Source organism: Amblyomma mixtum, chromosome 8, assembly GCF_055824585.1.
Source record: "Amblyomma mixtum isolate Tamu chromosome 8, ASM5582458v1, whole genome shotgun sequence".
NCBI classification, from domain to species: Eukaryota; Metazoa; Arthropoda; class Arachnida; order Ixodida; family Ixodidae; genus Amblyomma; species Amblyomma mixtum.
This window is the reverse complement of record NC_143019.1, coordinates 121,193,134-121,264,469: the sequence shown is the minus strand read 5'-3', so window position 1 is coordinate 121,264,469 and position 71,336 is coordinate 121,193,134. Positions and strand designations below refer to the sequence as shown.

At 49.4% G+C, this 71,336-nt stretch overlaps 3 protein-coding genes and 1 pseudogene across 3 annotated transcripts in view; 3 read left to right on the top strand and 1 right to left on the bottom strand.

The window, feature by feature from the left end:
* Positions 1-15,762: 15,762 nt before the first annotated feature.
* Positions 15,763-17,036, top strand: LOC149334149 (creatine transporter-like). Its single transcript, XM_089557874.1, has 2 exons — positions 15,763-16,490; positions 17,018-17,036. The coding sequence occupies exons 1-2, from the start codon at positions 15,763-15,765 to the stop codon at positions 17,034-17,036; spliced, it is 747 nt and encodes a 248-aa protein (XP_089414000.1).
* Positions 17,037-26,032: 8,996 nt separating this feature from the next.
* LOC149334148 (uncharacterized) lies at positions 26,033-27,985 on the top strand. The gene is made up of 2 exons (XM_089557873.1): positions 26,033-26,249; positions 27,264-27,985. Exons 1-2 carry the CDS (start codon positions 26,033-26,035, stop codon positions 27,983-27,985), a joined length of 939 nt encoding a protein of 312 aa, XP_089413999.1.
* Positions 27,986-39,412: 11,427 nt separating this feature from the next.
* Positions 39,413-40,825, bottom strand: LOC149334147 (uncharacterized; annotated as a pseudogene).
* Positions 40,826-50,066: 9,241 nt separating this feature from the next.
* Positions 50,067-71,336, top strand: part of LOC149334146 (uncharacterized) — a 26,977-nt gene continuing 5,707 nt past the window's right edge. Inside the window, exons 1-2 of the mRNA XM_089555033.1 lie at positions 50,067-50,435; positions 57,116-57,267. Of these exons, the coding sequence (XP_089411159.1) occupies positions 50,337-50,435; positions 57,116-57,267 (251 nt within the window). The 5' untranslated portion in view covers positions 50,067-50,336. The remainder of the gene's footprint in view (positions 50,436-57,115; positions 57,268-71,336) is intronic.

Here is a 71,336-nt window from a genome sequence, read left to right as displayed (position 1 = left end):
TGTCACCATCGAGCAACCATGCCGAAAAAACAGCTTCCGGTCGGCCGCAGGACGAGCGAGCGAGAATTCGGAGCCTGTGTCTACCATGGCAAAAACTGCCGCAGAGAAGCCGCTTTGCAGTGCCCCGTGTCCCCGCGGCAGCGGCTTCGCCCACAAGAGAAGCTTGGTGCCCCGCTGGGCCCGCCTCGCAAGTCCTCCGCGGCAGAGGGAAAATGGGTCGGCGCGCCCTTTGCCACCCCCATCAAGAGGAAAAAAGGGCGAGCCGAAAGCTAGCAGTTCAACCAGCTGAGTGGAGGCCTGCCGTATACGGTGTGCAACGGGACGACACGGTGCGTAATTGCCCTGGGCCTGCCTGCCGCCCGCGCGTCCCGGCAAAGCTGCCCTGGCCGACTCACGGGACCTGCGGTCATCGATCCCCTTCAACCCTGGGCTCCACGGTCGTCCATGGCGGTCGTCTACACTGCCTTCCTGCCCTGGCGTCCACGGCCTTCGACGACGGCACTGCTGGCTGTGAGCTGAATCTTTTCTTTATTGGTTTTTAAAGTTAAACGGCGTTTCGCCGGCCCCACTCGGTACACCCCTTCGGTGAACGCGGTCACTTCTCGGCCGTAGGGCAGTTTTAAGGAGGGGGGGATGTGGGGATACACATGAATCCCCTGCCCCATTGTAACGGCCGCGCGTAATTACCACGCGATGCTATGCGCGCGCCGTTCGGGAGGTTTTGCGAGGGAGGGCACTCACGCCACCCCCGCTTCCTTTCGCTCCCCGCCGCGACGCCGCCGCGGAGACTTTCCCTCTTTCGCCTCTTACAACGGAGAGACCTCCTCTCCACAACCCGCGAGAAGGCGCGATTCTCCCGAGGCTCGCTCGTCTTTTGGCGGGAGCCGTGCATACGCACGGATGAGAGATCTGCCACGGAGACCACTGCCCTTATCGCCCGGCCACCGCGTGTGACTTGACCGCCGCGGGCTTTGAGCGAGGAACCACGCGAGGTGAGCGGAACCTTCTTCCCCCACATTTTTGCGTGCGTTCTTTCCTTTGTGTTTTTCACCCCCGTACGCGAGCGGAACACTCTCCCTCGTTACGGCGGTTGTATTGTTGCTGCTGCACTGTATTGCTCGGGAGCAATAAACGCTCCTCCGAGTAGCATACTCGTGTTTGTCCCCTCTGGCCCGTACCCGCCGTGGTTGCGACTCACCGCACCGCGGGTTGGGGGTCACAGCTCTGACTGCTAGGGCTGGCACGCTGGTGCTAGAGAGCGACAACTGCTTCTAGTCCTTCGAGCGTTACTACAAGAATCACCCCCATAAGCTGTCGCTGCGATGCCGCTTGTATTGCTAAGGTTTCGGAAGAGCTACAGTAAGTAAAAAACCCACATACTTCGTTGGAGACTAGACGACCACTGAAAATCGGAACATGGTCATGTGCCTGAACGTTGGCCACGCAGACGGCGCTGGTCATGTCGTGTCCCATGACCTCAGCATGGTTATTTGAACGTCCATATTTTGTCACATGGTCTAATGTTGACGGCGTACGCTGCGATTCCTCTGTGAAAGGTTCTATATAAGAGCATTCGAGGTAAGAATTTACCATACTGTAGTCTCGTGTAGGATTCGAACAGAGAAGTTTTCTTTCCCCGATACCTAAGACCACTCGACCAACTCCGCAGCCGCTCACGCTGCATGTTCTAATTGGTGGCCTCATTCTCTCTGCTTTCTAAATCTTCGCCTTCAACTTCATCCGTTCGTTCTGCCACGCGGATATTTGCAAAGGAACGAACAAACGCTATAGGAAGTCAAAATGCCAAAGCATTACTTCTTCTTTTCCTCCCATTTTCCTCCCTTACCATACAGAGCTGTTCAGGTGTCCACCGAGATATGTGAGACAGATACTGCGCCATTTCCTTTCCTTAAAAATCAATTTTACAAAAAAAGTGAGAGACGCTGACCGCGCTGTGAAGCAGTAAAAAAAAATCAATCGGCTGCCTTAGGCGGCTCGTAAAGAGCACCAAAAATGGCGAAGGAAGCTGAGAACGCTCTCCAGTTAAGAAGAGATGCAGAGTCTCTCGAATTCGCGAAAGCAACCAAGGCAACCATGCGCGCTGCTTGGCCTCCAGAAAAGGATGCAGCTGATGTTCAGCAGCCCAAGGACCTGGATAATACAGGCGGGCAAATTCCGACACCTATGAGCCGATCTATAGGCGAGCTACACTCTTCCTGAAAATGCATTTTATACTTCGATCTGCTTTCGACGAGGATATAAGCTAAAATATATGTTTTTTTTTCTGGTCAATGAAAGCTGCCTAACGGAGAAAACGAATGTTTACAACAATCTCAAAAGGTGCAGTAAACTTTGTAATAAGGGAGTGATTGCTCTTCGTATTAACCCAAAAACAGCCATTTGGCTACAAAAGGAAAGCAATACAGCTTTCAGAGAAATTTTGAACATAACGAAAAATTGTGATAGGGAGTATATCCTCATTGACGACCACCCGAGCGCCGCCATACGGCTACAAAGGAAAGTTAAACAGCTTTCTCGGAAACTTCGTAGTTAAAGAAAAATTCGTCCTGGTCCGGGGCTCGAACCCGGGACCACTGCTTCCCCGGAGCAGCCGCTCTACCAAATGAGCTAACCGAGACGGCAAGCTTACGGTTGGGCGAGAGCGAATTGATCAATAACTCGAAGTGGGAACAGTGTTGACCAAATGTTTTGGGGAATCCCCCAAGGTGGAGTAGATCTACTCCACCTTGGGGGATTCCCCTAAACATTTGGTCATAACGAAAAATTCGTGTTGATCCAGAGTTCGAACCCAGCACCAGCCTCTGTACGGTGTAGCCGCTTCACCAACTAAGCCAACCAACTTTCCTTAACTACGAAGTTTGTTTGAAAGCCCTTACAAAAGTGCTTCTTGAGACAGTGTTGAAGTTCTCATGAGCAGACTCAACACGCCATGTTGAATTTTTGTTGTGACCAGGATGGGCTAGTGTTGGTAGTGTTGGAGTTGAAACTCATTGGAAAAGTGGCCACTGTGCTAGAGTTGAGCATTCTCAATGAAATTTCTGCTTTGCGTTCATGTTGAATTCATGTTGGAATTACGGTAATGAATTAACACGCCATTCTGAATCTTGGCTGGGGTAAAAAAGCAAAAAATCCTGGGAATAGATTCGTATTGCGCCAAATGGACCGACTACCAATGCAATTTTCGGCGGTATTTTTATATTTATTGCTGCAATTTCTCGTTAACGTGAAGCAGTCATCCTCTGTGACGTAGTGCTACACAGATATGCACAAACACGCATGTAATAAATATATATATACATACATACACCCTATCCCTACACATCCATCAGATAAAGAGCATGAGACAGTACTGCACACGAGGCTATAGAAAGAACTGAGTGAGACTTCATTTTGCTATCTAACCTCGGCTTCGCCCTTATATAGTCCTACTCAGGGGTTTCCGGACCTGCGCAGGTTGTGGCCCGCCGATCAGCAAAGTTATGTCAGTTATTACTATTAATATTTATTTATTTTATGTGTAGTAGAAGTAATCAAGTTCATATGCAACGGTCTATTATTTGACGACCTTGATTCATTCATAAACAACTTAAATAAAGCATTAATTAAGCGCCATTTTTTATGAGAGCACATACGAATCCTCCAAAGTAGCTATGCCTGAATGAGCATATTGCACTTTTTTTCCATGCAAGGAAATGAATTTGAGTGGTTTATGAGAGTTTTAACGGGTGCTGCATGGGTGCTGCATGCGTTCTTAATATGTGTAATGTGATCAGATACTGTTTACACGATGCATATCGAAACGATTTCATTTAGTTAGGCTTAGAAACGACTGCCTTTAGATGATTCAACTTAAATTCAACAGAAATTGCTCGACAGTAAATCTCTTGACTACGCTCAACAAAAATTCCGTGTAGCAGGTGTTGAGTAAGCTCAACATACATTGGTTTCCAGTTGATTCAACAGGAGCTCAACAAGGCGTCAACTGAAGCTGAAAAGTCATTTTTGTAAGGGAGCTGAGTGTCTTTCCCTTCTAGCGGAACGGTACGCTTGGCTGGATGCTACTGAGTAATTACTTCCTCACTACTCTCTAAGTAGCGGCTTATGTTTTCAGTATTGCGCTGTCACCTAACTGATGATGTGGATATAGTATGTTGCCAAATATCCTTTCCAAAGACACGCCTAGCTTTGGTTGATTGAAGACGGAGGCTTACCGGATTATTTTAGCGACTACCTTTGCCCTTACTTTGCAAGAAGGGGACAGTAAGAAAATATGCAAAAATAAGCCAATAAATTTTGTTTTCAATATAATAGTTTTTAGATTAAACAGTACTGTTTTAGGACATTTCCAGCCTTTCGGAGCGCTTGATATCATGAGGCACTTCATATAGAAGGTAGCACTTGATTTCTGAGTTACGAATAATCTAGATCCATCTTAAAGCAGCGCGATACACAGGACGAGAGAAAGAAACAAGAGACGACGCGAGCGCAATCGCGCCTTCTCCCGGGCTGTGGAGAGGAGGTTTGTCCGTTTTAACAGGGGAAAGAGGGAAAGTCTCCGCGGCGGCGTCGCGGCGGGGAGCGAAAGGAAGCGGGGGTGGCGAGAGTGCCCTCCCTCCCAAAACCTCCCGAACGGCGCGCGCATAGCACCGCCTGATAATTACGCGCGGCCGTTACAACGGGGCAGGGGATTCATGTGTATCCCCACAAGTTTTCACTGAGTTTTGCGCGTCACGTAGCGTAGCGTAAACACTTGGAAGGTTTTTTCGCAGGTACTATTCGCAAATTAATTGTCGGAACGATGCACATAAGTTCTTCATGTCCTGTTTCTAATTTCTTATGATTTCCAGACGATGTTCGTCTTAGTTTGCTAAGATCACAAGTGAAAAGCGTGTGATTCGATGGGAAAAAAGGCAACCATTGCTTATTCGGCACGTGGAAGATATATTTGTAAAGCTCCTCAAAAGTATCTCGTCATGATCATGAACGTTATTACGCCCGCTGCAGGGCAAAAGCCTCTCCTATGTCTCTCCAACTTTAAGGTCTCCTGCTAGGTGAGGCTACCTTGTCCCCGTAAATTTCCTAATCTCATCCGACGATAGAACTTTCTGCCGCCCCTCCTACGTTTGCCTGCACTTGGAATCTAGTGTGTTACCCTTAACCACTATAAGTTATCTCGCCTTCGCATTGCATGCCATGTCCCTGCCAATTGCTTCGCCTTGATTTCAACCAGACCGTGAAGATATCTGCACTGCAATAAAGTTTTCATCGCTCTCTGTATCAGGAGACATGCACAGGAATATTTATAAAACAATAATCAGGAAGGGTGTCAGCCAGGGTGACGAAATCTTGTGGCTGTTAATACTAGTATGCGTACAAGATGTATTCAAGCCTCATGGAGCCGAAAAAAATTGAACATGCAGGTACTCTTAGACCCAGAAATATAGAGCTGGAAGGGGAAAGCGAAATAGTTCCACGTATCAATAATCCTATGTGTGCAAATGGCCAATAGATAAGCTTCTGTGCGACATAGAGGAAGTGATGCATTGTACTCACAGCAATGATATGATTCTCTCAAGGACGTGCCTCCCGCCGCTCGCTAGATGTTGCTAGAGATCTGTTGCTTAGCATAGAAGCCAAGCGGAAGGTTCTATGTAACTAGCCATTGCCTAACATAATGCGCCTAATCCTGCCACCAGTAGCCTATAAATAGATTAATTGCTTATTAACAATGACGATCAGATTGTTTCCCCGACGCCATCGGCAACGCAGCACGCCAGGCGCGGTGCGCAGCTAGACCTTAGATAAATAGGTTGGCTTCACAGCATGACAGCAATGTGCAGTGGAAAATAAGCTCAGTAAATCAAAAACTACCCTCAAGCCTATCCACGTCAACCACGTCGCGCTTTATTACATCCCTAGCTCTGCCAGCAAGCGCCCCATCCTGAGCAGCCGGCTATAACCGCGCGCGAAAAGTCATAGAGGAAAACCTTAGGAGAAGCGCCACATTGAAGGTCGCGGCCCGTGCAGTTTGATATATTTAACAACCGGTGAAATTGGAGTTCAGTGGAGTGCGTGACATACCTGTACATTTACACAGGATTTTCAGGGTGATAATCAGCGTTTTAGATATACCCAACACTTCGAAATATCCGGATTTGATCAATCCGGGCTGGAATGGTGACTTAACTCTGTAATATTAAATTTTCTGATGCTATTACCCTCCTGCGAACATGAGAAAAGAATTATTCCGCGTCAGAAATCACGATCTTAAGTGGTATGAAGGGTATAGATCAGTTGCGACACAAGACAGGTCAAAGTCAAAGTGTCTTATTTAGACAACGCAGTTGCAGTTGAATAGGCGGCAGACCAAAAGGCAGACAAATGCCTGACGACGAGGTTGCTCCCTTCTTGCTCTTATTGAGGAGCACAAGACATGCATTACAGAAAACATGCACTAAACGGAAATACAAAATTAGTGGTTAACTTTGTGCTGTTTCATACTGAGCATTTGTATGTATGGCGTGAAACGAAAGCACACAAAACAATGTGGTGTCCTAGCAAGAGCTTCTGCACATTTTCATTAACTAAGCCATATTGGCCACTACAAAGAATTTCGAATTATAGAATTCTATTCTACCTTTCCACCAGATGTTTTAGAAGTCACGTTCTCTGAACTTCTTCGAATGTTCAACAGTGGGTGCTGCAGTGGCACCAGGACTGCCACCACTTATCAAGGCCCACCTACGCTTCGAGAAGGTAAAGCACGCCTTTGTGGATTTAAAATCATCACCGAATTTCTCAAGGTTTGCCAGCCGTTACGAATGACTCCTGTCGACATCCAAACTGTCGCGCAGTCTAGGATTTGCAGCCTGAAAAGGACGAAAAGTGTCTCAAGTGGAAGACCGGTAGTGCGACATTTGTCTACTATACTTAGATGATGACATTTTGTTCGCTTCAGGCTTGGACACCAACTCAAATTACTTTCCTAGTGGTGGAGGCCAGTCGTAAGGACTAACCGTGAGCTCGTAGAAGTGTCACTTCGCCTGCGAGGAGTTGCTGTTTCAGGGTCACATCGTAAGCAAGGATGGAATACGCCCAAGCCAATAGAAAACAGGTGCTATCGCAGAGTTCCTACGTCCTGCCGACAAGAAAGCCTTTCGAAGATTTTTGGGACTATGCGCCCATTACTGCAGGTTTGTAAAATCTTATGCGCGTAGTGCCGGGCGCATGACGTACACCCCCCGTAAAAAGTATGCAGCCCAAGGGGTTTGCTTCTGAGGCCTGCTGCATGCCTCGTTATGCATTCTCAACGACCGTAACCTCTCGAAAGAGGAATGGCATCGCGTCCTGAACCCTCCCTATCATTGGACTGCTAGACATGCTAGGGAGCCCCGCTTAAGAGCTTCGAAGCAAACCCCTCGGGCTGTATACTTTTGACGGGGGGTGTACCTGACAGAAGAAGTCGTTCAGTTCGGACGAGAAACGTCACAGATTCAAGCCTTCAGAGAACCACCAGTCTTCGGCCATTATGACGAAGAAATCCAAAACGGCGATTCATGCCGACGGAAGCTACCTGCGCCCAGCGCCAAAGGAAGAACTCAGCAGGTTGAGTCATCGCTACGCGAGTCGCTGGCTGCAAAAGGCAGAGGCTAAATAAAACAACGGGGCGGGGTTTTAACGTAGTTAAACCGAGCAAACGTGCAAAAGCATATATTTAGTCTGGTTAGCTCATGGTTTTGCATTGCTGGGTCCGACGACGACGTCAGCACGACTGGCAACTATATTAAGGCGAAAGCCTTTAATGGCTCATTCTCCCGAGCGTCCGTCCGGCGTTACACCCAGGCCCTGGAGTGGCTCATCGACAAGCGCAGCTGTCAAAAGGTGACGTCATCTTCGTCGATAGGTGGAGCTGTCCGCGCGGCGGCGTCGAGCGCTGCTCCCTCATCAGTCGGTGTGCGGCAGCTAATGGAGGAGGATGGCTCCCAAGCGGTGCAGCGCTTCCGCGCCAGGTGGTTAGGTTCAGCAGAGGAAGGGCGACTCTCCGAACACAAAACGGCGAAAGATCAACGAACGCATATGCCAGCGGCTGCTTAGCGCGTCGCCCGGCAGCAAAGCCTAGGAGGCTGAACGAAGGTGTGAACAGCGCCAAGCCGAGGCTTTCGCCTAGAGCACTTTAGGCTGCCGAATTGCCCCCATATTTCGAAGCAAAAAGCTTCACTAGGCTCGTAAACACCGGGTCTGGCGTGCGCCGTGATCAATTTTAGCCACAGGGGCGCATGCGCGAAACCGAGCGACGTCACGCAGAGCGCAGTGACCGCTGCTGCCGCAGCAGTCGTCGCCGTCGCGCGCTGACTCCGTAGTCTGAGCGTCGCCGCTTGTCCTACTCGCCACCGTTTGCCCTTTCGCTGCAGCCGTGTATAGTGCGCATTTGAAAGAAGGGGTATATAAGGCTCGCTTGTCTAGAGAACCGGTGCAGACACTCGCCATGGAAGGAGAAGAAGAAGCAGCAGTCGGACGGCGCAAAAACACCGATCCAGAAGTGGCAGCTTGGGAATTGGCTGAAAAGCAGCGAGATCTTTTCGCTTATCCAGGCTTAACCTTAGCTAAGCCAAAACCAATTTTTTTAGACTCAGGTGAAGCTCTCATCGAGGTTAGGCTGATCTGACCTTTTCATGCCGCAGATAGAAGTTAATGAAGACGACGATGTGCAGTGCGTAGCGAGACTTTGTGATGTCTGTCAAAGGCTACAACAACAACAACGACTTTGTGTTGCAGTCTAACATGGCTGCGGCGATAGGCTGCGGCGATAGCATTGTGCTCTCGTGCCGTAGCTAGCGAAGCTGCTCTTTTCATGTCGCCGCGGGTTCGAAACGAAGTCATGGCAATATTTATTTTAATTCTGTTTAAGCTGTTGCTATGCTACGTTTGGCCGAGGTCACCCTTCTATTATCTACAGCTTGCGCGACGATTCTCGGAACTAACCCGAGCTTACCCGATTTACTCATGGCTTCACGCAAGATTCTTGGTTGGGACTGCGCGAAGTAGTTTTTCGCACCAAAACTGTGCCTCACGATAATACGAGCTACATCAAAATTTTACGCCCGCATATACAGATGGCCATTCAAAGCGGTTAGTGGCCATCACGCGATATGGTGGCTTGCTAACTTGAAAGACCCCTCGGGCCGCCCCACTTGGTGGGGCTTCCGACTCGAAGAGTGCGTTGTTACCATAGTTTACAAGTACCTACGCAAGCACTCCGACGGCGAATTCTGTCGCTAGCCCCTGTCAACGAACCTCCGGAAGACGAACATGACGATGCCTTCCTTGGACGATCCGCCGCCTTGTCTCAGTGCTTACGGAGCTCGGCTGCTGACACGAAAGACACGGGTTCGTTCTCGGCCGCGGCGGTGGAATTTCGACGAAGGCGAGATTCTTGACGTCCGTGTGCTGCGCGATGTCAGTGCACGTTAAAGAAACCCAGGAGGTCGAAAATTATATAGCCCTTCACTACGGCGTCCCTCATAGCCTGAGTTGCTTTGGACGTTAAATCCCATACACCATCTACCAAACTTCCTTGGGTCTAGCACTTTCGCGCAAGAGCAGCCCTCGACCTCCGACCTATACCACATGATCGAGCACCTGGAAGGCAAGTCTTCTTCGAACATACTCCGTCCACAACTTCCGTCCCCAGAGATTGTCCACAGCTTCCGGTGACGTTACTCATAAGCCAAGAAATGCTTTCCTATTAAAATAGAATCGTTGTAAAGAACTTCGCGCTGAACAATGTCGATTTTCTTTTCACCGTTCCTCGCAGCTTTCGAGACGAAATTTCGCTTGCTCTATACAAGGAATAGCTAGGCGCACCGCGGCAACACCGTACCAACACCAGATATCCCATCTGTTCGTATCTGTAGTCACAAACAAAAATATGAAGTTGTGCGCCGGTGGCATTCACAATCAAGCATGAATAGGCGCCTATTCATGAACTGCGTAGTTTCAATAGGGGCCACCATCGCAATCATAAGCCTGACTGCGCATACTGCAGGGCAAAGGCCTCTCCCATGTCTCTTTAATTAATCCTCTGCTTTGTCAGTTGCGCCCACCGTGTTCAGGCAAGATTCTTGACCTGATCCCCCTACGAACTTTCTGCCGCCTCCGTTTGCCTTCTCTTGGAATGTACGCCGTTACCAAGGAGCACTGCTGAAGATGGTCAACGGCTTTCTCGCGGATGGGTTACGTCCAAACTCTTTCCGCGAATGTCGCATCATGCTCATTCCGAAAGCGGGCGGTGACCCCTCCGACCCGCAAGCATGGCGGCCCATAAGCCTCCTAAACGCAGACTACAAAATCGTCGCATCTTTACTAAACAAAAGAATGCGGACGATTCTGCCTCATCTAATTCACCGGGCTCAAACCAGCAGCGTGCCTGACCGCTCTGTGTTTGATGCACTGACACTCACAAGAGACCTGTTCACATTTGCCAGCAGGACGGGCTTCAGCGGGTGCTTTGTTTCGCTTGATCAGGCGAAAGCATTCGATCGGGTGGAACACTCGTATCTGTTCGGAGTCCTCGAAGCCTTCGGATTCCCACCGCAAATTGTCAGCAGGCTGCGCTTACTTTACGCAGACCTGAATGCTCGTCTCTCCGTAAACATCCACCAGAGCGCTCCCTTCTGAGTCACCCGGGGCATAAGGCAAGGATGCCCTCTCTCCCCAACGTTCTTCGTGTTATGCCTGGATCCACTCATCCGGCGCATTAACAACAGCCCTTCCATACGCGGCTTCCCTCTGCCTGGCCAGGGTCAAATCAAGGTTTCAGCCTACGCCGACGACGTGTCGCTTTTCCTCAAGGACGAGGATAGCTACGCAGCCTTTTCGCGGCTGTTTCTCGAGTACAGCGAGATATCGGGGGCCCTATTGAACAGGTGAAAAAGCAAGGCGCTAAGGTTTGGCACCTTCACACCGAACCTTGCGGGCGAGGTGGAGTGGGTGCAGGGAGTGAAAGTCCTGGGAGTAGTATTCCTCGCCAGCGGAGAAGTAGCCCGCGAAACCTGGACTAACCTCCGCACGAATGCTGAGAAACGCCTCTCGGTGGCGTCAACTTTCCGCCTTTCAATGGCAGAGCGCTGCTATATAGTTAAGTCTACAATCCTAGCCGCATGTTTTTTTGCCGCCCGCGTCGCAAACCCACCGCGCACGTTTGCTCGCAGGCTAACCTCGGCCTGTGGCTCTTTCGTTTGGGCGGGCAAAACCGAACTTGTGTCACGAATGTTCATGCGCCTTCCATCGTACATGGGTGGGTTCAGTATACCTTGCATCCGCACCATGTGTAATGTGCTCGCCTTGCGAGGAGTACGCGATCTTGTGCGCAACCCAGACTATCCCGGGAGAACACTCATCGCATACTTTCTGGGTACAGCGCGTAATGTGTTTTTTACACAACACGTGGTTGGCCCTACAGCCGAGCAGCCGCCGGCATTCTTCGTTAATGTTCGTCGCACACTGGCGTCGTTGTCTGCCAGCGTGCCCGATCTGGATGTTGATGAAACCCCGCCCTCCAGGGTGTGTGAGGCACTAACGGTAGCAGAGCTCACCCGCGAACAACTCCAGAAAACGAGACGGGCGCGCTGGCGCCAACTGACCTCACCTGCACTTCCTGCAGATATCAGGGACTTCGGCTGGTTGCGAGGCTGGCGGGTCCTGCCCACTAATGAATGAATGAATGAATGTTTATTTTCGACAGAAATACAAAAAAAGTCTGTCGAGGAGGCTGAAAAAAAGGCAACGAATGCCTGACTAAGTGTCAGCCCCCTTTCTGAAAACACAAAACACTCGAGCAACAGGGAGTAAGAAAAATTACATAAAGTATATACATACACTTAAAATGGAAGGTAAGTAACACGCAATCAATAATAGAAACAGTGAACGCAAGTTACACTTTCAAGGAAAACAATCACAGCTGAATAGATAACAGGTACAAGTTCACTTTTTTTTTGAAGTTTCCTAGAGATGGCGATTCTTTTACAATACTGAGGATGGTAGGATGATGATTTAGGAAATCTGGAATTATAAAAGATAGCTTTTGCATACCATAGTTTGTCCTTATCTTGCCTGTGTTGTACGTAGTGTGTCTTGTATTATATGTGTGCTCTTTTGGAAGGTATGTTTTGAAAAAGGCGCTTTCATTATGGCTGATCTCTCGAAATATTACAATAACTGTTTTTTTGTTAATAAGATTTTGTATTGTTAATGTACTATTCTTCTTGAAAAGGGGCGCAGAATGACTTCTATAGGGCGCATTTTCAACGACACGTATCATACGTTTCTGCAAGGTTAGCAAGCTGTCGATGTTAGTTTTCGTCGTGGTACCCCAGACAGATAAACAGTATTGGAGGCGCGAATGTACTAGGCTATAGTACAACTGTTTTTTTAATCGAGAAGGAAAGAGATGCTTTAGTTTATTAATAATACCGATGGATCGTGCAATGTTGGTTTTCACGCTGTCGACGTGGGCGGTCCAGTTTAAGTTTTCTTCAAACGTAACACCAAGGAACTTATGGCAAGTGGAGCGCTGGACGACTTCATCACGGAATTTTATTACTATGCTGTCATCAATGCACTTGTTACGAGGGCGAAAGGCAACGTATTTTGTCTTTTTAATGTTTAGTTCTAACTTATTTACTCGAAGCCATTCTGAAAGATTACCGAGCCAGATATTTGTTTCTTGTTGGAGAGCATACAAGTTTTCGCCAGAAAAAAAAAACATTAGTGTCATCAGCGTATATAATTATGTCAGGTGTTAGGGGCACGTTTGTAATGTCATTAATGTATAGAGACCGCCTTGCGGCTTGGGGCGTGGCGCCCTCCGCCCGATGCCCGCAATGCGTTCTCTTAGAAACATTACGGCACGCTATGTTTGAGTGTGTAGTTGCGCGCACCTTTTGGATACTGGTGTCACGCATGTTTCTAACCCGCCTCGAAGCGCGCACTAGTTCACGCGAACTGTTCACAAATATGCTCTTGTGTGTCGGCATGTTCGTTATATGGCGGCAGCGTGGAGCGGCTTCCTTAAATGGGCGTCCGCAAAGAGCAATGTTTCCGATGTTGCAGCGCCTCCGCACGCGCCTCTTTGAGCAAGCATGCGTGGACGCACTGTCAATGAGCGAGGCGGAGTTTTTGCGCAAGTGGTCGACATACTTCATCGTCCTGCGCGGCGGTCGAGTATCGGCTTTCTTATTGCCCTACTGATGTGCTGAGTGCAGCGGCACTGCGCATGTGCATGTGACATCAGACCTTTGAGATCAGCCGTTTTGTTTTGTACTTTTGTTGACATCAGAAAAAATAAACTTCTCTTTCTACGCCGTTACCCTTAAGGGCCAGCGGTTATCTTGCCTTAGCATTGCATGCCCTGCCCTAGCCCATTCATCCCTCTTGATTTCGACCAGGACGGTCATTAACCTGAATTTGTTCCCTCACCCACTCCGCCCGTTTAGGGTCTCTTAATGTTACACCTATCATATTTCTTTCCATAGCTCCCTGCGTTGTCCTTAAATTAGGCTGAACCTTCTTCGTTAGCCTCCACGTTTCTGCCCCATAGGTGAGTAGCCGCCGCGGTGGCTCAGTGGCTATGGTGCTCGGCTGCTGGCCCGAAAGACGCGGGTTCGATCCCGGTCGCGGTGGCTGAATTTCTTTGGAGGAGAAATTCGAGGCCCGTGCACTGTGCGATGTCAGTGCACGTTAACGAACCCCAGGTGGTCGAAATTTCCGAAGCCCTCCACTACAGCGTCTCTCATAGCCTTAGTCGCTTTGGGACGTTAAACCCCATAAACCAAACCAAACCATAGGTGAGTACTGGTAAGATACAGCTGTTGTATACTTTTCTGCTGAGGGATATTGAAATGCATACAACACTCCAATACGGGCGGACACAGTTAAATGAAGCACTGTATACTCTTCTGACTGCGTGCAAACCTGCCGCAAAGGAAGCATTGAAACAGTTTTTCTCCTTCAGGAAACGCTTGAGCGATCAGCCAGAACAGGCCAGGCCTCACATTTTTATTTGGAGATGCAAGATTCAGATTATGAAGTCATAGGCTGTCCGGTCGCATCCTTACCCACGCAGCTCTAGCACGAATTGAGCTCGAGAACAGAAATTCGAGCTCATAAACAAAGCAATATACCCTTATGAACAGCAAATGCAGGCCGATATCAATATTGTTCGCAGAGGGTTGTCACCGCACCTTCAAAGTGAAAATAAACTGCTGCAGTCCTAAGCCTTCCTTACCTGCGGTCTTCTCGTATCTATTCACATTTTGTTTGTCTTGTTGGCGTTTCATTCATCAATGTGCACTAGGCACGTGCACCACAACCGCAAAAAAAATTACTGTCATTATCAACTATCACGGCCTCAATCCCTATTCTAAGTGTGCGGATTACACAATTCACGAATAAATGCCACCCAGCGCACGCTCTGCCAATATAAAAAAATATGTTGGGTAGAGTCGCGCACGAAGCTCATGATAACGGGTGTACGCAAGTATGCAAGCATTTATTTGCTCATTTTCATACGAAAAAGTTGACATGTGTTTACGTACCACAGTCTTGTAATATAATTCAAATTTCCTCAGGGTAGGACTCCACACTTAGTTCATTTATGTGCAAGCCGTGCGTCGCAGCTTTTTGATAATTAACGGACAGCTATTATAAAGCAGTAATATGAAAGTTACTGTTTCCCTTTTTTTTTACTGCCCTTTTTCGTTTAAGTACATTTAACGTAAAGTATGCGTCGCTGGGCGACAAAAAACATGCGGAAATTAAACTCTATCTTTGATTACTTTCAAGCCACCAGCGTGTGGAAGGAACAAGGCAATATTTCTTAGCAGTTTTTTGCTCGGTTGGCGTTGCTTTATGAAATATTCAACGCAAGTATAAAGGATCGCCCAAAATGGCACAGTAATTTAACTTTATTTGTTGCCTTTCTGTTTGCACAGTTTCTAAATTTATGTGCCTGCAATAGATATTTTCACATACAATTGCTGCTTTCAACGACCAACAAAACGAGGCCTTAAGAAAAAAGAAGACGGCGAGAGTATTAACTGTGACCCGGCGCGAGGCAAAAAGAGAGACAATGTGAAAATGGGCTCATTTTAATTATTTTTTCGGTTACTAAAAAATTCAATAACTACGCAACCTTAGTCGGGAAACATAAACTAGACAAATAAAGGAATAGTTCCTCTTACCGTTGCGACGAACCCTGAAAGAACAATGAGTAATTTATAATTTGTGTACGTAATACGCGATGCTTTTATGCAATATTTGTCATGAATATATAAAGAATCAGAAAAAATGGAATGACAAACAGACAGAAATGAAAGAACTAGCTATAGTACGTTTCTTTTTCTCTTGCTACGTCCTCATTTCCCCCTTAGCTGAAATTTTCTTAATGAGCAAATGATTAGGCCACACTTAGATTTCATTTCCTGTACTTGTGTGAAAAGTCACTTCCTCCCTACGACCAGCGCTCAACTCGTTAATGTCAAACAAGATTCCACCGCGGAAAGCGGCTTATATTTTGCCCCCATTTCACCCACCCCTGCGGAGAATACTGGGTAAAATAGTCGAACCTGAGGAAGAAAGAGAAAGAGAAAGCGCGGGGCCTCCATGTTTAGTGAGGTAAACAACAATATCGGCTGACCCGGCGTCGTCGCAACTGTAGAACCACTGCTGCTTCAAGTCACGGCCATGAACACAGCGGATCGCCCCATCTTCGCAACCCAGACCCAGCTGCTCCTCACGTTCACCGCGGTACTCGTAGGCAAGGACAGCATCTTCTCCTTGCCCGGCCTCCTGTACCGCCACGGCGGCGTACCGTTTTTCATCGCCTACGCAACTGTCACGGTGAGCCTGGTCGTTCCCGTCATGCAGCTGGAGACAACGCTCAGCCAGTTCTCTGGAGCCGGATGCATCGGCATCTTCGACACCGTGCCCGGCATGAGGGGCCTCGGCTACACGATGTGCTTCTACTTCGCCCTTGGACTCTTGACTTTCACGACGAAGTGCGCCTATTCGAGCGTCTTCCTGGTGAACTGGCTGCACTCCCCAGTGCCTTGGCAGCACTGCAGCCACTCCTGGACCACGGACTCTTGCTTCGCGCCCCAGAAGAACATGGTCCTTTGCAGCAGTTTGCACCGACGAATACTGGAGCAATACCGCGACTCGAGGGAGACGCAGGGAATGCCTGTCACCGACGGTACGACGACGGTGTTTGTCCCCGAGGCTGACTACAACAAGTTCAACGCAGCCGACTGCGTTAACGGCTCCACCAGCTCCGTACAGCTTTTCTTCGACTCCAAAGTTCTCCGCCTCTCGACCGACGGTAACGACGCTGTGCACCCGGAAATGACCATCACTACAGCGGCGCTTTGGCTCATCGTGTTCGCCGTCATCAGGAACGGGCTTCACAACGCAAAGTACGCAATGTATACAATCACTGCCGTATCAGGGACTACCCTAACACTCATGTTTATAAATTCCTTGGCGTTAAAGCACAGTGATCATGGCATAGGTCTGCTGCTACAAAAGCCTCTGTCGGGGCTCCTCAATTACAAGCTATGGCGGGACGCACTGAAGCTGGCTATCGGCAACGTCGGGTTCTTCAGCGGCGGCTTCTTGAACGTCGCACGCTTCAACCCGTTCAAAAGCGACATTACAACCCTGGTGGTCGCCGTAACAACAATGCAAGTGGTATCTTCGTTGCTCTATGGCCTTCTATTCTTTGCGCATGCCGGGTATTTGTCCTTTGCCATGGACACGGACATCGAGGACATAATGCAAGCAGTGGACGTTGAACACGTGATGATGCCAGAGGCACTGACATTTCTAGATAGTACGGGATTTTGGTCCATGTTATACTTCACCTGGCTACTAGCAAACGCACTCGGCTACATGATGATCGGCCCTGAAGTTTTCCTGGAGGCAGTGTTATTTGAATTTCCAGGCTTTACGTGGTTACGTAACGAGCTCTGCTTCCTTGGCTGCTTCTTGTTCTACATTCTTGGGCTCGCTCTTACTACTACACCGGGACCATTCTTAATCAAACTGCTCCTGCCGAATGTCGAGATAATCGCCGCGCTCTCTCTTCTCCTCGAAGTGTTGGTATGTATACGTCTTTATGGTCTTCACCGTGTGATGGTCGACTACCACACTATGATGGGGCACTACCCAAACCTGCACATCCGCATGTCGTGGGCATTTGGAGTACCTATACAGCTGGCACTTCTGATCGTACTAGAGCTGGTGCAGCCGAGTATCGAAGGCTACAGAAGTGTTGCATTCAGCAGCTTAGAAAAGCTCTTCGGTGTATGGACCATAGCCTTCGCAGTGAGCTTCATTCCTTCGTACCTAGTCGCCCTTCTAACGGCATACCCATTGGAGAAGTTGATGGTGCCAGCAGCGACTTGGCTTCCTGAGGACAAGGCGGTTACCCACGAGTATCGCGTTCTTCTCCAAGATTTCGGTTTCGCCTCGAAGGGTGCTGCGCAAGGCGGCGTCGAGCAACCGAGCGTGGTCACGAGCGGCCAGACGAGTGTTGTTGGAGCGGGCAGCCGTTGCGAGACCGTGACCGTGGCGGAGACCATAGACCCTCGAGAGATAGCCGGCGGCACAGAGCGATCGGTAACCTTCGCACCTGATGTTCTCACGACGCCCCATTACACCGAGAATTTCAACGATCTGCTGGACCGTCAGTTCGGATTGCACTCTTCGAGAACAGTGTCTCCGGACGGCACATTCGGTCCGGGCTTCGGGCTCGACGAGTCGTCAGTGTCCATTCCGTGCAAGGTGCCTGGCATAACTTCTCACATAGAAGAGATTCCCGCTGCTGTGTTTTCGAAGGAGGACGTTGAGGAAATTCGTAAGGCAATCGGGGACGATGTAGCAGCGGTGAGAGGAACCGCCATGGTCGCTGCTAGACCTAAACATGACTCCTCATACCCCGCCAAATTTGCCTCGCCTTTGGCTCCGACAAAAAGAGAAGTTGAAGAGAAAAAGACCAGCGAGCTCCCTTCCATGGTGGTCTCGCCCCCATCGCAGCCTCCGTCAGAAGCTGTGCCGCATGACCACTCTCCTGACGAACACAGTGCGCACACTGGTAGCGGCACAGCGTCACTTAACCATAAAACTGCCCCCCAATCAACGTCCAAAGTGATTTCGAAAAACGACGCTGAGGGAATTCGTAAGGAAGTCGGGGACGATACAGCAGCGATGGTACGAGACCCCGTGGTCACTTCTGAATCCAAACTTCAGTCCTCATCCGCCGTCATAGTTGCCGCGCCTACGGTTGAGGCGAAAACAGAAGTCCAAGAGGAAAAAAATAGCAACGGGCTCCTTTCCACGGTGGCCTCGCCACCATCGCAGCCTGCGTCAGAAGCTCTGCCGCATGACCAGTCTCCTGACGAACACAGTGCGCACACTGCTAGCGGCACACCGTCACTTATCGACAGACGCGGCTCCCAATCGACGTCTAAAGAGAAAGCAGGAACGAAGAGAAAGAAGTCCGGAATTTCTCCACGACATAAAAGGAGGAGCCCGAAGCGTCCATTGTCTAAGTCAAAGAAGGGGACCAGCAAAAAATCCAAGTCATCAAGTGAAGAACTTGACAACGTAAATCAAGCTATCGAGAACGCCACGGCACCGAATGGGAATGCAAATGCCTGACAGTGACTAGTGCCTGTTCGCATGAAACTCCGTCCTATGTATTGTACTCTCTACCTAACATAAAAAACTAACTCCCTATTTCCGTGCTTTTGGAGTAAAAAAGTGCTTTATTACACCCATAGATGTGGCAACCGTTTTGTCTTTCTCTCTTGCTACAAAGCTGGCCAGGTTTACGAAGATCCACGAAATCACACCACCTCCAAATAATTGATTTTATTAACTTCGTCGAATTGATGTAGTCGGAATCCAAACCATATTGTTGCTGCCATCACGTCTTTTCAATCTCACATTGCGCTACGTTTATTTCCAATTTACAACTGTTTCCTCATCTTCGTCCTCCCCTGCCATATTCAGTGTTTTTTACAAAGGGCGGCTAGTCTGCTTGCGTGATCATTTTATTATTTGGCTGCTGAATAGAAAAAAAACGGCGGTCCTTTCTGCACGAACCAGCCAGGTGTAAATGTGACAATTTCAGATATGACTAAAATCTATGGCAGGCTAGAACTAACAAAAAAACAGCTGTACCAGGAGTGCTTAATTCAATTTGAAACGTTGAAAAGGATAGAATCATTGAGTGCGACACGCAAGTAGCAAACAAGTTTGTATCGGTGAATGTTCACGACACAAGGCTTATCGAGTCTTCACGCATAGCACTAACGTCAGGGAGAAACGAAACTTTACCGCATTTCTTGCAAAACTTCCTTCATCGAAGCTCCTCCGAGGGTCTGCTGATGCGACAGCCTAGTCTATGCTTGTAGCACTGCTTGTCCCGAATGCTCTGCCGCCACAACCCTGGCGCCATCATTACTAATTTGTTCCCCTCTAGACAACATCTCAATCGTACAATTAGCCGCGAGGTATAATATATTATATAAAATTGAAGCTCACAACCGGACCAGGATGGTGAAAGAGACGAAAGACAAACGAGTGCTAACTTTCAACAGCCTAGTGTGAACCGCCACGCAGCATATTCAGGCTAATCGTGACCAGTCATCACACATGCGCACTCCGCAAACATTAAATGACGGCGCAAATGCTGTAATTCCTTGCGGAGTAAAGCAATGGATGGCTTGGACACGCAGTTTTCCCCTAAACTATCTGTTATCTCTGCCTCAACAATTTCACGCGTTAGTTGGCAGATACTTCTGGTGACTATGGTGGATTCTTTGCATAAAGGTACGCAGCTGGATTTCACACAGAATTCGGCACTCTGGCTGAAACTGGGTGCTTCGCTGGGTCATCGCTTGACTCACATTTTCTACAGTGCACGTCCAAGAGCCCTCCGCACGTTTCCCTTACATTTCCACGATGTTCAAGGAGGCGGTCGTTGACACACCTCCCACTTTCTCCTACATATGTCTTGCCGCATGAAATCGGTAGGCTATCCACAACAGATTCCGAACATTTGACGAACTTGTTCCGGTGCCGCTTCTGGCACCCGAGCTTGTGAGAGTCGCCTGGGTTTGTCATTTTGCACAGTTTTTGAAGTTAGTCCGGAGCAGAATAAACCGCTCGGACATCCACCTTTTGCCCCTCTTTTTAGTCTATGGGAACAAGCCGTGTATGTATGGAATTAACGCAGTCTTGTGCTTCCCAGCACAACCCTGGAAAGCATCTGGCTGGGTTGAACACTTCCGTTTAAGAATGCCGTCCGCGACGCTGACAAAAAACGCGGAGCACGCTATTGCGTTCGAAGTGCAATCACGCGTTCCCCATTGGCAGTGAAGAAGCGTTGTTTGTCTACAAAGAAGCCCACCAACTTCCTCTACCAGCATGCGCGTACCACTGCTGTAAATTTCAATTAGGTGACGCGTGAAAAATTTTCGAAGACAATTGCGCGCTCCGTTTACTTTCGTCCGCGCCTGTACATATGTAGGATACCCACATGCAGACAGCGTGTTCATCGAAGCTAGCGGCCATAAGTTCTGGGCAGGACTTTTGCAAGGCATTGAAAGGCATAATTTTGCGATGCCCCTCTTAACAAGTTTGGAATGAGCCGAGTCATACGGGAGCAATGGCTTATTGGCACGACCACTGAACGGCCCTTCCACTGAACGATTTTTATTTGGCACGGACAACCTTATAAAGGTCACGTAAGGTACAGGTACAGATGACTAACAACGATTATCTTGTCAAGTTCAAGTGCGCTATGGATCCTCATGTGTATTACCCATTAGCCCGAACCCTGAGCCTTCTATGTCTCACCAACACGTTCATGCAGCCACTTAGGTGCAAGGTGTTTTTAGCATGGAGAATGTGCGCCTTCCGACGCATAGTTACAACATCCACCCGGCGTCAACTGTTTACGGGTCACACGAGTAGCGCAGAAAGTGTATTTTTGTCTCATCGATAGCATGGAAACGAGGGTTAAAATCTGTTCCATGGCCATTAGCACGGGTATACGATAAAGTGCTTGTCATGTTTCGATGTTGCGCCCAGGCTATGGGGATTGTTTGCTTCAAGTGTGCGAGAGGTGGAATAAGGGCAGAAAAAAAAATCTGCAGCGAAATGGTTGAAGCGCTGAACAACCAATATTTTACAGGAAGCTCTCTGTAGTTCGCAACGAATTCATTAGAAGTTCCTATTTATTCGATCCGAATATTTAGTCACGTCTGCTTCACGTTTTAAAAAGATTAACTTTCATATCAGTGCCGCATAGTAAGAAAGAATTTTGAGCTTTTTGCGTGTTAAAATGATCAAGCGACGACTATTCTCGACCGCTCTTTCGCGACGACTTTTCTTGTTTGTTCCTGCGTGAGTTGTCTTAAAGAAAACATGAAACTAAAATGATTGCAATCAATTTCTTCAACTCGACCAAACTATAGTCAGGAAACATAAAAATTGGTTAAAATATAGACAAACAGCCATAATTTTCAGGCAATCAGACAAGGTAGTTTTCTTTAATCGGCATGGTTCTCTTTGCAGGATAAGTTCTCTGACTGCATGCTGATAAGTTGTCTGCTGAAACGCCTTTCTTTCTGGCCTGCATAAAAACCTCTTCAATGATTTCCCGCGTGAAGGAGTCGCCCGGTCGTGCGACTATGCTCAAACTCTTAAAACGAAAAATGTATTTTCATTTGAAACGATGGTCATCGATGATTGCAGCAGGTTCATGTTCCAGGCACCGGTTTCTGAGCTCTGAACGATTGTTGTTTTACTTTCCCTGCTGGTCCTTACCGACAGGAACAGGCTGAAGTCAACTTATCGTGCTATTCTCTTCTATCGATAATTACGGAGATCCTAACAGAAATGGGGGACAGTGGCTAATGTCCAGTGCATAAAGTGTGGCTCCATCGAAGGGGGTCTCCAGTGATTTGAGTACAGGTGAAGATGGAAATAAAGAGGAAGAGAAAGAGAGTGTTATTTGCCTCTTATACAAATATTTTAATACGGAGGTGATAAAAGACTTTCTGAGGTCATTGCTTCGTCAATTTATGTCACAGACATTAAACAAACGATCCCTATTCTTTGCCAGTGTGCTCGCTGTTGTGTAGCCTTGGAGCTGAGAGACCAGCTCTGGACTGACTCGTGATATGAGGGCACGGGTTTTCGTTTTTCTTCCACCCATTGTGTAGTGCTGCCAGTTTTGTATTTTTCGCCCTCTCAATTTCGAAAACATGTTATTGATCCTTACACAATATCACTGCGAAATGTTCGAACCGATAGAGAAAAGTTATGGCGTGACCACCACTGCTAAGACGAATAAAATGTGGTTTCCAAGCAAAAATATGCACTCTAGCACATGGAGTCTGCCATCTCGTACCTTTGGACACCCGCTCAGCCGAGGATACTACCGGCTACGGTTTTCTTCGACACATTCGCTTCAGGAAGGAAACGCAGGCTTTCCGATCCAAGATTCGGTCTTGTTCTGTAAAAAAAAAATTGCGCCTCTCCGGTAACCGAGAGTGGAGTAAGCATGAAATGTTTACGGGCCTAACACAGGCTCCATTGCTCGGCTTAAGCAGTTGTGACGGTGGCGGCATTGAAATCCAGGACCATGCAGAAGCGTACGCGGGCACGACGAGACGCAGGCCTGACAAGAATGTACAGGGTGGTCCACTCCGCGAACACACAGTGCGAACACAGCTCCGCGTGGCCGCGCTCCGCGGACCGCCAGCGGATCCGGCGCGTTCGCGCATCGAAACAAAGCCGCGCAGGCGCACAGGGGCCCGGGGCAGGAGCTTCGTGTCGTCTGCTATAGTGCTGCGCGCACCTCAAGCGAGGTGTAAGCGAGGTGCGCGCCAGCGCGGTAGCAGACGACACGAAGCTCCTCCCCCGGGCCCCTGTGCGCCTGCGCGGCTTTGCTTCGATGCGTGAAGCCCCTAAGAGATCACGTACGACAACGAAGTGTATCGTGGCATTGATGTGCTTTTGGCACGCGTTATTAGAAATCGGAAATTATAATTCCGTGCATTATCAAATGCACAGCTCGAGTGATATCTTGATGAACATTGAGAAGACACTTGCAGCAGTTATTTTTTGTGGCTCGTTTGGAGAGCAACCGGCGCTTGTATGCCGGTCCCGTAGCAGGGTTTAGAGAGTCTCGTTTAAACTCGTTCAATCTCGTACGGTGCCCGGATGCCGTTACGCTGCCCGTCGAGCCAGCGGATCATCGAACTTTTCCTGTCCAGGCGGGCCCCCGGATCCAGCGTCCCTGCCGTCCTGCTGCCCGGCGCCGCGCTCCTGCCGTGGTGACCCGGGCCCCGTCGCGATGGAGAGACCCTGCCCTGCAGTGCGCCCCACAAAGGCGCAATGCTTTTTGTTTACTGTGCCGGAACCTGTTCCGGCCGATCGCCTTTATGCTTTATGCAGCACCTTGGTAGTTTACGTTTCCTGGCGGCCGTGGCTTCCATGGCGCAGGCAGCGAAAATGGTGGCGTTGGGCTCGCTGCTCATCGCCGGAAAGGAGGTGCCACTGGAGCAGATGGGGGTTCCAGTGGTGAACGTGACGGTTTTCCGTCTCCCCCCGTGCGTCAGCGACGAGGACCTCGCCGCGGCGTTCCAACCGTACGGGAAGGTGCGCGCCATCACCGAGGTCGCCTTCCAGTCCAGGAACCGCATCGGGAACGGGACGCGCCTGGTGAAGCTCGAGATGACCCGGGCTCCGCCGAACTTCCTGACGGTGGCCGGTGTTCGAGCCATGATTGAATACCGAGGCATGAAACGCGTCTGTTCCCGGTGCGGCGCCGAGGGCCACTTCGGCGCTACGTGTAAGGCGGTGCGCTGCGGCCGGTGCTGCGCGTACGGACACATCGGCGCCAACTGCAAGCCGGTATGCAAGAGGTGCGGAGGCGACCACCCGTCCTCCGACTGCGTCGTGCCGCGGTCCTACGCGGCGGCCGCGGCTGCTGCGGCAGCCAGACCTTCCCAGGAGCCTGGTGTGCAACCCGGGCCGAAGGCGACACCTGAGGGGGCTGGCGCCGGTTCGAGCGGTGCGGCACAGGAGGCGGCGGCGAGCCCTCTCGAGGGGGCTGACGTGCGGGACGACGCCACGACCAAGCCCGATGACGACCAGGCGGGCACGGAGACGGCGGGCACCTCGTCCGGCCAATCCGCGACGGAGCTGTCCACGGGCAACTCCGACGTCACGGAATCGACCTCGTCCGAGTCTGACGACTCGCAGAGCGAGTCCTCTTTTGTGGAACCTCCGAGTTTGGAGGTTTCGCTGCTTGACGCGCCCACGGCGGCGCAGCACGAGGGCACGGGCACGGACACCACGTCGCCTGGCTCGCCCTCCCCCAGTGACGTCCTGCACACACCCGTGAAGGACGCCCCGAGCAGCAACGGCTCAAGCGAGTCGCGACCGAAGCCGCCGCACATCCCGGTCGCCCTGCCGCCGCAGGGCCCGTGCGCAGCTAAGTTGGTGCAGGGGGCGCGCAAGGCTCTCGAGCTCGACGACCCCAAGCGCCAGCTCTCCTCGTCGTCGGACGGCGGCGCGACCTGCTCTTCGGCCACCCAGGCGCCGAAGAAGAAACCGAGGACGGCAGACGACGACGGTGACGGCGTCCACATGGACGTCGAGGGAAACGAATAGGGAAACGAATAGGAGGGAAACGAACATGGCGCCTCCTCACCGGACTTCAGGCCCTGCTGGGCCTTTTCCTCCTCCCCTCCCTGCTCGGCGGCCGCCCGAGCGCCGTTCTTTCGACGCTCTATGGCGCCGTTATCTTTTCGGCGCGCTGGCTCCGTCGGCGCGTTTGGCGAACGATGGACGGTGTTTGCGCGGTGGAGTGTGTTGGTGCGTGTGTGACTGTGTGACTCTGTGTTGCTGCCGCAGCCGCGCGCATCGGCCGGACCTTTCCACCGCGCAACCATTAGCACCGCTTGGCATCGTCGTCCCGCCACCGCGGGGCCGCCAGCCAGGACGCCAGCAGGGACCCGGGACGCCTCCCAAGCGCCTCGACGCCCCCCCAGCGCCGGTGTATCAACGCACTCGCAGACTCTATCCGCAGAACTGTACTGTGAGTCCGTCAGCGTTTTGTTTTGTTTACTTGTTTCGTTGTTTATTTTTGTTACATTGCTTCCTTTATTTTCATGATTGCTGTTTTTCGTTTCGCCTCCTTTAACGCGCAGGGTTTTCGCTTTCCCGATAAGCAACGGGAGGTGCTTCACCTTGCGCGTTCGTACCAAATTGATGTCTTGTTTTTGCAGGAGTGTAATTTTCGCACCCCTGCAGACGTTTTTTCTTTCCGTTCACGCTTTCATGTCGATGCTTTCTTTTCCTTGACGGACTCACGGTCTTGCGGTGTGGGCGTTGTTTTCGTCACGCCGGCTTTCCGCGCAGGTGCGCATTGTACCTTTGGTTACGATGGTCGAGTACTGGTGGTGGACATTTTCCTCGACGGGCGGAGGACTCGCTTTGTAAACCTGTACGCGCCCGTCACGCGATCTCTGACAGGCGAGTTTTTCCGCTCTCTTACATCCCACCTGCTTGAATCCGTGTCATATGTCCTGCTGGGGGATTTTAATTGCGTCCTAGACTCGTAGCGTGACATTCAGGGCCCCGGTCAAGGTGCGTCCAATTATTACGCCAAGGAGCTAGGCAAACTGTTTCGCCAGCTGCACCTTACGGACGCGTGGGTCGAACTGCACGGGAACCTTTTCGTGGCCACACGTGCTAGGGGCGTAGCGCCAGTCGAATCGACCGGGTGTACCTACCTCCAGCCCTCGTGCCGCAACTAGTATCCTGCGAGGTAGTGCCATTTCCACCAGGCGCCCGAGCACTCAGCGACCACTTAACTGTCGCGGTATCCTTGAGGTGCGCTTCGAGCCGAATTGCGACGTTCTCTACTTGGAGAATGGACATCTCACTCTTGGTGGACGACCAGAGCATTCGCGACATCCGTGCAGATTTGGTGGACTCTGTTGCCCTCTTTGAGTTCAGTCCCCTGATTTGGGACGCCCTGAAAACACGATGGAGAGAAGTTCTCATTCGGGCTGGCAGAGCAAAGCACGCGCGGAAGACTGCGGCGCTCAACGACGTGCTACGCCGCATGCGTATCGTGAAGCAAGGGGGTGAGCTCACCTTTGCGATGCGATAGTACCTCGACACTCTTCGCGTCCGGTACCACCGCATCCTGGAAGAGGGGTCCCAGGCCTCCTGTACCGCAGCGAATCTCCGCATGCCGTCGCAGGAACGCGCTGACCTCTTTCACGCGAACAGCTGCCGCCACAAGAGCGACCGACCGGCCCGTATTGGAAGCGTAACTATGCCAGATGGCACGATTTCCGACCAGGTCCAAGACATCGAGCACGTCTTCCGTGATCACTTTGCCCATCTCTTTGCGTCGCAAGGCCTGTGCGAGTGGGATGGGTTTGACGCTGCTGTAGACGCCTTTTGCGCCGTTCTTCCCCACGCGCCCGACGACGCGGAATCGGCTCTTTGCGCTCGCGCCACGCGGGAGGAGGTCTACGCAGTCTTAAGCGACATGAATCGCGCCTCCGCACCCGGACCAGATGGTCTAGTCTCCGGGTTTTACTACACCTTCTTTGATGTGCTCGGGGACTTCCTCACGCATTTGGTGAACGCCTTCCTCGAGGAAGGAGCTAAGCCACCGTCTTTCGGTGCGGGCCGAATCGTGTTGATACCAAAGCAGGGAACAACGTCGTCATGCCCGGCGGCGTGGCGGCCGATAACCCTGCTCAATACTGACTACAAACTGGTCGCCTCGATTCTCGTCGCTCGCTTGCGTCTTCTTTTGCCAAACCTCGTTAGCCCCTTCCAGGCTTGCGCTGTTCCTGGCCGTTCGGTCTTTGCGTCGCTCACGCTCACGCGCGATGTGTTCGCATACGCACACGCGAAAGGGACTAGCGGGGTTTTTGTTTCCTTAGACCAAGCTAAGGCCTTTGATAGAGTAGAGCATCGCTACTTATACTCCGTTTTGCGGTGCTTTGGGCTGCCTGCCAGCTTCATTGAGCGCATCAAATCGTTGTACTCGGGCCTCATGGCCGAACTCTTGGTGAACGGGTCAGTCACCGCTCCTTTCCCCGTAACACGTGGCGTGCGCCAGGGATGCCCTCTTTCTCCAGCTCTGTTCGTCCTGTCTTTGGACCCCCTGCTGCGCAGCGTCGCCTCCAACGAACGCATCCGCGGCTTTCCATTGACAGGACAGGAAACAATCGTCGTCTCGGCCTATGCCGACGATATTTCAATCTTCGTCCGAGACACCCGGAGTTTTGAGGCCTTCCTGGCCGTATTTACCACTTACGCGGCGCTGTCTGGTGCCGAGCTCAACGCCAGCAAGAGCAGGGCGCTTCGTTTTGGGACCTTCAGCGATCCCCTCCCGGTGCCCATTCCTTTCATGGACGGGGTCCGAGTGCTAGGAGTCCTTTTTGAGCAGAGCGGTGTGTCCTCCCGGACATGGGATGATGTTGTTGCGCGCACGACGAGCGCGCTAAGGATGGCAGCGCAGTTCGGCCTCTCCATGGAGGCCAGGGTGAGCGTCATCAAGGGCCGCGCGGGCGCCTTTGCCCACTATGTGGCCCGCGTAGCAGTGATGCCGCGTCGTACGGCGGGTAGGCTCGCGTCCCTTGTGGGCGCCTTTGTCTGGGACGGTGGCACGACGCAGGTCGCTCGACGCCTTTGCCAGCTGCCGCCTTCTAGAGGAGGACTCGTGCTGCCCTGTGAAGCCACCATGGCGCGTGCGCTCAGCGCCAAGCTCGTAACCACGCTGGTGGAGAGCGACGCATACCTTGGGCGTTCGCTCATGTTTTATTGGATGAGCACAGTGCGGCGCTTCTTCACCACTTAGCGCCATATAGGTGCACAGGCCGAGAGACCTCTGCGCTTCTATAGAGCGGCTGCTGGTTTTAAGCAGTCTGTTTGTACTGACTTGCCAGGAGTCGACCTGACTGAGACGCCCGCGTCTCGGCTGAGCGAGATGATCGCGTGCGTGCGCCTTGGCGCCGACGACCAGCGGCGCACCGCGGTACGCAAAAGGCGCACGTGGTGCACAAGTCGTCTCCCTCCGCAGGTCCGTGACTTTGAGTGGAGGAGGAGATGGAGAGTCCTCCCCACGCGCGAACGCCACTTATCATGGGGCCTTGTGCCCAACGCCCAGTGCGCGCAATGTGGAGCGCGAGAGACAGCGCGACACACTTTCTTTGAGTGCCGTGTTGCCCGGATAATGTGGTGGCAGGTGTATCGGATGTTTTCAGTTCGTGGCGGGCCAGGCATCCGGCAACCACGGGATTATTTTGACAAACTAGTGTTTATGTCCGCTATGTTTGTTTTGTGGCGTCGCCGCTGTCTGGCCGAAGCCCGGCGTCAACCGGCGACGGCTATGTACCCCGCGTTGCAGAGCCTGCGTCTCCTTATCTGGCAATACCTGTCGAAAGGCTTGCAGCGGATGGGGAGGCGCGGTTTCTGCGACGGTGGCACACACGCTTCTTTGTCGTGCACGAAGGTCGGCTGGTTATGCCGGCGCTGCGGTATTAGCCGAGCCGACCCCCCCCCCCCCCCTCTCTTTACCGACTTTTGTTTTGTTGGTTTGTTCGAGGATGGTGTTGTATAATTTTGAAAGGGCCAATCACCCTGAGAAAGATCCTTGCCCCCCCCCCCCCCCCCCGTGCTTCGTTGCTACGGGAGGCTGATTCTTCTTTGTCCAGTGTTCGTTCTATGCACTATAGGCTGTAATTTGTGATATGTACGGTGTGTTAAAATAAGGTCATGGTGTTTCTGGGTGGCCACCCACTTTGTATACATTTGTTTTGCCCTCAGTCATGAGTGTGTATCCAATGCTTTGTTTGTTTGCACTGTTGAATAAAATTCCCTTTTATTCAGTGCCCGGATGAGTGGGATTCGGTCCCCTGATGTTGGCTCTCGGTCTCGGCGTGACGCCACCACACTGCCGACAACGGGAGCTAAAAGCATTTCATGCTTAAAACCGACTTTTCATGTCTGATGAAGCGTTTGTTTTCGCGACAATAATCTTTTCCCGCCAAAGCCACTACGTAGCTCGTCGGCCATGACAGCCATGTTGGCGGTGGCAGGCAGAGGCTACAAAGGCAGCCAAACCGGAAAAGCGGGCTTTCTGCGTTGCTATTGGCTCGCTCCAGCCGCCGCTTCCGGTCTCACCGGACGCCACGCGTCAATATCTGTCGGGTCCAGGTCGGCGGCAGCGGGCGTTCTCGACGCCGGACGTCGAGTGCGCGCCTTCGGGCGAAAATCGCTGACTTGCCGCCGTAAAAACACTCTATATATTCAGGCGTTCACACGTTCCAGGTGACTTTCGTGAGGCGGATGCAGGGAACGATTGTTGAAGCAGTCGTTATTTGCATCCGCTAACAGACATCAGCTGGAACACGCCAGCGGCAATCGCTTCGCCGGACGGGTTGTAGCGATGCGCCGATTCTCAAATGAATTCGATTTTAAAGCGTAAGCTTTACTAACCTCTTCGAGTGAAGAAGTGGTGGTGTGTCAGCCACGTGATGTACCACGTGACTCCCCGCAGCTGCATCCGCGCGCCGCCGCCGGTTCGCCAGCTGTGTCCACGTGACTAACACGTCACTCGCCGTTCGCTTGAAAGGGAGACGGCGCTGTTCTCGCGTGCATACACACTGCCGCCTCGCAGTATCTCGCTATGGATGAAGCTAATGAAGCGAGTGGGCCGGCACTGTCTACGCCGTGGGGATGGTCTCGTAGACGACGGGCAGAGTCTGATCCTCCGGCTGACGTTGCCAATCAGGCTAAGTATTTAGCCAGAGGTAGGGAGAGAGAGAGAAAAACTTGATTACGGCAAGTGTGTTTAGACCCCCCTTGGGTCCCTGGACCACCGCACGGTCCCACTCTACGTCGGAACGTTCATGTGGTGTTTGTCCATGACGTCGGCACCCCGAAGCACCGCAGCAAGCTGCGATGGCGGGTCCGGAGACGAGAGCACGACCTCCCAGTCCTCCCAACTTGATAACGTGGGCTGTCCCTGCGGGGGAGGATCAGCAGGGCAGCCGAAAAGGATGTGGGAGAGTGTGGCGTGAGGGTCGCCGCACAGGGTGCATGCAGGGGAGGTGCCACAGTAGTGGGATAGCAGCTGAGGGGATGAGAGAGAGCGGGTCTGGAGGCGTCTCCAGAGGATCTGTTGGGAATGGGTAAGGGAGGGGTGTGGAGGAGGGTCGGTCTCTGCCGCTAGCTTGGCACGTTTAACTTCTCTACCTCTGGCTAAGCCCGCTTGGACCGTCGGACTTAGCCAGAGGTAGAGAAGTTAAACGTGCCAAGCTAGCGGCAGAGACCGACGAAGAAGGGGACCATCCACTAGCGGAACGGCGGCTGAAGGATGCCGAAAGGCGGCAGCGAAGAGCTTTGGAGGCAGCCGCTGCTTCTTCTGCCTCCGCCAGGACTTCGGCGACAGACAAAAAGGTTCAGCTAGCCTGGCTTAGCAACACAGCATAAACACGCATAACAAAACTTTCGCTTACATGACCGGGCTTAGCGGAGTTAAGCTGGCGCCATTTTTCCCATAGAGTGTCTAAATATTCGAGAGGGAACATCAGTGTATAATTGACAGCGAGGTGCTGGAAGTGGCAAGGGAATGCGCCCAGTTAGGGCAGGTAGCGACGACTGATCCTGGTCACCAGAGGGAAATAGCTAAAACAATAAAATGCGCTGCAGCGTATCCGGCAGGTTCTCTCAGATCATGACTGGTAGCTTACCAGCATCCCTCAAGAGAAAAGTATAGAACAGCTGTATCTTAGAGGTACTCACCTTTTGGGCAGAAACGTGGAGGCGAACAAAAAGAGTTCAGTTTAGATGAAGATGAAGTATAGATGAAGGATAGCGCGGCGAGCTATCGAAAGAACAATTATAGGTTTAACGTTAAGATGCCGGAACAGGGCGGAGCAGGTGAGGGAACAACTGTTGGTTAATGACATCCTACTTGAAATCAAAAGGAAGAAATGGGGTTCGACAGGGCACGTAATGCGAAGGCAAGATAACCGCTGGTCCTTAAGGGTAACGGAGTGGATTCCAAGAGAAAGCAAACGTAGCAGGGGGCGGCAGAAAGTTAGGTGAGCGGATGAGATTAAGAAGTTTGCGGGGATAACGTGGCCGCAGCTGAAAGAGGGCAAGGTTACTTGGAGGGATACGGGAGAGGCATTTCTCCTGCAGTGGTCGTATTCCGGCTGCCGATGATGACCTAGAGGGAAAGCTGGTACCCTTGTCTATGCGTGTTTCTTAAAGTGCAAATCATGCACCGCCGGAATGCCGGGAATACGAGGTTTTGTGTTTGGTTTGCCTAGCGTTAGGCCGAAAGCGTGGATTGTACCTTAGGACTGATTGCGCCGTGATGGTCTCCTCTGTGAGCAGATGAAATTATCTTTATCCTGCATTTTTCACGTGTTCCATAGACTTAAAGCAAGTGAAAGATGGGTGTTACGCTGGTATGGAAAGTCTTACAGCGTTTCTTCGTACAGTTTTTCGTATTTTCAACTGTGGAACATTGTAAGGTGTTTCAAAAGAAACAATTACCCTGTGTATCCATTCTTCCTATGTGCAGCGAAACATTAGTTTTATAGTTTGTCGATCGCTCGCAACAAGTAGTTTATAGTGTCATAAAACACCAATATTAAACGTTTTGGGGGGTATCAAAAAGGTTAATGCAAAAAAAATTCATTCCTTGAGAGGGGAGATGTGCGGACATATTGACTGTTATAGCAAAACCTTACAATATATGAAAATACTGCGTTAAAAAACTATTTCATCTTCAGCAATTCGCTTCTCTATAATGTCCGAGGAAGTTCGGTCCTTAGTAGTGATGCTGCTGATGATGCAAATAGACGCTTAATTTCTTCGACTTACAAAAAAAAACCGTCTCAAAAGATGTTGGATACCGGATATCTGCTTAACCTAAGCTCCTTCTTTCCTAAGAATGCTCGTAAATGCACTTAAAAGCTCTATCTTAAATTCAAAGACATTTTATGACTTATGACTTTCATGCCATGCCTGGAAAGCACCATCTGGAGTCAAAAACCATCTTTAATATCGGCCTCGCTATTACACATGTTGAATGCTGCTACTCGGTAATTGAAGTCAAGGGACTCTTTAGGATTTTAAATGGGATGACTTTGATTGTATGAAGCTCACGGCATCTTCGAAGAATAACTGCAGATGATATCGTAGCTATGACGTCTCGGCTATTAATTTAGGTGGTGGCAAGTTCTTTCACACTATTTACTAGGCCGCGGACGGTCGCCGTCTCAGCTCGCTCAGATATGCATGTCGGTTTCTGCTCGGCGCTAAACGATCGCAGCATGGGCCATACCAAAAGTTGTCCAGTTGTCCAGAGGTCCGTACCCAAGAGCACATGTCGCATCGGCGCTCCTCACAGAAGCACGCGGAAGTCAACTTGCTCGGCTATTCCACTTAGCGAGATAAAGTGCACCCGCACAAAGCAAATCTTCGCACGATCCTGGAATTTCCTGCGCCGAAGGAAGTGAACGCCGAACGCTGCTTCTTAGGAATGGTCCACTATAGTACCGGCATATCATTCCCATTTGCGTACGCCTCAAGCCACAATCAGAAAGGTACTTAGAAAAATAACCCACGGGGGATGGGTAAAGGAGTAGCAGACAAGTCTTCGTGAGCTCGCACAGGCAATCACCGACACGGCGACAGTGAACTGCCGGACTTAGGTCATTTCGGGTCCAGAGAAATGCCAGCGATATCGGAGCGCTCGCAGTGTTTCTACAGATGGAGAACAAATAACTGCTACCGCTGACATTTGCAAGCCTTGCGCTCATGCCAACAGACCTTAACTACTCCGTGAGAGTGAAATAATGCTTCGCAGTGATCTGCGAAGTCCTGAAATGATAGATGTACGGTAAAGTTGTCGAAAGAACTCTTCGTTCAACTTGTTTGACATCCCAATTTCCGTTCTTTCCCTCTTCTCAAGACAGCGCTTTTCAAAAATATGGGTACGTGCAAGAAACAAGGTTTTACTGTCGAAACCGTCGACATGGTTTTGGCATTGCGAATCTGCCTTTGTAACCCTAGCGGCAGGCTTGCGCATCGGCCCTGACGCTGCAACTCTTTAATTTCGAAGTGCACTACAGGAAAGGTTCCGCAAACGTGGCTGACAAAGCGATGTCGCAGGCGCCGATAAATAAATTCTCGGTGGTCGGCGAAGAGAGAAAGCCAGCGCAAAACATCCCCATGAATTGGGATAGAGAAACTATGCGGAGAAAAACGTCTTTCAATTGGATGCGCACCTCCTGCAGTGAACTTTCGCCTGCAGAGAGCCTTCAGCCTCCAGACGTTATTGAGGCTGAGCTGAAAGATTTTACTGTCGGAGGCTGGTCGCCAGGCTCAGCCAAGAAGCGGAACGCCAGACCATTCTGGCCAGAGGGCGTCCGGAAACCGCAGGGAACGCGATAGGCGCGAGCCCTATAGTGCATCTTGTACTGCTGCACGTGCACGAGCTGGAAAGCTTCCCCTTGAGGTCGACTAAGTTTTGCTGCAAAAAATAGGGGACAACCAAAGAGAGACATTGCTTATTGACGGCAAAGGCAGAGAGGTAACTGAAGCAACATAATGCGATAGCATGCCCTGTGTAGCTTGGGCGTTCTTTCTTTGACACTTTGATACTTTGAACGACTGGCGGGCAACCGACGACAGGCCCATTTGTTTTCTCTGCCACCGCATTGACCGCAACTCCCGTCATTGTTGCAATTATTGGCGCCATCGTAGCACTTACTGTCCTCTAAGCTCTCACCGCAACGACGGACAGCCCAGCCACTTCACGCCCCTTGCAGCCCTGCGTAGTGCTACTGTCGACGGCCAGCATAACCACTCCATCCACTCCCCGTCCTCCCTATACGTCGGCAGTCTCACCAGCAACACTTTGGTTTGATCTAGTTATTTGTAGCATGACACGTTTACGCAAACAGCGCACTGGCGGTAAAAAACGGAGACAACACACACCAGGCGTCAGTCCCGTCTTGTGTGTGTTGTCTCCGTCTTTTAGCGACAGTCTCGTCCGCCCCAACGCCGTCGCGCCACCTCTTGGCCCCTACGGACGCGTCCAAGCGCAAAACTAAACGCTGCAGTGCCTGGAGGTGATGCTGCAGCACAGCCCCAGTTCCAAAATCCTCGCTTAGCCTTTCGCGTACACCATTGTTTGCTCGGCATTCATGTCTATCAAGTGCCTGTGAGAGTCCTGCTCGATACGGCCGCGCATGTATCCGTGATGAGTTCAATCCTACGACGCCGCCTCAGAAAAGTACTGGCCCATGCACCCAAAGCCGTTCTTCGCGTTGCCGACGGCGGAACGCCTCCTGTGGTTGGACTATGCACAGCCCGTCCCGGACTATGCGCACACTGTCTTTACAATATCGGCAAACCGAGCGTACCTTCCACTCCTGAACCTTGCCTCGTCCATCCAGCCGCTCCCGCAAGGCATCTCACTCGCAGCGCAGTGCCCTGCTGCCGAATGGGTTATATCAGTGGTGGACAGCTGCATGCTTACCTTCCACTCATCATTGCCAGTTGCCTGCGGCCACATCAACAGAGCAACCAACGGATGACTACGCCGACATGATCGCTTTTGACCTGCCACCGATACAAGCTCACGATCTTCGGTGCCTCTTATCATCCTTTAGCGACATCTTCGACTTTGATGCCCGTTTTTGGCTCGTACCTCGGTGGCGACGCATCGCATAAACACCGGTGATGCCGCTCCTTTCCACAGACGTCCGTATCGAGTGTCCAGCGCTGAACGCACCGTCATAAATCAAGAGGTGGACAAGATGCTCGCAAAAAACATCATGGAGCCCTCATCAAGCCCTTGGGCTTCACCAGTCGTCCTGGTAAAAAAGAAGGACGGCAGCTGGCGCTTCTGGGTTGATTACCGGCACCTCAACTACATCACGAAAAAGGACGTATATCCTCTCCCGAAGGCAGATGATGCATTAGATTGCCTCCACGGCGAAAAATATTTCTTTTAATTTATCTTCGATCTGGGTACTGGCAAACCGCTGGTGATGAAAAGGACCGCGAAAAGACCACCTTCGTGACGCCTGATGGAATAAACCAGTTTAAAGTCATGGCGTTCGGACTCTGTAAGGCGCCAGCTACCTTCGAACGAATGATGGACTCCCTTCTTCGCGGCTTTAAGTGATCTACCTTCCTCTTTTACCTAGACAATGTTGTGTTTTTCCAGCCTACTTTTACCCCGCACCTCCACCAAATATGTTGCGGGATAGAATATATTTACAGTGGGCACAGGAGAGCAGCTACCATGCGGTTGCTGCTAAGAACTCCTTTCTGCTTTCTTCTTCAGTTTGCTGTTCTCTACTCATGGCTTTCACAATCTGACTCGTGTGTCGTTTCTGCATCTGCATCGGATTCCCTGCTGCATCTACCGCCGCCAGAAACCAAGAACAGCCTTCGATTTCTGATCACCGAAAACGTCACCTTCACGCCCGTATCTAGTGGGACATCGACACTGCCGCCAGCGGTAGCGCTCCAGCGGCCAGATTTAAGCAACTGGTCTCTCCAAGGCGCTTCCAGTGAGCACTGGAGAGCAACTACCATGCGGTTGCTGCTAAGAACTCCTTTCTTCTTTCTTGTGCAGGTTAGTCACTCTGAATCTCTACTTTGCAAACGTAGAAACAATATGTGTTTGCTGCTCTTCCCTTGCCTACAAGGTCTGGTTGCCACTCTGAACGATTTTGTATGCACTGCTATGCTGCTATTAATTTCCGGGGACGTGGAATTAAACCCAGATCATGGAGGCGCTGACCGTCAGTACAGTGAAGTTATGGCCGCCATAGCTGCTTTGTCGTCCAAATTTGACGCGCGTCATACTGAAATGATGAATGCCATAGCGGAACTTAAGGTCAACCATGAAGCCCTTACTGAGACTGTTTCCCACCTCTCCAATAGAGTGGCTGCCGTGGAAGCCGCGGTTGAGTCTCTTGAAGATACGCCCTCAGGAACAGATATTGCTAGCGTAGTCCAAGGAGCAACTTCAAATGAAAACGCTGTGCTCGCGTCAAGTCTAGACGATCTAGAGGATCAATACAGACGCGATAACTTGATTTTCTATGGATTCTTGGACAACTTATCAGAGACGTTGGTACAATCAGAAGCCCAGATACAACACTTTCTTTCCAAGTGTCTCAATATAAATTCTTCGGATCGCAATTCATACAGCCTATAGATTAGGCACATTTAATGTCGGCAAGATACGGCCTGCTATTACCAAATTTGCATCTTTCAAAATGAGAGACTACATACTTTCTCAAAAATCAAAGTTTAAAGAAGAGGGTGTGTCAATCGGCGAAAATGTTTACAAAGCTACCTGACGATTGAGGAAAGCACTAAATGACTTTGGAAAGGCTAGCGGTCAGTCGTATTCTTTGCGACATAACAAACTAATCATAGGGAATAAGTACTACGTGTATAGCACAACCACCGGTGAAGTATGCGAGATCGGAGCAGCAAGGAGCGCGACTCAGCCCAAAATAGGCAACACACCACCGGTTTCACCATCATTAAATTCAGATTCAGCATAACTATCTCATGTTCAAAGGGAAAGAAACTGCATATTGCTTCTTTTCACGAATATTTGAAGTACAGCCAACAAACGCACATCGCTGTCATCTCATATCGACGCATGCTCAGCTGATATAGGTTTGCTTACTGAAACATAGCTCTCAGCAATAATAAAATAAAGTGAAATATTACACTGTGAAAATCACGTAACTTTTGCAGATTAGATCGCGATTTCCGTGCAGGTGGAGGCGTACTCATTGCCGTGAACTCTGTTATCAAATCCTTCGCTCTCCCCATTGATTCACTGTTAGAAATAGTTGCACTCATGTAGCTTTTGCAACAGGCGACCATATCATTTGTGCATGTTATAGGTCCCCATCCTCAGCAGCTACTTTCTGCACTGATCTTCATGATCTCCTTAACAAATTAATTGTCCGATACCCAAAATCGCATTTATTCTTATTAGGTGATTTCAATTTCCCAAATATAGTGTGGAAAACTGGTGTTCCCTCTCTTAAGTAGCCATCCACCGAATGCATCCATTTCTTAGACACCTGTGCTGATTTCAATCCAGCAGTGCTGATTCACGAGCCCACACGCACTACCAGGAGTTCCTCTAGCACTTTAGGCATCTTTAGTACCACAGCTCCTAATTTCGTCTCTACTCCAACGTACATTAAAGGAATCAGTGATCACTCGCTTCTCCACTTGACAAGAAAAAAGTTCGTTCTGCGAAAATCGTTAAAACTACATGTGATTACAATGCCGCCGATACCACATCCATCACAGCTGAACTAGAGTCATTAATTACTGAGTACACACTAAACTTTTCCAAACGTGCCGTTGAAGATAACTGGTTATTGTAGAAACACAAACTGCTTACACTAATAGACCGTCATGTGCCTAAAAGAAAGTTTGTTTCGCATTCTGCCTCACCGTGTTTCACTGGAACCCTAGGCCGCCTGCGCAACAAAAAGAAGCGTATTTTTCGTCGCGCCAAAGCAACTAACCTTCCTGAACGATGGGCTGAATATTATCACATTCACGCAGAATATGCTATCGCAATCAAAAACACAATAAAAAAATTTTTTTGATAACACCCTCTTGTCACTTTTACAATCCAATCCAGGCAAATTCTGGAATATTGTTGGAGGCAAAGAAAGCAAAGTATATCCAAGTCGATCCCTCCGAACCTGTGTTGCTCTGTTTTAAAGGATGTATTTTGTTCCGTTTTCCTCAAAAGTACTGCTACTACTCGTCCGTCTGTGCCTAATTGCTCTTACTTGCAAACAAATTCCATTACTGTTGACTGGACCGGCTAGCAAAGTTCATTGATAATATAAAAATATCTTCTTCATCGGGCGAAGATTCAATCAACTGTAACATGCTCAAAATGAATCAGCCGTATTCTTCCATTATGCTTTCGATGCTTTTTCACAGTCTCTAGGTTCCTCAGTATTCCCAAGCGATTGGAGGGTTGGCAAGGTTGTACCGGTCCCTATGTCAGGTAACAATCATTCCCCCAATAACTGTCGTCCTATATCACTCACAAGTATTCCATGTAAACTTTTGGCGCATGCTATATATTCGAATCTCATCACTTTCCTTGGGTCTAATTCCTTTTTTGCGGCTGAACAACAGGGTATTAGAAAGACGTTCTCATGCGAAACACAACTTATATGTTTTACTAATGACCTGTTTACCCATTGTTGCGACCCTAGAAAATACCTGCAACAGCCCGTCGACAACTCCAACAGAGTTCAGTTCCTTTACGGGAATTGCCTCCGGAAATTTTGTTGCTGGGCAGATGATTGTTAGGATGTAGCGATAGCCTGATGCAGTTACAGGTAGTGGACCTACAACATCCACCACCAGGCGCCGGAACGGTTCGCTGATCAATGGCACAAGTTTCAGAGGTGCCTTATTTTTATCTTGTGATTTCCCCACCCTTTGACACGCGTCACACGTCTGCACAAATTTCTCAACATCTTTAAAACACCCTGGCCAATAAAATTCTCTCAACAGCCGGGCCTTCGTTTTTTTTATGCCGAGATGGCCGGACCAGCCGCTCCCGTGACACAACTTGAGGAGGCTAGCCCGATATTTTTGTGGCCCCACTAGCTGGTCGTTATGCACGCCTTTGCTGTCTTTGTACTGCCGATAGAGTACTCCTGCCCGCCGCTTCAGAAGGATGTTTTTTTCGCCAACCCCTCACCGACATGTTGACTCAAATCCTGGAGAGTCGCGTCGTTTGCCTGCTCAGCTGTGATGGTCTCCCGGTCTACTTTAATCAGCTCGCGAAAGCCATCTATTAAGGGGGCACTAGAGAAATTTCTAATCCGCCATTGTCCTCACTAGGTGGCGCAGCAGGCAGCTCATCCGCGAGAGCCATGGTCCCTGCATCTACCGCGGCATTTATTTCGCCGGTTGCAAGCTTTTCAGCTCCCTCAGAACTCAATTGGGCTGCGATCTCGCGGGCTTTGGAACGCGTCAGCGCGTGCACGGAGTGGTCGCCATAACTCAAGCCCCTTTTCTTTAGCTCGTCCTCCGAGCGGTTTGAAAAGAGGTAGGGGCACTCCTCTGGCAAGGTCGCTGACACCGCCGCTTCTGTATGCAGGACCCCAAACGGGCCCTCAATGGTGACTCGCGCGACAGGAAGACAGACACTGTCCTCCTGAGCCACCTGCCGCATCTATGCGCACTCGCCAGTAAAATCTTGGGGTGAAACGAGCGAAGGGTGCATTACATCCATTGTGGCGGCGGAGTCGCCCAGGACGCGACACCGTTGCCCATTCACGGTCATTTCACGCATGTACGGCTCAAGTAGGCGCATATTTTCGTCGTCGAGGGTAGTGAGTGAAAAAACCAGCTTAGACCTTCGACAGCCGCTCGCGATGTGCTCTGGCTCGTGACAGCGGAAACAGACTGCTGGCTTCCTCGCCTCGAAGGCTTTAGCACGATCCTTCTCTTTTTTTTCTTTGTCAACGTCATTTCTACCTACGGGCCCTTTTTCGCGGTCCCCCTCACTTGCCCCTTTCTCTACCCTCGGTGGGGCCACTTTATTCTCGTTCCGCAATGGGCGCCTCCCGAACTCCCTGTAGGGCTTTGTTGCTGCCCGCAAGCTTTCCTTTCCTGTTTCGCGCCTCACCTGGAACTCTTCTGCGAGCTCGGCGGCGCGCTCTAAGCTTTTCTTTCCGGGCCTGTCTTGCACCCAGAGCCGCGTGTCCTCATTTAGACAGTTGTAAAACTGTTCCAAACATATTTCTTCCACAACTTTGTCACGGTCCTCGTAAACCTCCGCGGCCTTGAGTCATTCGATCAGATTTGCCCTAAGACCGTATGCAAAATCTGGGAATGACTCAGAGGGCCGCTTCCCCGTGGTTCTGAAACGTCGACGGAAGGCGTCGGCTGACAGGCGGTACCTTTTTAGCAAAGTGGCCTTCACTTTATCATAATCATCCATCTCCGCTTTTGTCAGCCGAGCAAGCACGTCGGCAGCCTCACATGGCAGAACCGTCAAAAGGTGCTGAGGCCAAGTTGTGCGAAGGAAGTTATTCCTTTCGCACGTGCGCTCGAAGTTCACAATAAACAGCCCGATATCCTCGCCCATTTTGAAAGGAGGCATCAGGTCTTTAATTTTGGGCGGCTTTGATGACGGACTGCTCACCACAGAGGTCGTGCCTGCTTTTGATTGAGCTTCAGCTAGCTTCACCTCTAGTCGCTTCTTTTCTAGCTCTACCTCATCTTTCCTCTTTTGTTCCGCTAATTCCCATTCCTCTTTTCTTTTTCGTTCCTCCAATTCCTCTTTTCTTTTTCATTCCTCCAATTCCTCTTTTGTTTTTCGTTCCTCCAATTCCTCTTTTCTTTTTCGTTCCTCCAACTCCTCTTTTCTTTTTCGTTCCTCTAACTCCTCTTTCTTTTTTTGTTCCTGCAATTCCTCTCTTCTTTTGATTTCCTCCCAGTGCTCCACTATCTTCTCATCATCAAAACCAAGGTCCTCTATCGCTTTGACAACCTGCAACTTCTTCATAGTTATCCCAGAATGAATCCCTAATTCCCCAGATAAGGAGATCAGGTCCATCTTCCGCAGCTTTCGCCAATCCATGACCGCCCTTAAATGCTCGGTAATAATGTAATCGCAAGTCTCTCAAGGATGTTGTTGGTGCAGCGCAAGGTTTAAATCCAAACAGACTACTGCAACCAACTTACACTACCAGGAAGAGCAGCACAAACGCTAAGCCTGGCAATACTCAAGGAGAGAAGGCAGTACACTCACCAAAACCGGAGCACGGACACCACGCAGACGATTCCACCGCTGCCAACCAGTTGTTGCGACCCGGGTAGCATGGCCGGGGACCGGTGATGGGACGAGGAGTATGGGAGACGGGGTTCGGAGGAAGGTAACGAAAACTTTATACACTTATTTGCATTATTTACATAGAGCGACTGAGAATGGCTCTCAGTGGAAGGGGAACGTCTTCGTCAACCGTAGTCGACTGGAGCCAGCAGGCTTCTCTCGGCCACACTCACGGCCGAGTTAAATATCGTTCGGATTCCCCAGATCCCTGGCTGGGGAATAATGTTCGACGAGCACTGTCCAATCGGATGGACCGAAGGGGATGTTCGTGTTACCACCCACGGCACGGCAGAGGCGGGCTGTTCCCCTCTCTCGCAGCTGGGTCGATGGGAAAGGGGAGATGCTGACTCATCCAGCCCGGCTGGAAAGGAATCTCCCGAAGTCTTCCAGCAGGTGAATGAACTTGCTTCCCCGCCGATTGTCCAGAACGCGAGTCGGGGACACAGAAGTCTTCAATTAACCGCCAGCGTGACCGGCGCCGCCACGTCGTCTCCGCATCCACGGTGGTTGCTCGGACACTAGCTCCTGGGCATCACCTGCCTTCGTCGCCGCTGCCAGTCACCTGCACTCCGCTTCCGCTGGGGTTGCTGCTGACATTCCTGCTGCTGACAATGGCCGCTGACATTCCTGCTGCTGACAATGGCCCTTGCCTTCTCTGCTACACTAATCCGCTGAGGCTCGGAGGGGCATTCCAAGCATCCCACTTCACCACCGCCGTCGCGAGGTTGTCGGCCTCGTCGATTGTTCACGATTGCTGCTTGATCGGGCCCACGTGGTTAGAAGTACGATCCCAACACCATGCAGACATGAGCTTCGATGTAGACTTCATGCTTTTGGACTTTGCGAAAGCTTTCGACACTGTTTCACACGATATACTAATTTTTAAACTTAGCATGCTTAACATTGATCCAAATGTACTAAACTGGATTAAAAGCTTTGTGTTAAATTGAATTCAGTACGTTTCTGCTAACGACTGTTCATCTTCTCACATTTCCGTAACATCGGCCGTACCCCAGGGATCGGTACTGGGAACTGTTCTCTTCCTTATCTACATTAACGACCTTCCTAAATGTATTTCCCATTCATCTATCAGGCTCTTCGCAGATGACTGCGTCATTTATTGCGAAATAACTGACCACACTGATTTTATTAAGCTCCAAGAAGATCTTACAGGTATATCTTACTGGTGCCATAAATGGTTCATGCAACTAAATGCTATCAAATGTAAAACAATGCATGTATCGCGTCGCAATAATATCAGTGACAACACGCGCACTTAATTTCTTCGCGACACTTCGGAATTCGTGAAGTCCTACAGATACCTAGGTGTTCATATTTCACGTAACCTATCATGGCATATGCACGTCGAGCACGTCACTAATAACACTAACCGGGTTCTTGAATACTTACGTCGAAAGTTCTCTGCTGCGTCTCTGGCAATAAAACTAACACTCTACGAAACATTAGTGGGGCCAAAGCTAGAATATGTTTGCGCAGTATGGGATCCCAGTTAAATCACATTAATAAGCACACTTGAATCCATTCAAAATCGCGCAGCACGTTTCCTCTTATCTAACTATTTCCGTCACGCCAGCATTACTTACATGGAAAACACCCTTACCCTGCCGGACCTTTCTGCACGCTTTAAAGTTTTCGACTCTGTCTTTCCTATAGAATGTATCTTCACAAACCTGTATTAAAGAACCACCTTTTTGCTCGCCTTTCATACATATCTTCCCGTTCTGACCACATGTTTAAAGTTGCTGTTCCATTTTCCAGAACAAAAATGTGTCATCATTCATTTATTCCTGGAATGACCTTCCTCCCTCCATCGCTGCCATTTCTGACATCTACAATTTCAAGACTATTGCATTTTCCGCCGTTTTGGAAAATGATATTTTGTAACATGCACAGTTACTTTATGTACCTTATCGCTCCTCTCTGTAATGCCTTCGGGCTTGGAAAGTATCCGAAATAAATAAATAAATACAGTTATTCACACAACCGAAGGGAACAGCTGCGATCAGCACCGAGAACTTCTTTTTCTTCTCAGTAAACACAGCCAGAACTTCATTGTCTTCTTCGTGTGCCTTCCTCTTGTTCTTGTTCTTCTTCTTCACCTCTTGTTCAGTTGCTCATTGTCGTCGTCGTCGTCGTCTACACGCTTCAATACGACGCTGCTATGGCGGTTCAAACCCACCGCTGTTCCGTTCCATGCAAGTCTGCCTGAGCTGCATACTAGCTTTTTTACGTATTACGTTTCGAAGCGGGTAACAGTTGTTGGAGACGACGAAATACCAAGCATAGCACCAGAGTGACGGCTGTAAATTGATGTATATATTTCGCATTTTATGCACATTCCGTTCGGAAGCGGAACAGATTTGATGACGGCAACGACATCAAAGTACAGGGCGAGATACACGCAGGTGTCCTAGTCAATATAATAAGCTAGAGGGGCACCTAAGCACTTGGTTTTGTTTGTGGTCCACGATGTTTTCGCGAAAACACTCAAGGCCTGAGGCCATTCAATCTGCCAGAGTTCTAAGCACTTCCCCAAATTCACCACTCTTCTTAAGGAATTTCCTAGTTGCTTTCATACCTAGTGCAGAATAAAAACAACCACATCATCAGTATATTACACGACACGAACACAATTCCTACGCTGTTGAAATCCACTAATTAATCAGTTCGAAGGGTACTTAAGCATAATTATAAAGTATATATGGAAAACAGCAACGGGGAAATAATGCACTCTTTGCGCAAAGACCTATCGACCTGCATTCTGTTTCCAAAATTTCTGTTCACCATAAGGCGTGCTGTGCAACATTGCAAGCATATGCACTCCACCGTTGATAATTTTTTAACATTTAAAATGATCTACGAGGGATATAGAAAAGGGAGTGGAAAGAATGCTCGTTATGACATACATGAGGGAAGTCAACGGTGACTGAAAGCAAATAGCACTGGGGATGTCGTTTTTATTTTTAAATTATTGGTTTTCATCAATGAAAGATTAATAAAATCAGAAGAAAAACAACATGCCGCCGGTGGGATCCTAACCCATGGCCTCCGAATTTCGCGTTCGACCTCCAGGTTCGGATCCCACGAGCGGCATGTGGTTGTTTTTTCTTTTGCTTTTATTGATCTCCCAACGATGAAAACAACAAATTAAATAAAAAGAGATTCCCTATACACATTGATTTCAGTGGCTGTAGGCTCCTGTCAAGTACCAAGGAAATAGTATTATTGTGAAGTACACCGTGAAAGGCATTCTCGAAGACACTAATAGCATTGCGACATGCGCTCGCGTAGTATCGCAACTATCCACACTACAGCGCGCCTTCTGACTCCTTGTGACGACACTGCGTCCTTTGAGCTTCTTGTTTGATGCCAATGGAGCCTTGGTGAAAAATATTAGGGGGCGGTCAATGCGTTTGGCGACCAAGGACTAATTATGAAGAACTCATTATGGTAAGCAACGATTTCTTTACACACTAGCAACTCAGCTCATAAAATTAAAAATTGCGAACATTGGTTCCTTGTGCACTCCTCGACGCCAGCTATTCAATCGCTTTCAATTTTTAGAAAAGGAAATCTAATGCCTGTCCCGTATTATTATGCCGAGCAATACACCGGTGCTTTTTATTTCTATTGAATGCCTCTCTATTTCTATTGAATGTCTATTGAATGCTCTTTATGCCGCCGACGTGGCTCAGTGCTTTTGGCGCTAGGCAGCTCACCAGAAAGACGCGGTTTGGATCCCGGCCGCGCCGGTCGCATTTCGACGGAAGCGAAATGCTAGAGGCCAGTGTGCTGTGCGATATCATTGCACGTTAAAGAACCCCAGGTGGTCGAAATTTTCGGAGGCGTACCTTATAGTTTCAGTCGCTTTGCGACGTTAAATCCCATAAACCAAACCGAATGCGATTTATTACTATTGTATTACTGACTGCTACTTGTTTTGGGGCGCAGAAATTATGTACGCGCTGCTGCACTTTCTTACACGGCAGTGTACTGAGGGCCAGTCAAGCTGAGGAGTTCAACTTTTTTCCGAATGTCCCCTGCCTGTGTAGTTCTGGGAACACGAAAGACGAGCACACGACAAAACAGATAGCATCAGAAGCGCGCGTATAAGGCTCAGTGATAAAAAACAGCTCAAAGAAGAGCACTGTGGCGACAAAATAGCAAGGAAAAACAATCACGCGTCAAAACAGCACACCAGCAACAGCAAACGGCACAACGACAGAAGAGCACAGAGAAAAAACAGCGTGACGACCATGCAGCGCAGCGCAGTACGGCGCAGCGCTGCGCGAGGAGTGGACTATTATGATCAAAACCGCATAAGGTATAAGCAAACCCATGCCGTTGTGAGGTTATTAGGTTAGGTCTGTTTAATTTGCATTGCACTGTACTTACAAAACGACACTTTCTGTCGGTCAAGGTCGCGCTTTTCTTCATAATACCTTTACTGTTTGAAACGCTTTATTAACTAGTGGTCTAAAGTGCTACAGCGCCACCTCCGATATAGCTATTGTGATATCCGGCTTATCATAACAGTCGTTAATGCGCAGGCGCGCAAAACGAATAAAAGGCGTGCGCCGCAACCTACGCGCGGGCTTATCTCGACCAGTCACGCACCGACGAACATGTGGCAATAAACGTCGCTTGGAAACTTGTCTGCTCCTTCGCATGAACCACGCAACACAGCAGCTATCACCTATGGGGCCTCCAGTCGTGCGGTTAATGCGGCGGCATCAGGCTACACTAAGGTTCCGGGTAGTGGGTGATAAGTAAGCGAGTAATTTTGCTGTGGACTCACTGAAAATTAGATCAGTAATCTTTACCCGGCTGGAGGGTTTAAAGAGTGCAATAAAAAAAATATCCGGTACGATTTCATTCCTCAGCTCTCCCGATTATTGTAGCATAATACAGAGAAAGTACATCATAAAAGGCAAAAAGCGAGGTACGCACAACCACTAGTTCTTTTATGCAGTCTTCAAGTAAGACAGCCCCGTACTGCGGTTCTGTTGGGCGTCGTACAATTTTCTCCCCGTGGTCTTCTGTCGCCACGCTGTTTTTCTCCTTCGCTGTTTTGTCAGTGTGCTATTTTGCCGGTATCCTGTTTTGATCATAATCATCACCCTGACTACGCCCACTACCGGGCAAAGGCATCTCCCATGTCCCTCTAATTAACCTTGCCCTTTGCCAGCTGCGCCCACCGTGTTCCCGCAAACTTCTCAATCTCACAGGGGGTGACATGTGATGTTCTTGATGTCAGATTGGTGTGTTTCGTTTTGTTTTTCCTATTTATATGTGCTTGTGTTTCGGAATAAATCTTCAGCTGTGAGTTAGCGGTCGTCCTTGTCTCGTCTTAGTTTGTCATCGTTTTTTCTGCGCAAATTTTTTCAGTACGCCCACCTAACTTTCTTCCGCTCCCTTCTACGCTTGCCTTCTCTTAAAATCCACTCCGTTACCCTTAAGGTCCGGCGGTTATCTTGGCTTCACATTACATGCCCTGCCCAAGCCCATTTCTTCCTCTTTATTTCGACCAGGATGTCATCAACAAACGTATCTTCCCTCACCCACTCCGCTCGCTTCCGGTCTATTAACGTTACACCTGCCATTTTTGTTATCATAGCTCGCTGCACTGTCCTTAACTTAAGCTGACCGCTTTTCGTTAGCCTTCACGTTTTTTCCCTGTGCTGTTTTGTTGCTGTGCTGTTTTCGCAATGCAGCGATGCAGCGGTGTGCAGCGACGGCGTAGAGGTAGAGCGTCTGCCTTTCGTGCAAGACGACCTAGGTTTGAATTCTGGTGCCGCGCAATCCTTCACCGGGTTTCAAAAAAAAAAAAACTCCACATATCGATGGAATTGCATTCCCAGGCCTGGGGTGTGGCCTGATCTCGATAACCACAACCGACAACGCACTCCCTCAGCAGAGCAGGATTTGGCCAGACTGGTGTAATACTTGGCCACAACCTGCTATAAGAAACCAATTAATCCTAGGCCTAAGTCCTCAGCGGCTGCGGAGCAAGTGACCAAGGCGGCGGTCAGAGCTGAGGCGCAGCGGAGAGTGCTAAGATTCCCTGGCTCCGGACAGGCCGCCATTGGATACTGAACCTGGCAACGTTTAAAGCTAGAACATTATCCAGAGAGGCTAGCCCAGCAGTACAATTGGAGGAACTAGCGGATATTAAATGGGATGTCATAGAGATTCGTGAGATTTGGACAGTTGAGCGTATACAATACTAAAGGGCGTGCACATACTGCGCTATCGTTTATCAGCGGACAGACTAGAACTAGGTGTAGAATTCCTGATCAGTCAGGATATAGCAGGCAACAAAGAGGAGCTGTATACTATTAACGAGCGGGCGGCAGCTATCGTTGTTAGGCTTAAGAAGAGGTAGAAGCTGCAGGTGGTGCAGGCCTACGTTCTTGCATCCAGCTCGGATGCAGACCGTCGAAAGCTTCCTTGCAGACGTGGAATCTGCAATGACCAAGATAAAATCACAGTATACTGGAGTAATGGGCGACTTCGATGAGGAGGTATGCAAAAGCAGGCCGGGGACCAGGCGATAGGCGACTATGGCATAGGCTCCAAGAATAGCAGGGGTGAGTTATTAGCGGAGTTCGCAGACAGAAATAATTTACGGATCATTTATTAATTTACGGAACTGAAAGGAGGGGATGATTGTGTGTCGATTCAAATGACCACGTAGCCGATGACGTGTCGACAAACCCCCTGATGAAGGAGCTGAGACTAGCACGTGACTTCTGACGTAAACAATTGTGAGTATAAAAACAGACTCTGACGCGCCTCGCGGCAGTCTCAACCGCAGCGGGGAGAGATAGGGGCGGGTTGAGCCGTAGCGCTCGATATGCCCCGATTTACCGCGTATAATTGCCCCATATGCCATACTTTTCGCTCTCTAATCAGGTTCAAGAGTAGTTGAACCGGAGCTAATTTTTTGTGTATGGGTCTCACTCGATGCAGAACATATGCATGAAAAAAGGCACTCCGTCAGGTTATCCGTAGCCTTCATCTTCTGTCCCTCTCAAGTGTACAAAAAGTTAAGAAATCTTTTTCGGTCGATAATTTAATTGCGCTTTTTGTGTCTTTAGCATTATATGTGTGCCTAAATATGATGCTGTTCACTCAATCAGGTCAGAGGACACTACTTTAATGTTTCTGGTTTAAAACTCATAAAACCGTATACCGACAAGCTCTGCGTTAGTGCCATAGTCATACTAATGGAACCGTAATCACAGAGTACTAATTGAAGCCAGTTTGCTATACCACAGGGCTGTGGCAACGCTGACGGTGCACTGTAGTGAATCCTAGGTGGTCGCCATTAACGTGGCAGCGTAAAAGGGTCCGTTCAGCAGAGATTCCGGCGCAGGAGTCGTCGCCGCAGTGCGCAGAAAATCCCGATTAGTCGAGACGGTCACGAAGTCGCAGGTTGAGCTGCGAATGAAAATGAATCAAAACATGAGTTAAATGTTAATACAAGGTCGTAGCATGGGTCAGACATTATGAGTAGTAAGGATACGACGTGAAATTATGCTGAAAAGAAAAGTGGAGAAATTAGATGGAAATTTAATCCAGGGCCTTTGGGTTGTGAGACAGACAGGCTAAGCTTAGGCCATTGAGGTAGGTTCATTCGACTAAGTTAGAGGGGTACCTTGTGTGTCTTGTGGTAAATAGATAAAAATACAAAAACAAATGCATAAAAATGTAAAGTTTAAAATACATCTATATACAATATAAAACAATAAAAATATATGTAAAGCCCAGTGCCCTTTTATGCGAAGAGGGCCCCAGGCCGGTAAAGTACAGTGCCTAGACTGTTTTGGCTACTGCACTGGCGGAGAGTGCCGAGGTGGCACCGGTAGCAAAGACTATCAGCGGCTGCCGCGTTGCCTGCGGGGAAAGTGCGAAAACCCGAGTGCGTTGCGTCTTGCTCGCGCAAGGTACCATTGCGTATTTGTTAAAGTACTTTATCTTTTACGTGGGCCATATTAATCTACATAACTCAGTATACAGGGTGTCCAGGCTAGCTTTAGCCAAGGGTTAAAAAATAAGAGATGTGAGGTAGGCCAGAGAAATCACTTAATTTAATCTACCAACCGGCCTGCGCACCATAGGCAATTTTTCTTTGTTGAAACTAATAATTAGCAACTAGGATAATTTTTCTAAATGCGTAAATATTGATTTAGACATCAGATGTGAATAGCAAAGTTAGAGAGGACGTTCAGGCCCCCCCCCCCCCCCCATTTATTTGCGGTAAAGAAAGCCTCACGTGTATCTTTTTTTCGAGCTCCAAAGAAAGCCCGTGAAATAAAAAAAAATCACGTGACTAGCGCATGCGCGCGGCATGGTTGTGCTGCTCTCAACTGTGGCTTGAGTGAACGAAATGAGCTGCTAGCAAGGCTCGACGACCCCATTGCTCCGGCAGGCCGATATGTCGATGGTGGTTGCAGCGCCCGCGCGAGGCGGTCTGCAAGCGCGACGGTACAAGTTGCACAGTCACTGCGATAAGAGATATCTGGCGACGCACACCACCGGTCCGCAGCGACTGACTCCGCGACATTGAAAACGGCCGCCTTCTTCCCGTGGCGAGCTGCCGGTGGACGGTACACCCGCCAGTATATTTAGGCACTCTAGCTGAAGGTATCCATTAGCACTATCACGTCATATTATCGGGCTTAGGCGTTCCCCCAATTGTTCTTGTTCCAATTGTTCCTTGCACACGAAGGATCTCGGCGTGCCAGCGAGAGACACCTCTTTCTTGCTGTTTGTGTCACAAAGTGGCGGCTAAAGTAAACGAGTAAAATCTTTGAGCGCAGCGGGAATACGACACCGAGGAGCGACCCTTAGATAACGCAGCACTCAAGGGCCGCTTTCAGGCGAAGCTCAGTTCCCTCAGTATTAATTACCGACCCCTCGAATGGCAAAAACATCGATAAACAGAAAAATAACAGAACGAATTTGTTTCCTGCACACAGTTGCTCTGTAACAAAGGAGATAAGCGAAGGTTCGGCAGTGGTCACTTGAATGGACCTGGATACGGCAGAGGTACGTGTCTCAACGCCGACAGCACCCCCTCTCATCTGTCTGCCTCCGCCTCGCTCCCTGAATCCTTGTTTACCGCGGTGGTCACTTTTTCTTGCACGTAAGAGCCCGCTCGAGCCCCGTAAAGGTCACAGCACTGCAGCTCGGTCGTGCGACGCGTACATCCGGCTGACCACGCGGAGTGAAGATGGGCTGGCTGAACCTTGCGGCATGCATGCTTCTCGCCGGAATAGTCACGGCTCACATTGCTGTGAACCGCCGTCGCTACCCAACCGATAGTTTTCGGGTGAGTGCTGATGTCTCACATATCCGTGGAGTATGAATTAAGCTTAGAGACTGTAGACATCACATTTTTGCTTGAGTGTTTTCTTCTTTGAAATGATGAGCTAGACCTTAGTGTGGTTCACCGCGTGGTATCCGCTTACAACAGCTGAATAATGTTTAATTGAATTTCTTCTTTATGGCGTTCCGCTTTCGTTTTCTTCACCCGTACGATGGCTGTGACGGGGAGTTGATGTTTGTGTAAAGTGAGGCACGGAAAAAAAACGGCAGTATAACTTTTGATACGTCAGCATTAATTTTCATTCCAGATCTCAAAGCAGGGTGGTCTAATGTTTTCCCAGTAATCTCTTCTCAGAATGTCACAACTGCTGCTCACACGTTTTGGTGACACGACCCCGTCGACATAGCATAGAAATGCTTTGGCATTAAAAACGCACCAGCACTGTATCAACCGTAGTCCAGCAAGGCGAAGTGCGTAAATCTCCCGCTGTTGAATACACTGCCTATCTATTCACAGACACTGCACAGCCGTGTTATCGATCCTAATGGAGTCATTTCTTCTACAGAAATGACGAGACGGGTGTCTGCTGAGGTCCGAGTACTGGCTACATCACTTGTACGGGGCCAAACTACAGCCACTTGCCAGGGTTTTCCCACCTCAACGTCGTGTGAAATTACCCGATGGGTGGACATCAAAAACCTTTCAGTGTTAATCTATAATCCATCAGATCGATGTCCATAGCACATCCCAGCTCCGAAAGATTGTTTATCTCTCCATACGCAACCGCTGTTGTTTGACATGTCACGTTGTATGCTTATTTTTTTTTCGGCGCCTATTGAACGTATTTGGAGTGCAAGTAATATTTGTATCAATGTACTTTGCACATTTTTAACGCTTCGAAACGCAGCGTTCGAGTAGTATGTAGCCGAGTCGTATGTAGCCGGCAGGCCATGAGTAAAAGAGATAGCTCAAAAATCCTGTCATCCTACATTTCTGATTGTGATGTTGGTCGTATGGTGACAAATCTCACATGCGCACCTCTCTTTGAATGCTAGCGTCCACATCGATACTGGAGACAAGTTGTCAAGATTTCGTTGCTGGTTTGAGGTTTACTCGAGAGGAGTTATTCAAACTCACCACTTTTTGTGTGCCTGAGTTCCCTTCATGTTTACTGCAACATAAAATATATCTAGTATCGATGCTGGGAGCCCCAATTTAACGCTCTACAACGCTAAGAAAGAGGTTAGGTTGGAGTTCTACAATAAGAAACTCGCAATTTGAATTTAGGAGTTAAATGTTTTTATGCGTGAACGGTACCATTTGCTATTGTATCTAATCGATGCAATAAAACCTTTTTCGCCTCTTTAATTTGCCCCAACAGTGCAGCGTACATGTATATCTTACCGTCTCAACAGGAAGCATTGTGTGAAAGGGAGATTCCGATTACTCATCACGCGCCTCAACATCCTTTTTGCCCCGGCAATCCAGACTGGACGAACACAATTATTGTACTATCGGGGACAAAAGTGCTATACTCCACGCGGTAGGAGCCGGAGCAACGGAAAACTGCCTTTTAATGTTTCCAAAATGCGCTGCTTCAACGACAAGTTAGCCACGCGCGCGCGGGCATTTGATCGCATCATGACGGTGCGAGCGCCGGCTCTGAAGCCATATCTCGAATGAGCGTTGAAAAAAAAGACACAAAATGAAAAGAGGGCCACCAGATTGCTACTGCAGCGGCGCCGCTCGGCATTTTGGCGAGCAAAAGAACGGAACATTGAAACGAGTCAAGCAACATGCCTGCTGATAATAAAGGTCACAGATTGGCTGTCTGGGTCCGAGATGCCGCCTGCAGATGGCGTTGAAACGGTTTTCCGTTGCTCCGGCTCGGGCCGCGTGGAGTTTACCACTTTTGTCCCCGATAGTACATGCACATAAACATCATATTTGATTTTGTCTAAAATGAACGAATGAATGAATGATTTTCACATCACAAGTTTCTGTTCCCAATAGAAGCGTTGAAGATGACATGGTACGCTAGATGGGGTGTCACCTACCAAGGTGATACGAGCTATTAGGGACGCCGTAGTATAGAGCTCGAGGTTAATTTCAACCAGCTAGGTGTTTTTAACGCGCCGTGACACTGCACGGTGCATGGGCGACTAGCGTTTCGCATCCATCGAAAAGCGGCCACCGTGGCTGGAACGAACGCATCCTCGAGTCAGGAGCCGAGTGCCATAACAAGTAAGGAGTTGAGGTGATGCAGGAGTAAGAGACCGCCCGCTTGGTTACAAAAGGGAAGAAGGAGTTCAGGAGCCGAGTGCTCTAACAAGTAAGGAGTTGAGGTGAAGCAGGAGTAAGAGACTGCTGGCTTGGTTACAAAAGGGAAGATGGAGTTCAGGAGCCGAGCGCTCTAACAAGTAAAGGGTTGAGGGGAAGCAGGAGTAAGAGACCCCTGGCTTTGTTACAAAAGGGAAGATGGAGTTCAGGAGCCGAGCGCTCTAACAAGTAAAGGGTTGAGGGGAAGCAGGAGTAAGAGACCCCTGGCTTTGTTACAAAAGGGAAGATGGAGTTCAGGAGCCGAGCGCTCTAACAAGTAAAGGGTTGAGGGGAAGCAGGAGTAAGGGACCCCTGGCTTTGTTACAAAAGGGAAGATGGAGTTCAGGAGCCGAGCGCTCTAACAAGTAAAGGGTTGAGGGGAAGCAGGAGCAAGAGACCCCTGGCTTTGCTACAAAAGGGAAGATGGAGTTCAGGAGCCGAGCGCTCTAACAAGTAAAGGGTTGAGGGGAAGCAGGAGTAAGAGACCCCTGGCTTTGTTACAAAAGGGAAGATGGAGTTCAGGAGCCGAGCGCTCTAACAAGTAAAGGGTTGAGGGGAAGCAGGAGTAAGAGACCCCTGGCTTTGTTACAAAAGGGAAGATGGAGTGCAGGAGCCGAGCGCTCTAACAAGTAAAGGGTTGAGGGGAAGCAGGAGTAAGAGACCCCTGGCTTTGTTACAAAAGGGAAGATGGAGTTCAGGAGCCGAGCGCTCTAACAAGTAAAGGGTTGAGGGGAAGCAGGAGTATGAGACCCCTGGCTTTGTTACAAAAGGGAAGATGGAGTTCAGGAGCCGAGCGCTCTAACAAGTAAAGGGTTGAGGGGAAGCAGGAGTAAGAGACCCCTGGCTTTGTTACAAAAGGGAAGATGGAGTGCAGGAGCCGAGCGCTCTAACAAGTAAAGGGTTGAGGGGAAGCAGGAGTAAGAGACCCCTGGCTTTGTTACAAAAGGGAAGATGGAGTTCAGGAGCCGAGCGCTCTAACAAGTAAAGGGTTGAGGGGAAGCAGGAGTAAGAGACCCCTGGCTTTGTTACAAAAGGGAAGATGGAGTTCAGGAGCCGAGCGCTCTAACAAGTAAAGGGTTGAGGGGAAGCAGGAGTAAGAGACCCCTGGCTTTGTTACAAAAGGGAAGATGGAGTTCAGGAGCCGAGCGCTCTAACAAGTAAAGGGTTGAGGGGAAGCAGGAGTAAGAGACCCCTGGCTTTGTTACAAAAGGGAAGATGGAGTTCAGGAGCCGAGCGCTCTAACAAGTAAAGGGTTGAGGGGATGCAGGAGTAAGAGACCCCTGGCTTTGTTACAAAAGGGAAGATGGAGTTCAGGAGCCGAGCGCTCTAACAAGTAAAGGGTTGAGGGGAAGCAGGAGTAAGAGACCCCTGGCTTTGTTACAAAAGGGAAGATGGAGTTCAGGAGCCGAGCGCTCTAACAAGTAAAGGGTTGAGGGCAAGCAGGAGTAAGAGACCCCTGGCTTTGTTACAAAAGGGAAGATGGAGTTCAGGAGCCGAGCGCTCTAACAAGTAAAGGGTTGAGGGGAAGCAGGAGTAAGAGACCCCTGGCTTTGTTACAAAAGGGAAGATGGAGTTCAGGAGCCGAGCGCTCTAACAAGTAAAGGGTTGAGGGGAAGCAGGAGTAAGAGACCCCTGGCTTTGTTACAAAAGGGAAGATGGAGTTCAGGAGCCGAGCGCTCTAACAAGTAAAGGGTTGAGGGGAAGCAGGAGTAAGAGACCCCTGGCTTTGTTACAAAAGGGAAGATGGAGTTCAGGAGCCGAGCGCTCTAACAAGTAAATGGTTGAGGGGAAGCAGGAGTAAGAGACCCCTGGCTTTGTTACAAAAGGGAAGATGGAGTTCAGGAGCCGAGCGCTCTAACAAGTAAAGGGCTGAGGGGAAGCAGGAGTAAGAGACCCCTGGCTTTGTTACAAAAAGGAAGATGGAGTTCAGGAGCCGAGCGCTCTAACAAGTAAAGAGTTGAGGGTAAGCATTAGTAGAAACCACGGGCTTCGTTACAAAAGGGAAGATGGAATTCAGGAGCCGAGCGCTCTAACAAGTAAAGAGTTGACGGGAAGCATAGTAAGAGACCGCCTGCTTTGTTACAAAACGGAATATGGAGTTCAGAAGCCGAGCGCTCTAACAAGTAAAGAGTTGACGGGAAGCAGAGTATGAAACCGCCTGCTTCGTTACAAAACGGAATATGGAGTTCAGAAGGCGAGTGCTCTAACAAGTAAAGAGTTGAGGGGAAGCAGGAGTAGGAGACCGCCGCCTTCGTTACAAAAGGGAAGATGGAATTCAGGAGCCGAGCGCTCTAACAAGTAAAGAGTTGAGGTGAAGCAGGAGTACGAGACCGCCCGCTTGGTTATAAATGGGAAGATGGAGTTGAGGTGCCGAGTGTTCTAGCCACTAAAGAGTTGAGTTGAAGCAGAGTAAGAGACCGTCCGCTTCGTTACAAAAGGGACGATGGAGTTCAGGAGCCGAGCGCTCTAACAAGTAAAGAGTTGAGGGGAAGCAGGAATAAGAGACCGCCGGCTTGGTTACAAAAGGGAAGATGGCACAACTGAGAGAAGCTGTTACTGTTTTTGTTAAATATCGTTTTTTTTTGTTATACAGTGTGTCCCAGACAAACGTAACCAAGATGATGTTGCCTATGCCAGTTAGACCAACCGAGGATTGTTGACAGTCGCATTTCCTATTCTGCGGTAGTTTTTCATTATACAAAAGTAATAAATTAGCAGAAATTATGTAGCTAACATTTTTATTATTGCTTTCAGGAAGAAAGTATCAATGCAGGAATTGTAGATCCATAGAAAAGTAACCGGTTGCCTTGTTTGCAACCAAGTACCACTCATACAGTTTATTTAATTGCCTTAAAAGAAGGCCCGCGAAATACAAAACGATCCACGTGATAGAGAAGCAGTCTCAGCACTCCCAGACGACCGGTCAAGCAACTATACTCGCTTATCTTTGCAACGCTGTCCCGAACGGGGTTAGGCGTTTTGCGATGGTTGCGAGATATACGCCAGCAACTCTCGCATGGGCACTCGGGCGACCGCTTTCTAAGCGCTTTACAGTGCATGTTCGGCAGCACGGCCACATACCTATCACTCGAGGCGAGGTTTCGCGTGAAAAAGCAGTCCATGCGAGCCGCGCTTCACTTTTTCGAAAGCAGCGCCCGCTTACTTTCCATAGTTCCTGGCGCATATCTCACCACCATCTCAAAACGCCTAACACTGTTCGGGACAGCGTTGCAAACATAAGCGGATGTCGTTCCTTGATCGGTCGTTTAAAGCGCAGAAACTGCTTCCCTGTCATGTGGTTCTTTTTGTACTTCGCGGGCTTTCTTTTAAGTCAGATAAATGAAGCCGTATCATTGGCACTTGGTTGCAAACACGGCAAACCGTTATTTTTCTATGAGATCTACAACTCCTGCATTGATACTTTCTTCCTGAAGGCATTAATTAAATGTTAGCTAAATAGATTCCGCTAATTACTTTTGTACAATGAAAAACTCTCACAGACTAGTACACGCGACTGTCAACAACCCTGAGTTGGTCTCACTGGGGCTAGGGAACATCCTCTTTTTTACAAGCTTGGTTACATTTAGCTGGGACAACCTGTATTTAGTATACAGCTCGAGGTTAATTTCGACCAGCAAGGGGTTTTTAACGCGCCATGACACTGCACGGTGCACGGGCGACAAGCGTTTAGCCTCCATTGAAACGCGGCCGCCGCGGCTGGAACGAACGCATCCTCGAGTTCAGGAGCCGAGCGCTCTAACAAGTAAAGAGTTGAGGTGAAGCAGTATAAGAGACCGCCGTCTTGGTTGCAAAAGGGGAGATGCTATAACTCAGAGAAGCTGTTACTCTTTTTTGTTATATATCGTTGACTGATGTCTGCAACAAAATCTTGAGCTGGAACAAAATGTGATGTGCATTCCAGTTGGTTTGTAAACGCGAATAGAAGCAGGAAACGAAAATTGTCGAGGGCATTGTGGGTGGATGAGACAGCGAACGATCTCTTTGGTCGGAAAAGTAGAAATAAGGACAGAGATGAAGTAGATGAGGAGAGAGAGTATGTGAGTGATGGATTGCTTAGAGAGAGGGAGAGCAAGGTTTATTGAGAGTTTCTATGAAAAACTGATAAGAGTTAGTTTAGATAAGGAAACACAGCAGTGGTGAGGAAAAACCCGAGTAGAGCCAGAAATTGTCCTTCTTGCGGCCAACAGCGTAAAAAGTGCACCTTAGTGGATGCCTGATATTACGGTGGGCACGGACAGTCTTCTCTCTTTACAATCTTTGTGAATTTGTGAATTGACGCGTATTTTCTTCTCTCACACAGCAGCGTGATCTTCACTGTGCATTCGCCTGTTTTACTGCCGCAGATGTTTCGCGTGTTCCGGCATGCCATAGCCATCTCCTCTTCCAGCAATGACACGTCATTCAAGTGCCTGAGTGCTACTCGGATCCACTACGACCCACAAGCCAAAAAGGCCGCCTACGTCTGGCACCTCAAGGCGCGTGGAGAAAAGCCGGCGTAAGTCTTCTGCCTATGCTGTTATCATACACTTTCATCTTAGAGAGCGTCTCTTAGATATTCTGCCTTGTAGGCTCAAGGGTGTACTGTGCTCCGATTCAGAGACGGCTTCGACGGCCTAAATTGTACCTAAGGACGCGGAGCAGTGTTAAACTCTATGCAGATTTGTAGTTGCTCTATGACAAGGTATGGCCCCAACTGCGGCGCTGTCATAGCCCATTCTTAAATATACCGTTTGGAGCACAACAATTCTGCCTAGTGCTAGCAAAGATTGCAGGCAGTCATTCATTAAAATGCGGAATCAAGATGCCATTAGGCATTATAGTTCAGTAGTCTTTAGAAAGTGAGCATGATCTTCCTACTCAGAAAGCCCAAATAAGAAAAATTTGGAGAATATAACAACCATTGTTTTCCATAACAAGACAGAGTATCTTAGCTTCAGCGGCGCAAAGAGCACAGCATTTCCCTACTGAAAAATCCGGTACGAATTTTAAACCAGAACCGCATACCGGGTTATTGGACAGGATTTGCGATACCGGATTACCGAAGTATCCTCTATTCTACAGGACAGTCCTGTATCATACAGGACAGTCCTGTATTGTGCAGGCTAGCCACGTATTATACAGGAGCGCCCTGTATCACAGGACAAAGGCAGGAATAAAATGCTTCAAATATATCCCACTTGTACTAAGTCTGCACAAAAACTGGGGCATTTCTCCAACAAGTGCCATAAGTGTACGTGCCAAATGCTGCAATATACAGAGCCTCAGAAACTGGTAATCTGCGATTATCAGCGACTCGCATTGCAGTCGATGTGGAATTGTGTTATTTGCTCTCAGGTTGCACCAAGTATTGGTAGCTTAGTGAGTATTATAATGCATCAAAAACTCCAAAACATGTTTATTTTTCCGCATATGTCTTGAACCAGCTCACTGAGGTAATAATTTAACTCTCTGCGACGATCTACCGGCGCTGGGGTCTCTACTGGGTGCTGGCCAATGAAGTAGTCAAAAGCACCTGCAGAAAAAAAATATGATTGCTCGTACATAATGCCCCCAGCTGATCATTTAATTGGGCACTGACACACAACATAATGCATTGAGCACTGTGACATGCAAGTTACGGCCAATGGCATGTAACTTTTCAGGCGTCATTGGCTTTCTGTCCACTGTGGAGGCTTCTGACTTCAGGTACCGATGGCAGGCTTGCCCTGTAATATTCTTTTCCAGGAGTTGTGGAGTCGTCCAAAGGCTGCGGGCTGCGTCCTTGCAGAAACGCGAATCTTTGGGTGCCACCATAACTGCTGCCCACTTTGCTGAAGGAATAAGAATTCCATTCCCGAGGTGGACCTGTATGCAATAATTACAAATGCATCCCCTAGTAGCACAAACGGGGCTCTGAATTGCGGGCCCTCGTGGGCCCAGACAAGCCACAGACAAGCCAGGCCTCTCATGACGACTGGCCCTGAGCATTGGCAATACTCAGTATCGTGAATGCACCTCACGCCTTTCGTATTTTCATCAATAATGTATTGCAAATCTGCGTCGTAACATTGTTGGTGTGTAAACAGGTTCTTCGGACGATTCAAATGTTTGCGTGGTCATCCTCCACTATTTACGGCACATACCACAGCATCGATGTGATGCGCGATGTTCGTTCAAGGTCTTGAGCCACTCCCCCTCAGGACGCTTATCGCTGATTGCTCTCGCACGTATACACCATATGCCTCTGTAAAGAAAGAATACAAACCATAAAACTAACTTTAGTCATGCTATCATGAAGGACAAGCAATTTCGGTATGCAACTGAAAGAAAATTTTGCGCTATTTCGTCTCTTTGCTCTGTGCAATCTACAAATTGCTAGTTAAAAAGACAATGGACAGTTAGAACGTTTCTGTTCACGCCGAGCATATAACCGAGACGGAGGCAGTGCTTAAAGAACAGAATGATTTGAAATGCGTACTTACGTCCTAGCAGCACGACGTCGCCGTCATAAAATCCGCCTTCACCGTCGTGGCCTCCACCGGTCAAATGTCAGTAAATGTTACTGTTCATCACTGACGTCTTTCGGAGCGAAGTCATTCATCACTGAGACAAGGACGATACGGTTCCACCATATTTGCACTGCACGTACGCAAGGAAGGCGATGTCATCTTCGATCATGGATTGATCAAGGCAACACGAGGAAAGGCGCAAAAAATTGTATAACGCAAATTCAACGCCGACGAGCGAGTGCCAGCGTGTTTTCGCAGCTTCCTTCATCGCCTCACACTCAACCCAACCGCAGGAGAGAAGAAAAACCTGTCCCAACGCAACGCAGGAAAGGCCGAGGAGCAGTTCTGCAGGAATTCACTGCGCAGTGACCGGGCACAGTGAACAAGCAGAATCGGAGCCTCCTCGCCACTTCATGGAAGCGTCGCGGGGCAGCGTGGTCGGGAGGGCGGCTTAAAATGTTCGGTCGTGGGTTGTAGAGTGAGCGCCTCCGCACCGTTTCGGGGAACGGGACTAGGAGGGACAGGAGAGACACAAAGGAGCCCAAGGGATGAACAAAGGCCGACAGAAAAACCAGGGATGAGCAGGTTTTTAGAGCGCAGCTCTTTGGCGTCCGTTCCTGGGTTTCGCGTCGTCGTCGGCCTCGTAACCAGCTCCGCCCCCCTTTCATCCCCCCAGCGCTATCGGCGTCAGCGGCATCAGTCAGTCGCTGCTATCTCTTCCCTCCTCCCTTTATCGTGTTGTCCGCTTGCTGCGCGCGCTTCTGCCCCCATCGTTTGCCGCTGGGTGTACACGCCGCTCCCCTCCCCCCTCTTCCTGCGAGTCTCCGGTTGTCAAAGCGCCGGCTCGAACTTAATTCCTTTCTTCGCTCCTCCTCCAATGCAACCCCTGTGCGGTGGCAATCAGAGAGCCAGATTGGTGGCGGCGGATCTGTATATGTGCACCGCCCGAGCCGAAATTGCGAATACGTGTGAAAAATAAAAAAAAAAATCTGTGATAGCGCATACATGTGTTGCTCGATTTATTTGCCTCAATCTATCGAAAAGGTGAAACAGCTTATTTGCTGCGCTCAAATTTCGCATTAGGAAGTAACGTAATCGTCGATAATTTTTTTGTTGCGACCAGACCCAGGAAAAGCAGAGAAGGCGGTGATGAGATAAAAGAAAAAAGCTTGAAAAAAAAAATTTGCCCAAAGACGGGTTACTCGTGTGAGGCTTCTACAGGTGGTTTTTGTTTTTATTTTGTCCTATCGAGCGCTGTATCTTTTAGCTAGCCCGAAGTGTCGCCCTTTAGCCAACACCCCAAGCTGCCGGCTGCGTTGAATTAACCTTTTCTTGTTCGTCGATAGAAATATTCTGGGCGATTTGTGATTAGTATTCTTCCTGATAGAGTGAAGGGTGGGGCCGCTCGCGATGGCACTTCGACAAGTTGCGTTATCAATGGGCGATCTCTTGACGAACAAGAAGTGCAAAGAATTCCTGTACGAAAACCAAGAATTCTTTTTTTTCATCGATGCGTCACTACAGGCTGCTGCTAGCGAACATTAAGAAAGCTGCTGCAAAGGACGCGACATTAACAAACCTTTTGGAGCCTCTGGCGCAGTCGCCGGAGGCTCGCCATGTTCATCAACCAGTCGTGAAGTACATGCGCCATATGTTGCATGGAGACGACGAAAGCGCTTGTAGTGCTGGCGTAATTGAAGTGCATTGAAAAAGCAAGAAACCTTATGCTGTCAGTTTTCTCCGCGGTGACCGTAGCACACCAGAAAAAAATTCAATGCGATAAACGCAAAAGACGCACGAACAAATCTCAGAAGCGGGTTCTTTTTCTATTACGACTTTCAAACAGCAGCTCTTCATCAGAGTGAAACATACAAGGTATGTATTTGGGTACGCTTAACCCTTTTACCTCTGATGTACGATATGCAGGCAGGCTAAATGTGAGAACGTCAACTCTTCCCATGTACAACTAATGTACTACGTGGGACTATTTATAGGTGTTACCCGGCAACTTGCTAATGGCGCATAACGTTTCTGCACTGTGAAACCGAGAGTAATCTGCGCAGGACTTCCGAAGGCTACTGGCGGATATATACTAGCCGTTTGCCCGCACACAGCCGCCCTGACTTTGTCAGGGTGCTGCACGGGAAGCAGCCCCCGCCTTTCATGCACAAACTGCATGTTTTGCCACTGCGCAGCTCACGCTTAGCACTTTTCTTAGCCCTTTCAACAAAACCGTGTATGTGTTGATTATCGCACTTATGCGCTTATGCGCACGCTGCCCCCCCCCCCCCCCCCTAAAAAATATCTGCTTGCATACAACAGTCAATCTGCAGACCAAGCACCAAAACCACGCAGCACATATCGCTCTGAATACAAGCTGGTCTGTCCGGTTTGAGCTCCGTGCCGGACTGGTCTGTCCGGTTTGATCTCCGTACCGGACTGGTCTGTCCGGTTTGAGCTTCGAACCGGGAATGGACTTTCCGGTATGAGCTCCGTACCGGAGCGGTCTGTCCGGTTTGGGATTGATACCGGACCGGTATGAACCGGTATAGCCATCAAACCGAACGAGTCTCGGCGGTATGAGAGTGATACCGGACCGGTATGAGACCGATATGTTCCGGTAAAATCCGGTTTGCCGCGATACCGGATTTTTCAATATGGTTACCATTATGACGATCACTCAGCTTTGCTAGGCACTAAAGAAGTCTTTGTTTCGAAGGCTTTATCGAGACACCTTTAAGCACTGAACCATTTAGGGTATGTTCTTGCCCATCCTGAGCTTAAAGCGCAGGTCTCATCAGAGGCGAGGGGCAAAATATACCACTGGAATATTGCAAGGGGCTGAAAAATTGCCGTGCATAGAGTATAGAACCTGGGTAATTTTATTATTTTGTAGCGAATATGAACCAGTTGCGGTTGTCGCTGGAAGAACGGTGAGCTAGTCTCAAAAGTACTGAGGTGGCCTACTCTAGAGCAACTGATTCAACATAGCTATAACAGGCAATAAGATTTGAAAGACATTACATCGGGGACCTCCTCCTAGTGGGATCGCCGGCCCGCAGTAGTCAGAGATACCCGCCAACACTTCACAACAAGAGGAAAACGAGAGCTTGCGTGCAAGCTCTTCCGAATGAAGGGCTTTCATTTAGAAACAATTTAAAAAGGTAAGAAGAAAAACTGCTGTAATAATGCTTAGTGGCTGCGCGCGTTTTTATCAGAACATGGAGTAGTTGTAACCTATTTCAAGCACTTTCTAAGCTTAGGAATTTAAAAACCATGAAATCTGGATGTCTTGTCTTTTTACTGCACGGCAGTCTTGCTGAACCGCCCCGAAGTGCGCAGTACGTCGGCTGCGTGCTCGCGCTTACGACAGCGTCAAAATTATCGCCATTTATATTGGAGACGCCATTTTCCAGTGCGAACGCATTATTCCCGAAGACGAGATTACCCACGTTACGGAAATCATTGGTGATTACGCGTGTCAAATTTTCAGGGTGGACAAACAATCGTTCCTAGCTGAAATGGCTATTTTCAAGAGGTAGAGCTGGAGATTCACCGACCTTCGCTGGGAGCATTTTGATGGTGTGAACGGCTATTTCCATGCGCAGCTGCGGGAACAAAAATGTTACCAAGTTCAAAGTAATTTTCACCACTCCACGGCTCTTCGGTGGCCTCTACCTTTCTTCTCCGTAGAATTCATAAATTTTTTGTTGTTCTTGAATGCGCGTGAACGAAGGCATTGTCCTTCGAGAAAGTTGTGTACGGCAAGCCGACCGATTCGATCTCTAAACATTGCCTTCAGAGAAAAATAAGTATGGTGGCAAGTCTTGTGGTTTGGAGACCATATAACTTTTAATGTCGGAGAAATGGATGACCATGTTTCCCGCTTTGTGCCCTAATCTTAGTGCTCCTGTGCGCTGGTTCTGGTTTGACGACAGCTATTATTAGACCTCACGATCGCAATCACTGCTGAATATCGCAATGTTGAGTTGCCGTGTACCGTCGGAGACGGCAGTGGTAGAAGGTAAGGGGTGATGGCTTGTCTGGTGACTTCAGGCATATTCAATGTTCGGGCGAGGTGCTGCTCCGAATCTGAATGTTGAAGGCGAAGAAGGCTCAGTACTTTACTTTAGGTATCGCTCCGTTTAAGTGGGAGTTGTGCTCAAGAGCACACTGAAATGATAGAGATCTTGCTGACTAGGTACCAAAGGCGATTTTGGTTTGTTGTGGTATCTATCCACAAAACACGTGGGCTCGAACGCTCAAACCCATCTCTCCATTCGAAAAGTAATCTGAGAAAATTTTGTCAAATGAATATACTGATTACCCTAGAAACATTTAATTCAGCACCTTTTCTACTAAATTTCGATGACTATTTTTTCTTACTGTATTGGAGTGATTTTCACTTAATCGGGTCACATTTTACACCTACAAAATGAAGTACACCCTGTTCCACATAGTTAAAAAGAAAGGAACCAAGTTGTGATAACTTAAACTAAGCGTTAACGTAACGCGTTTCTTAGGGTCTCCCAGTGCAAGCATCTGGATGTTTTGTTCAAATGGAATATGCACTGGGAATGGCAAAACAATGATGCTTGTTCTAGACTACCATATAACTGCCACATTTTATTAAGCGCCAGGTTATATACTGGTTTTAAATTATTGCACGTATTCTTATTTTTGTACAAAGACAGGTGGTTTAAATTAATCCGAACCGTTTCATTACGGCATCCCTCATAGCCTGGGCCGCTTCAGGACGTATTTGAATCTATAATTTTTCTAGTTAAACGTGCCCCTCTTAAAGACACTAGTTGATTACGGCGTCCCTCATGTCCTGAGTTGCTTCGAGACGTTAAACCCCAATAATCCAAACCAAACTAGTGTAAATGTTTTCCATCAACTCTGCATGTTCCCCATATCAGTGGCATACAATATGAATGCAGCTCAATTATAGTAATCTCATTTGTGAAAAGTATTGAACCCAATCTCTTGCACTGCGCATGTAACCACTGAGCCAAATGAGAGCAGCTATTAATAATGTATTCAAATAAAAAAGAAGGCAGGCACGGCAGCCGCGTCTAATTTAATTACTCAAGCCAAACATGGCGTCCACCCAGCCACATCCACACGCTCCTCGCCTCATTCTTCCTCAGCTTTCGTTCCTAGGCGTCAGGCGCCAATCCTCAATACACTCGGGACTCCGAGGTGACAACCTCTAGCGGATGTAAGCGTTGCACAGGCCTAGCTAGCTCCGAACCTTGCGGTAGGCAAATTCGGCATGTGCGCTCTGTCTCATCCTTACTCTTGATGCACTCCGCGATAAAACGGGTCCGCCAAAAAGGTTTTGGCGCGTAGTCATCATGAACGGTCACAACATCACTGGTCTTGATGTTTTGGGCATTGTGCACCTTGCGAGGATGCAAACTGCGAAGAGCAAGAAGGCACTAATAGTGCCACCATTTCCAGAGATGAGCCATGATCCGCTGCCTGTGAACCCACTGATTTAGAAAATCGGCTTGTTTTGGCTCATCACTCCTTTCTGGCGTGGGCAGGTGACGACACCCCAGCAAGGAATGTGATGGAGTTACCCCTGGTTCATTAGGACTGGAGTACATAAATGTGTTTGGCATTGAATTAACGACAGCTTCAGTTTAAGATAATAATGTGCCCAGATACTACATAGCCAAATATCCTTTCCCAAGCGATTTCCGCAGGCACATCATGACGACTCTGATCAACCCTTCCCAAAACCCTCGTCGTCAGGGAGCTCTCTCGGCAATGAACTTCCACGTTATAGTATGACTAGCGCAGTAGTGTTGCAGCGAGGGAGATATTGAGAAAGGAAGACGAGTGAAAGGGAGAGAGCCTATGGAACATGTGGCTCAAGGGGAAACAGTTGAAGTGTAAGAGAGTAGCAGGGAAAGTAACAAAAGTTTACGAAACCAAGACCATGCAAGACAGCTGAAGGGATCAGTTTTATCGCGATGTGCACATTACCAACCTCGTTCCGACGCCAAGTGCAGTGTAGTGATGCGAGAAAGGCAGGTCCTTCGTTTTTGTGTCGCAATACACATTTTGTTAACACCGCGACTCAAGCGACTGCCTGCACACACAGAGTATTTCTGAATATAGAGCTGTCTGTTGGAACATCGCAAAATAACCAAAGACATTTGAAACTGCCATCCTAACTGTATCCTAGCAGCTCACCGGCTCTGGCTTAATTTCGTGTTTTACTAAACAAAATCACAAATGTAAACCGTGTAAACCGTAGGTAGTGCGCAGGCGGTCAGAGACGGTATCCAGTCCTGTTTCACAGAAACATTTGAGCACGGCCTTCGTCATACGCCACCAATCAGCACGTTTCGCCCTGGCGCTTAGAAGAGTTTCTTCAGTATACATTTGTGTTTTTACAGAGCTATCTCTGCAGTACCCAACCGCAGCAGTACGCTCCCCCCCTGAGCAAAGCGCACGTGTGGCGTACGCCGAACAACGGGCCGCTCTGTTACACGGCGGGCAGCCCGGCCGTGTCCTCCGTCACTGCCCCTATCGCAGAAAGGGTTTAAGGGGCTTTTCACCTGACGCACCGCGACCACGCTACAGTGAAAGACCAAGGTATATCGAGCTGTACGTGCCTGATAATGTGCAGTCCTCGACCTCGCAGCGACGCCAATCCCGATCGCCATCCCCCAAGGCGGTTTCCTTAATCCGGCCGCCCGTCATCCTCTGGCCAGTCCAGGGGCACGTCCCCACATCGGGAAAACTGAAGACGGCGTCCTCCGGGAGGTAGGACCGCTGCTACTGGAACGCGTCAAGAGCCTCTACCCGAAGATTCGCCGCGACGCTTCGACCGATGACGACATGACCCGACGACCTCAACGACGCGCTGCGACCGACTGGTTTCCGCCAAAATTCCGGTATCCGCCGACAACCATGACGTTACCGCACTCGTGGATACCGGCGCCGATTTTTCTGTAATGAGCAGTCGGTTAACCACGGCCCTGAGGAAGGTTCTAACCCCTTGGTCTGGGCCGCAGATCCGGACAGCTGGTGGCCATGTCGTAACTCCGATTGTTGTCTGCACTTCGCGAATCCAGATCCGCGGTGTTACTTTCTCTGGTTGCTTTGCTGTGTTACCCGAGTGCTTCAAGGATCTCATATTCGGTTAGGATTTCGTTCAGGAGTACGGTGCCGTCAACAACCTTCAGGGGCTAAAATATTGTCGTTTCCACCCAAGGCCCTGTCGACGACGATACCGTGCGATGCAGGGCTAAGTTGTGCGTCTTTGACGACCAAGTGTTGATCCCGTCAAGAGCCAGCATCTTTGTTACCGTAGAGTGCGATAACCGCCCCAGCACTCGTGGCATCGCCGAAACGAACACCTCGCTGCTCCTTGGTCGGCAAGTGTGTGTAGCTCGCGAAATTATTGAATTGAACAGTGGGCGAACCGAACATTTGGTGACTAATTTTGGTTCTGAACCTCAGTGTTTTCCTGGAAAAAGATCTATTGCGTATTTCGAAGAACTTTGTGAATTCGCGGGACAGTACGCGTTGCCCAAAATCCCAGCATCAGCGGAGGCGCCTACCGCTCCTATAGAGACCGACGTGAACCCGAACCTCCCGTCTAATCAGAAACGCTGCCTGGAGACCATTATCGAATCTTTCCGCAACTGTTTTGCGTCGACCGCCAAGGTTAGGCATACTCCGCTCACAAAGCACCGCATTATAGGTGACGCAAACCAGCGACCGTTATGCCAGCCGCCTTATCGGGTCTCTTCGAAGGAACGTGACGCCATTGGCCGACAAGTTCAAGAAATGCTCCAGGACGACGTGATACAGCCGTCGACGAGCCTGTTGGCATCGCCTGTTGTTGTTGTGGCGAAGAAGGATGGAACCCTATGCTTCTGTGTTGATTGCAGGCGTCTAACAAAGTCACCAAAAAGACGTTTACCCTCTACCACGGATTGATGACTCCCTAGACCGGCTACGCAACGCCACGTACTTCTCGTCGCTAAATTTGCGAAGTGGCTATTGACAAATCGAGATGGACGAACGCGGCCGGGAAAAGACCGCCTTTATTACCCCTGATGGTCTGTACGAATTCCGGGTGCTCCCTTTCGGACTGTTCTCGGCTCCTGCCACCTTCCAGCGGATGATGGACACCGTGCTTTCCGACCTAAAATGGCAGTCCTGCCTCATGTAACTGGATGATGTTGTCATCTCCGCCACGTTCGAAGAGCACCGGAGACGCTTGCGCGCCGTGTTCTCCGCAATTCGTTCGGCCGGCCTTTCCCTCAATCCTGAAAAGTCTCACTTCGCTTTCCAGGAGTTGAAGTTTCTGGACCACACCGTGAGCGCTAACGGAATTAACCCTGACCCCGATAATACAGCCGCCGTCGCTGCTTTTCTCATGCCAAGCGATAAGCGAAGTGTGCGCCGCTTTCTGGGTCTCTGCGCCTGTTATCGGCGTTTTGTGCGGAACTTCTCCCAGATCGCTTAGCCCCTCATCCGCCTCACGAAAGATGCCGAACCGTTCTTCTGGGGCTAGGAGCAACAACAGGCCTTCGAACACCTTTGCACCAAAAGTACTACTGGCCCAGGGTTGCTACAGTTGTGCTGCAGTTGCACTAAGCCAGCCGGACTACTACAGCCTATTGATCCGCCACAAGTCCCCTTCCACCAAGTCGGCGTGGAGTTACTCGGCCCATTTCCAGAGTCCTCGCTGGGTAACCGCTACATTAGGGTCGCCACCCACTACCTCAGCCGGTACTTTGAAACTACAGCTCTCCCTCGTGGTACCGCTGACGAAATTGCGAACTTTTTTGTTCAAAACATTCGTCACGGGGCACCGATCATCGTTGTAACTGACAGGGGAACGGTGTTCACCTCGGCCCTTATGCAGGAGGTTATGCGCCTTAGCGGCACAAGTCACCGCAAAACAACCGCTTACCACCCACAAACGAACTGACTCACCGAACGGCTCAACAAGACGATCGGCGACATGATTTCCATGTATGTTGACACTGACCACCGAACTGGGACGCCATACTCCCTTACGTAACATTCGCCTATAATACTGCTGTACAAGAAACGACGCGCTTCACTCCATTTCTTTTAGTGCATGGTCGCGAAGTCACAACCAATCTGGACACAATGTTCCTTCCGACTAGTAACCCCTCATACGTTATGAGTGCTGCTCACTTGGTTCGTTACGCCGAGGCCGCCTGCCAACTCGCTCGACAGCGCATCCGGCACCAGCAAACCCATGATGCTCGCCTCTATAACCTCCGCCACAAAGCTGTTAGTTACCAGCCCGGCGAACAAGTCTGGGTTTGGAGCCCAATCCGCATGCGTGGACGCTCCGAAAAGCTTCTGCGCCGATATTTCGGCCCCTACGAAGTACTCCGCCAAGTCAGTGAGGTGAACTATGAAGTTCTTCCCCAAGGAACAGTTCGCTCCTGTAGATGGCCGACCGCCGAAGCCGTCCATGTCGCACGGATGAAGCCGTGCCACGTCCGCTCGCGCTTCACGCGTGTCTACACCTGCCGCCGGACACATGTGGCGTCCCTTCTCTTTGTGCTGCCCACTGCTGCGGCACCGAGTCGGTGGCCTTCAGAGAGGGGGAGCAATGCCATCGTCCGAACCAATCAGTGGCGCCGTACCGCGGCCGAACTGCTTAAGCTGGGACTTGCCAAGCCTTGGGCACTCGAGGTGCTCGAAGATCGTCTTCTTCCTCCCTCGAGCTACCTGCTGTCTGGAACGCCCATCTCGTCTTATTAAACCTGGGCTGAGCTCCTCAACGGTTTGTCGGTGACAATTTGCTAATGACATGTGTCGGTGTGTGTATTCAAGACATGAGCTTCACGTGCGTTTACTCACCGCGATGAGAGTGCCAGCCAGTGTGCGCGCGTGTGGACATCACTCATGAAACTCATTGTATTATGCCATCATCAATCTTCATTCACACTTTCCCTTTCCTCCCCTTCGCTTTCTCCAGTGTGGAGTAGCAGGCCAGGGCCATGTTACCACCGGCCGACCTTTCGTCGTTTTCCTCTCATTAAAATTCATCTCTTTCTCCCCCTCGTGTTTAACTGCATTACCCAGAGAGGACGCTCAGTTCTCTCCCGTTTCTCAAGTTGTTTTCAAAAATAAAAAAAGAAACTAAGTACAACAAGCGAATCAGGTAATGAATTCCGGATGTTCTACGGTTCAATTCAATAATTTCAATAATTTAAAAGCTTGACAAAGTAAAATATGAGCCTACCCATTTCTTTGAACAAAGGTGCGAACAGCTCTTTACATTTTTTACGAAGTTCTCCTCCAAATTCTTCAAAATTCGGCGCCTCCCCCTAAAGCGAAATGCCATTTACCCTTGGCTTAAATTACAAGTATACATGTCCAGCTCTTTGCAAACGAGCAGGCCATTATCTTTTGCTTGCACGAAAAAGTTCACAAACTCCTTGAGCCGTTATATGTAATAATTCTTGAACCACTCGCGGTCAAATTCATTGTGAACAACGCCAAATGAATAAATCAAGAAGTGCTTTTCGAAGAGCATGTCGGCAAGCATTTAAAATTGGACAGCTACTCAAGGTGTTACCCGTTCGGTGCTTTCGTCTCGCGCATTGTGTTCACTTGCGGGGGTGAGACAAAGTTGTCGCAGTTCAACGGCTGCGCACGTCGTTATTTAGTTGAGCTGTTTGAAAAGTCCAAAAAATAAACTCACTTTGGCTTCCACTCTTAACTCACGCTTTTCTTAGGAGCGCATCCGCACGCTTGAACTTCCCTTCAATAACTACCTAGCTGCATTATTTTACTAGGCGTGTGTGGCTTCGCGCATTTCTGAACATGGTAGATCGGAAGCGCACTAGCTTTCCGCACACGTTGACCTATTCCTTATCGTGGGACTTCATGTCTGCTCTTGACGTGGTTTCTATTTTCAGACTTGAAGAGCGAGGAAGTTTTCTTAGCAGAGCTCTCGCAATTCGGCATGTGACTCAGGCTCATTGACCACACTCAACGCTCAAGCAATAGTGTCGTATCGCTCTTATTTGTGTACTATCTCTTTGTCAGAAACATTCGTTAAAGCGCTCCATGCGTCATTCTTTCAAGGCGCGGGAGGAGAGGATTCTCGGCCGAACACCGTATCACTAAGAGTTTCTCGACAGATGCCGCAGCGTTCTACGGTAGCCTCAAAACCATAGTCAACAAGCAGCGTGCCACGTGATATTGTCACGTTGTAGTGACGGCAGTCCAGAGGTCAGGAAGACATCAGAAAGACTTGAAAACGAAGCTCTTTATTTGGGCTGACTTGCGCCCGCAAAAGAACTGAATCATTCGGTGGCGGCATAAGCAACAAGCGTGCTCGTCAATCGTCGAACTACGAATGCCCGCTGCTCACGGCATCGTTCATTTTAAAGCCGGCAAGGAAACTTCGAGATAACAGGTCGAGATTATCTAGAGTAATCTGGAAACACGTAGATGCAGCTGTTAATGGCTGCGAACAATCGAGATTAGACCGGTCGCTTGTCGCGTCACGAACAAAAATGATAACACCCCTTTTCTACGGCCTTGCGCGAACGGACGCTAGAAAGATACGTGGCATTACCCCCCTTCCAAAGAAGCATCGTCTCGATGCTTTAAAATGAAATTAAACAAGGAGAATGCTTCGAGAACTTTAGCGTTCCTAATAAGGTGTAAGGGCAGCGGTAAAAGCTTCAAGTCTGGCCGTGTCGTCGTCGTCGTCGTCGTAGTTTTTGTATTCGTATTTGTCGTCGTAGGGACCGTCGTTGTCGTAGGGACCGTCGTTGTCGTAGGGACCGTCGTTGTCGTAGGGGTCGTCGTTTTCGTAGGGGCCGTCGTTTTCGTAGGGGTCGTCGTTTTCGTAGGGGTCGTCGTTTTCGTAGGGGTCGTCGTTGTCGTAGGGGTCGTCGTTGTCGTAGGGGTCGTCGTCGTCGTAGGGGTCGTCGTCGTCGTAGGGGTCGTCGTCGTCGTAGGGGTCGTCGTCGTCGTAGGGGTCGTCGTCGTCGTAGGGGTCGTCGTCGTCGTAGGGGTCGTCGTCGTCGTAGGGGTCGTCGTC

Bases quoted from the DNA above. Each gene is read 5' to 3' on its own strand.
- LOC149334148 (XM_089557873.1), top strand. From the start codon at position 26,033: ATGGACATCTCACTCTTGGTGGACGACCAGAGCATTCGCGACATCCGT. The intron at 26,250-27,263 runs GTGAGCTCACCT...CTCTTTCTCCAG, and splicing joins GCGTATCGTGAAGCAAGGGG to CTCTGTTCGTCCTGTCTTTG.
- LOC149334149 (XM_089557874.1), top strand. From the start codon at position 15,763: ATGAACACAGCGGATCGCCCCATCTTCGCAACCCAGACCCAGCTGCTC.